The sequence below is a fragment of the Mirounga angustirostris genome, unplaced genomic scaffold (genome assembly GCF_029215605.1).
Source record: "Mirounga angustirostris isolate CCGP_5_RB_7025 unplaced genomic scaffold, mMirAng1.0.hap1 SCAF_33, whole genome shotgun sequence".
NCBI classification, from domain to species: domain Eukaryota; kingdom Metazoa; phylum Chordata; class Mammalia; order Carnivora; family Phocidae; genus Mirounga; species Mirounga angustirostris.
In genome coordinates this window covers 32,451-104,539 of record NW_026991741.1, presented here as the reverse complement: position 1 = coordinate 104,539, position 72,089 = coordinate 32,451, and the positions used below count along the sequence as shown (strand labels likewise).

Genomic DNA, 72,089 nt, shown 5'->3' with positions numbered 1-72,089 from the left:
AAAAAAAGAAGAGGTGAAAGTGGATAACCTTGTTTGTTAGTAATAGGGGAAAGTATTCAATTTTTCACATTGAAGTATGATGTTAACTGTGGAGAGTTTTTGTAGATGGCCTTTATCTGGTTGAAGAAGTCCTTATCTATTCCTAGCTTTTTGAGTGATTTTATCATGAAAGGGTGTGATATTTTGTTACATACTTTTTTTCTGTTTCTGTAAGATGATCATGTGGTGTTTGTCCATTAGCCTGTTAATGTGGTATATTATATTAATTGTTTTTGGGGTGTTAAGCCCACTCTCCATTCCTGGGATAAATCTCACTTGGACATGTTGTATAAACCTTTTTATATGTAGCTGGATTCAATTTCCTAGTATTCTGCTCAAGATATTTGTTCAGATTTTTGTTGAAGGTTATTGTTCTGAACTTTTCCGTTTTTATTCAAACAGTTATTGTTTGAACTTTTCTTATCTTTGTCTGGTTTTGGTATAAGAGTAATACTGTCCTCTTAGATGAGTTAGAAAGAGTTCCATACTCTCCCATTTCTTGGAAGATTTAATGAAATATTGGTAATAATTCTCCAATAAATTTTTGGTACAAGCAAAAACTGTACCAGGGCTTTTCTTTGTGTATGTTTTTTAAGTTATTATTTCAAAGACTTTATTTGCTATAGATCTAGGCAGATATTACATTTCCTCTTTTTTTTAAATTTTATTTTATTTTATTATGTTATGTTAGTCACCATACAATATATAATTAGTTTTTGATGTAGTGTTCCATGATTCATTGTTTTCATATAACACCCAATGCTCCATGCAGTACTTGCCCTGCTTAATAACCATCACCAGGCTAACCCATCCCCCCACCCCCTCCCCTTTAAACCCTCCCTTTGTTTCTTAGGGTCCATAGTCTCTCATGGTTCATCTACCCCTCTGATTCCCCCCCTTCATTTTACCCTTCCTTCTCCTAATGTCCTCCATGCTATTCCTTATGTTCCACAAATAAGTGAAACCATATGATAATTGACTTTCTCTGCTTGACTTATTTCACTTAGCATAATCTCCTCCAGTCCCATCCATGTTGATGTAAAAGCTGGGTATTCATCCTTTCTGATGGCTGAGCAATATTCCATTGTATATATGGACCACATCTTTATCCATTCATCTGTTGAAGGGCATCTCAGCTCTTTCCCCAGTTTGGTTATTGCGGACATAGCTGCTATGAACATTGGGATGCATATGGCCCTTCATTTCAATACATCTGTGTCTTTGGGGTAAATCCCCAGGAGTGCAATTGCTGGGTCACAGGGTAGCTCTATTTTTAATTTTTTGAGGAACCTCCACAGTGTTTTCCAAAGTGGCTGTACCAACTTGCATTCCCACCAACAGTGTAAGAGGGTTCCCTTTTCTCCACAACCTCTCCAACATTTGTTGTTTCTTGCCTTGTCAATTTTTGTCATTCTAACTGGTGTAAGGTGGTATCTCAATGTGGTTTTGATTTGAGTTTCCCTGATGGCTAATGATGATGAACATTTTTTCATGTCTGTTAACCATTTGTATGTCTTCTTTGGAGAAGTGTCTGTTCATGTCTTCTGCCCATTTTTTTACTTGATTATTTGTTTTTTTGGGTGTTGAGTTTGAGAAGTTCTTTACAGATCTTGGAAATCAGCACTTTGTCTGTAGTGTCATTTGCAAATATCTTCTCCCATTCTGTGGGTTGCCTCTTTGATTTGTTGACTGTTTCCTTTGCTGTGCAGAAATTTTTTGCCTTGATGAAGTACCAAAAGTTCATTTTTGCTTTTGTTTCACTAGCCTTTGGAGATGTATCTTGAAACAAGTTGCTGTGACCGATGTTGAAGAGGTTACTGCCTATGTTTTCCTCTAGAATTTTGATGGATTCCTGTCTCACATTGAGGTCTTTCATCCATTTTGAGTTTATCTTTGTGTATGGTGTTTGAGAATGGTTGAGTTTCATTCTTCTGTATACACCTGTCCAATTTTCCCAGCACCATCAATTGAAGAGACTCTTTTTTTCCATTGCATATTTTTTCCTGCTTTGTTGAAGATTATTTGACCATAGAATTGAAGGTCCATATCTGAGCTCTCTATTCTGTTCCATTGGTCTATATGTCTGTTTTTGTGCCAGTACCATGCTGTCTTGGTGATCATTGCTTTGTAATATAGCTTGAAATTGGACAACGTGATGCCCCCAGCTTTGTTTTGTTTTGTTTTTCCACATTTCCTTGGTGATTCGGGGTCTTTTCTGATTCCATACAAATTTTAGGATTGTTTGTTCCAGCACTTTGAAAAATGTCATTGGAATTTTGATTGGAATGGCGTTGAAGGTGTAGATTGCTCTGGGTAGCCTAGACATTTTAACAATGTTTGTTCTTCCGATCCATGAGCATGGAATGTTTTTCCATCTTTCTGTGTCTTCTTCAGTTTCTTTCATGAGTGTTCTGTAGTTCTGAGAGTATAGATCCTTTACCTCTTTGGTTAGGTTTATTCCGAGGTATCTTCTGGTTTTTGGTGCTATTGTAAATGTAACCGTTTCTCTAATTTCTCTTTCAACACTTGCATTGTTAGTGTATAAGAAAGCAACCGATTTCTGTGCATTGATTTTGTATCCTGCCACATTACTGAATTGCTGTAGGAGTTCTAGTAGTTTGGAGATGGAGTCTTTTGGGTTTTCCACATAAAGTATCATGTCATCTGCGAAAAGAGAGTTTGACTTCTTCTTTGCCCATTTGAATACATTTTATTTCTTTTTGTTGGCTGATTGCTGTTGCTAGGACTTCTAGTACTATGTTGAACAATAGTGGTGAGAGTGGGCATCCTTGATGTGTTCCTGATCTTGAGGGAAAGGTTCTCAGCTTTTCCCTATTGAGAATGATATTCGCTGTGGGTTTCTCATAGATGGATTTTATGAACTTGAGGAATGTTCCCTCTATCCCTATACTCTGAAGAGTTTTAATCGGGAAAGGATGCTGTATTTTGTCAAATGCTTTTTCTGCATCAATTGAGAGGACCATATGGTTCTCTCTCCTCTTATTAATGTGTTCTATCACATTGATTGATTTGTGAATGTTGAACCCCCCTTGCATCTGGGGGATAAATCCCACTTGGTCATGGTGGATGATCCTTTTAATGTATTGTTGGATCCTATTAGCTAGGATTTTGTTGAGGATTTTGGAATCTATATTCATCAGGGATATCAGTCTGAAATTCTCCTTCTTCATGGGATCTTTGCCAGGTTTGGGGATTAAGGTAATGCTGGCCTCATAGAATGAGTCTGGAAGCTTTCCTTTTATTTGTATTTCTTGAAACAGCTTCAGGAGAATAAGTATTATTTCTTCTTTGAATGTATGGTAGAATTCCCCAGGGAATCCATCAGGTCCTGGACTTCTGTTTTTTGGGAGGTTTTTGAACACTGCTTCAATTTCGATAATGGCTATTGGCCTATTCAGGTTGTCAATTTCTTCCTGTTTCAGTCTTGGCAGTTTATAGGTTTCCAGGAAGGCATCCATTTCATCCAGATTGCTTAATTTATTGGCATATAGTTGTTGATAATAATTTCTAATAATTGTTTCTATTTCCTTGGTGTTAGTCATGATCTCTCCCCTTTCACTCATAATTTTATTAATTTGGGTCCTTTCTCTTTTCTTTTGGATAAATCTGGCTAGTGGTTTATTGATCTTATTAATTCTTTCAAAGAACCAGCTTCTAGTTTCATTGATCTGTTCTACTGTGTTTCTGGTTTCTAATTCATTGATCTCTGCTCTAATCTTAATTATTCCTCTTCTAATGCGTGGCTTAGGCATTGTTTGTTGCTTTTTCTCTAGTCCTTTAATGTGTAGAGTTAGTTGGTGAATTCGGGATTTTTCTATTTTTTTGAGTGAGGCTTGGATGGCTATGTATTTCCCCCTTAGGACAGCCTTTGCAGTATCCCATAGGTTTGGACAGATGTTTTTGTTCTCATTGGTTTCCATGAAATATTTAAGTTCTTCTTTGATTTCTTGGTTGACCCAAACATTCTTGAGCAGAGTGGTCTTTAGCTTCCAAGTGTTCGAATTTCTGCCAATTTTTTTCTTGTGATTGAGTTCCAGTTTTAAAGTATTATGGTCTGAGAATATGCAGGGAATAACCACAATTTTTTGGTATCAGTTGAGACCTGATTTGTGACCCGGTATGTGGTCTATTCTGGAGAAAGTTCCGTGTGTGCTGGAGAATGGGTATTCTGTTGTTTTAGGGTGGAATGTTCTGTAAATATCTATGAGGTCCATGTGGTCCAATGTATCATTCAAAGCTCTTGATTCCTTGTTGATTTTCTGCTTAGATGATCTGTCCATTGCTGAGAGTGGAGTATTGAGGTCTCCTACAATTAACGTATTGTTATCAATATGACTCTTTATTTTGGTTAACAGTTGGCTTATGTAGATGGCTGCTTCCATGTTGGGGGCATAGATATTTACAATTGTTAGATCTTCTTGTTGGATAGACCCTTTAAGAATGATATAGTGTCCTTCTGTGTCTCTAACTAGTCTTTAGTTTAAAATCGAATTTGTCTGATATAAGAATTGCTACCCCAGCTTTCTTTTGAGGTCCGCTGGCATGGAAGATGGATCTCCATCCCTTCACTTTCAGTCTGGATGTATCCTTAGGTTCAAAATGGGTCTGTTGTAGACAGCATATGGATGGGTCCTGTCTTTTTATCCAATCTGCAACCCTGTGCCGTTTTATGGGAACATTTAGGCTGTTCACTTTGAGAGTGATTATTGAAAGATATGAATTTATTGTCATCATGTTGCCTGTGAAGTCCTTGTTTCTATAGATTGTCCCTGTAAATTTCTGTTGTATATCACTCTTGGGTCTTTCTCCTTTTATAAAACCCCCCTTAATATTTCTTGCAGGGCCGGCTTAATGTTCACATATTCTTTCAGTTTCTGCCAGTCTTGGAAGCTCTGCATCTCTCCATCCATTCTAAATGACAGCCTTGCTGGATAAAGTATTCTTGACTGCATGTTCTTCTCGTTTAGTACCCTGAATATGTCTTGCCAACCCTTTTTGGCTTGCCAGGTCTCTGTGGATAGGTCTGACTTTATTTTGATGTTCCTCCCTCCCTCTGTACATAAGGAATCTCTTCCCCTTAATTGCCTTTAAGATGGTTTCCTTAGTTCTAAGATTTTTGAGTTTTACTATTACATACCAGGGCGTGGCCTGTTTTCCTTGCCTTTGGGAGGGGTCCTCTCTGCCTCTAGGACACAAATGTTTGTTTCATTCCCCAGATTAGGGAAGCTCTCAGCTATGATTTGCTCAAATAAATCTTCTAGTCCTCTCTCTCCACCCTCTCAGGGATCCCAATAATTATGACGTTGGAACCTTTCATGGTGTCACTTATTTCTCTGATTCTCTTTTCATGATTTTGAGTTGTTTCTCCCTGGCCTCCTCTTTTTCTTTCTTTTCTATCAATTGGTCTTCTAGATCACTAATCCGTTCTTCTGTCTCCCGTTTACCCTCACTGTTAGATTATCTAGATTAGATTGGATCTCATTGATAGCATTTTTAAGTTCTACCAGTTCAGTTTTCATTTCTGCCCTTAGAGACTCTATGTTGCCATTAATCGATTTCTCCATTCGAGCTATTGTCTTCACAACTGCTACCCTGAATTCCATTTGTGACATCTTGGTTATATCTGTATCCATTTGTAAATCTGTGGCAGAAGTCACAGTCTCTGAGTCTTTCTTATTTTGGGGGTTCCTCCTCCTAGTCATTCTGTTGAGGAGTGGTTGAGAGAATGTACAGAATCCAAATTATTGACCACAACCCAAGCAAGATGCACCTGTTTTATAGGGACCTTAGGGTTGTCAGCCTCTCGCTCTCCCAGCCTGTCTTCTGGGGGATGTGCCTTCCACGCTGTTACTCAGGCAACCCAGTTTGGGCAGAGTTGCTCTGCCCCCTGTGGGGGGGGGGATGGGCTCAGTGAAACCGGTTTTTGGGGGGGCTTTTGTTCTCTGGCGGCCTTCCCTGGCAGCTTGCCATGTCTCTTCTGAGAGTCAGAGCAGAAGACTTAGTTCCCACCCTCTGCCTCAGAGCAGAGAGATTGCAGTCTGTTCTTCAGTGAGCTCTCCAGGCCACACTATCTCCGTTTCTGTCTGTGCTGCTATAAACTGCAGCATTCTGGGTTGTGCGCCCCTCAGCAGAGCTCCCAGTCCTCACTTCTAGGTTGGGGCACAGGGGCACTCTCTGCCCTTTCTGCTTCTAAAACCACCAGCCATCCCCAATTCACACACACTGCCCGGTCACTCCAATTTTCAGTCTGGGGGGCTGCCCTAAAGTCCTTTCTGCACTGCTATTGGTCGGTGAGTTGGTGCCCTGTCCCCAGTGCAGGAAGCTATTGCTCACTGGCAATGTAGGATCACCATGGCTCCTTCCCCCTTCCGTTTATCTTTGTATATTTCTGCCCATAGAATCTCAGTTCCCTTCTTCATACCTCGAAACAACTGCCTGCAATATTCTGTTTGTAGAGATCCAGATATATCTTCTTACATCTCAGGCTGATTTCATGGGTGTTCAGAGTGGCCTGATAGATATCCAGCTCAATTCCGGGCACCAGTTGGAATAGGGTCCCCTACTCCTCCATCATCCCTTTCCAAAAAACCTGTTTTTGCTCTTGAGTCCATTTTGGTAGTTTGTGTTTTCTAGGAATTTATCCATTTTATCTAAGTTATCTAACATGAAGGCATGAAATTGTTCATAGTATTCCCTTATAATTATTATTTTTATTTTTAAAGATTTTATTTATTTATTTGAGAGAGAGAGAAAATGAGAGAGAGCACATGAGAGGGGGGAGGGTCAGAGGGAGAAGCAGACCCCCTGCCAAGCAGGGAGCCTGATGCGGGACTCGATCCAGGGACTCCAGGATCATGTCCTGAGCCGAAGACAGTCGCTTAACCAACTGAGCCACCCAGGCGCCCTGACCCTTATGATTATTTTAATATCTATAAAGTTATTACTGATATCCCCACTTTCATCTTTTTTAAAAAGATTTTATTTATTTATTTGACAGAGACACAAGCAGGGGGAGTGGGAGAGGGAGAAGCAGGCTTCCCACAGAGCAGGGAGCCCGATGTGGGACTCGATCCCAGATCCTGGGATCATGACCTGAGCTGAAGGCAGTCGCTTAACCAACTGAGCCACCCAGGTGCCCTCCCCACTTTCATTTTTTGTTTTAGCAATTTGGGTATTCCTTTTAAAAATTTGTCATTATAGCTAGAGGTTTGTCAATATTGTTGATCTTTTTAAAGAACCAACTTTTGGTTTTGTTGATTTTATTTATGTTTTTCTATTCCTTATTTCATTTTTTTCTCTCTAATATTTCTTATTTTCCTCTTTCTGCTTACTTTAGGTTTAATGTGACCTTCTCTTTCCAGTGCCTCAAGGTCAATAGTTAGGTTATTAATTTGAGATCTTTCTTCTTTCCTTCCTTTTTTTTTTTTAAAGATTTTATTTATTTATTTGACAGAGAGAGAGATAGCGAGAGCAGGAACTCAAGCAGGGGAAGTGGGAGGGGGAGAAGCAGGCTTCCCACTGAGCAGGGAGCCCAATGCAGGGCTCAATCCCAAGACTTTGGGATCATGACCTGAGCTGAAGGCAGACACTTAACGATTGAGCCACACAGGTTTCCCAGATCTTTCTTCTTTTTGATACAGTAATTTAGAACTATAAATTTTCCACTGAGCATTGCTTTAACTTCATTCTGTAAGTTTCATTATGTTTCATTTTCACTTTCATTGAAGTATTTTCTAAGTTCCCTTGGGGTCTCTGCTTTGAACCAATGTTATTTAGAATTTGATGATTTGTAGGAGTAGAGTGCTGACACTGGCTGCCTAATTTGCATACACCAAGTTCCAGCCCGCTGTGGTCTGGTGGGACTGCCCTTCTTAGTCACACTAGCCTCAGTTCCAGCATGGTGGGCCCCTCTCCCAGAAGACTGGCACAAATCACTGCCCACAACATGTCTCCCAACCAGAGAGTTGTTCAGGGCCTCAGTTCTGATGGAGGTCGTGACAGGTCTCATTTCACAAACAGAACAGAGCACACCTAGTTAAAACTCACCACATTCATGCCAGGGACCAAACACTGCCTATAGCAGGCAAGGGGAACCTCTGCAGACAACTATCCTGAAGGATAGAGAAGCCAAACACAATAGCAGAACACACGCAGAACACATTTGAGACACTCCTTGAAGCTCTAGACTCTAGGCACTGCATGACCTCTTCTCCTTAAGGCCATTACTTTCAGGAGCAGGAGGCATAACTGGCTTTTCTAACACAGAGAAGGCAGAGACTTAGACAAAATTCAAAAGCAGAAAAATTTATCCCAAATGAAAGAACAAGATAATGCCATGGTTAGAGACCTAAGAGAAACAGATACAAGTAACATGTCTGATGGCGAATTTAAAGCAACAATCATAAGAATACTCACTGGGCATGAGAAAAGAATATAAGACATCAGTGAGACCCTTACCACAGGGATAAAAGTTAGAAAAGAATTGATCAGAGATGAAGAGTGCAATAATAGATTGGAAACAAGTTTGATGTAGTGAATAGCATGCTGGAAGTAGCAGAGGAATGAATTAACAACCTAGAAGACAACATAATGGAAAGCAATGAAGCTGAACAAAAGAGAGAAAGAAGAATTATGCAACATGAGAATAGACTTGGGAACTCAATGACTCCATCAAATATAATTAACATTCATATTATAGGAGTCCCAGAAGAAGAAAAGAGAAAAAAGGGGGCAGAAAATTTATTTGAGGAAATCATAGTTGAAAAATTCTCTAGTCTTGGGAAGGAAACAGGCATCCAGATCCAGGAGGCACAGATAATTCGCATCAAAATCAACAGAAGCAGGCAACACCAAGACACATTGTAATTACATTTGCAAGATAGAGTGATACATAGAAAAAAATCTTAAAAGCTGCAAGACAAAAGAAGTCCGTAACTTACAAAGAAAAAAAACCATAAGGCTAGCTGGAGATTTTGCTACAGAAACATGGCAAGCAGGAAGAGAGTGGCATAATATATTCAAAATGCTGAATGGAAAAAATCTGTAGTAGACAATACTGTATCCAGCAAGGCTGTCATTCAGAATGACAAGAGAGACAGTTTCCCAGAGAAATAAAAACTAAAGGAGTTTGTGACCACTAAATCAGCCCTGCAAGAAATATTAAAGGGGACTCTTTGAGGCAAAGGAGAGACCAAAAGTGACAAAGACAAGAAAGGATCAGAGAAAATCTCCAGAAACAAAGACAAAACAAGTAATAAAACAGCATGAAACACATAGCTATCAATAATTACTATGAATGTAAATAGATTAAACACTCCAGTCAAATGACATGGGGTGTCAGAATGGATTAAAAAAAAAAAAGACCCATCTATAAGCTGCCTACAAGAGACTTATTTCAGACCTAAAGACACCTACAGATTGAAAGTGAGGGAATGGGGAAACATCTATCATGCAAATGACTATCAAAAGAAAGCCAGAGTAGCAATATTTATATTGGACAAACTAGACATTAAAACAAAGACTGTAATAAGAGACAAAGAAGGGCACTGTATAATCATAAAAGGACAATCCAACAAGATGATATAACAATTGTAAATATTTATACACCTAAGATGGGAGCACCCAAATATATGAAGCAATTAATAAAAAACATAAAGGAACTCATTGATAATAATACAGTAATAGTAAGGGACATTAACACCCACTTACATCAATGGACAGGTAATCTAAACAAAAAATCAACAAGGAAACAATGGCTTTGAATGACACACTGGACTCGATGAACTTAACAGATATATGCAAAACACTCCATCCTAAAACAGCAGAATATACATTCTTTCCAAGTGCACAGGGGACACTCTCCAGAATAGATCCCATATTAGGTCACAAAACAGGCCTCAACAAGTACAGAAAAAATGATATCATATGGTGCACCTTTTCTGACCACAACTCTGTGAAACTAGAAGTCAAACACAAGAAAAAATCTGGAAAGACCACACACGCATAGAGGTTAAACAACATGCTACTAAACAATGAATGGGTTAACCAGGAAATCAAAGAAGAAATTAAAAAAACATGGAAACAAGTGAAAATGAAAACCTTTGGGATGCAGCAAAAGCCATCCTAAGAGGGAAGTATATAGCAATACAGGACTACCTGAAGAAGCAAGTAAAATATCAAATGAACAACCTAACTTTATACCTAAAAGAGCTAGAAAAAAACAACAAATGAAGCCTAAAGCTACCAGAAGGAAGAAAATATAGATTCAAGCAGAAATACAGGATATAGAAACTAAAGAAAACAATAGAACAGATGAATGAAACCAGGAGCTGGTTCTTTGAAAAACTTAATAAAATTGATAAACCTCTAGCCAGATGTACCAAAAAGAAAAGAGAAAGGACCCACAATAAATAAAATCACAAATATGAGAGGATAAATAACAACCAACACCACAGAAATACAAATACAAGAGAATATTAGTAAAAACTATATGCCAACAAATTGGAAAACCTAGAAGAAATGGACAAATTCCTAGACACATATAAACTCCCAAAATGGAAACAGGAAGAAATAGAAAACTTGGACAGAACCAGCAAAGAAATTGAATAGGTAATCTAAAAACTCCTGACAAACAAAAGTCCAGGGCCATATGGTTCACAGGCAAATGCTACCAAACATTTAATGAAGAGTTATCTATTCTTCTCAAACTATTCCAAAAAACAGAAATGCAAGGAAAACTTCCAAATTCATTCTACAAGGCCAGCGTTACCCTGATACCAAAACCAGACAAAAACTCCACTAAAAAGAACTACAGGCCAATATCCCTGATGAACATGGATGCGAAAATTCTCAATAAAATACCAAAAAAACTGAATCCAACTACATATTTAAGAAAATCACTCATCCCAATCAAGTGAGATTTATTCCTGGATTACAAGAGTAGTATAATATTTGCAAATCAATCAACACAATACATCACATTAATTAAAAAAAAGGATAAGAACTATAAATCATTTCCATAGATGCAGAAAAAAACATTTGACAAAATACAGCATCCATTCTTTTTTTAAAAGATTTTATTTATTTGAGAGAGAGAGCACAAGAAGGGGGGAAGGGTAAGGGAGAGGGAGAAACAGACTCCCTGCTGAGCAGGGAGACAATGTGGGACTTGATTCCAGAACCCTAGGATCATGCCCTGAGCTGAAGGCAGACACTTAACCAACTGAGCCACCCAGGCGCCCTACAGTATCCATTCTTGATAAAAACCCTCAAAAAGTAGGTTCAGAGGGGACATACCTCCACTTAATAAAGGCCATTTATGGAAAACCCATGGCTAATTTCATCCTCAGTAGGGAAAAACTGAGAGTTTTTCCTCTACAGTCAGGAAGAAGACAGGGATGTCCACTCTCACCACTTTTATTTATCATAAAAGTGGGAGTCCTAGCCACAGCAACTAGACAACAGAAAGAAATAAAAAAGCATCCAATTCAGCAAGGAAGAAGGAAAATTTTCACTATTTGCAGATGACATGATACTCTATATAAAAAAACCTGAAGGACTCTACCAACAAATTGCTAGAACTGCTAAATGAATTCAGTAAAGCCACAGAATAAAAAATTAATATACAGAAATCTGTTGCATTTCTATATACCAATAATGAAGTAGCAGAAAGAGGAATTAAGGAACCAATCTTATTTACAATTGCACCAACTATGATAAGATACCTAGGAATACCCTAACCAAAGAGGTTAAAGACCTGCACTCTGAAACTATAGAACACTTATGAAAGAAATCGAGAAAGACACAAAGAAATGGAAAGACATTCCATGCTCATGGATTGGAAGAACAAATATTGTTAAAATGTCAATGCTACCTAAAGCAATCTACACATTTAATGCAATCCCACCAAATAACAACACGATTTTTCACAGAAGTAGAACAATCAATTCTAAAATATATATGGAAACACAAAAGACCCAGAATTAGCCAAAACAACCTTGAAAAAGAAAAGCAAAGCTGGAGGCATCACAATTCCAGACTTCAAGTTACACTACAAAGCTATAATAATCAAAACAGGATGGTACTGGTACAAAAATAGACAAATTAATAGAACAGAATAGAAAACCCAGAAATAAACCTACAATTGTATGGTCAATTAATCTTTGGCAAAGCAGGAAAAAATATCCAACGGGAAAAGGACAGCCTCTTCAACAGCTGGTGTTGGGAAAATTAGACAGCAACATGGCAAAAGAATGAAACTGGACCATTTTCTTTTTTTTCACTTTTTAAATTTAAATTCAATTAGTCAAAATATAATACGTCACTACTTTTTGATATAACTTTCATGATTCATCAGTTGTGTACTACACTCAGTACTCATCACAGCATGTCCCCTCCCTAATGCCCATCACCCAGTTATCCCATCCCCCTACCCACCTCCTTTTCTGCAACCCTCGGTTTGTTTCCTGGAGTCAAGAGTCTCTCATGGTTTGGTTCCCTCTCTGATTTCTTCCCATTCACTTTTCCTTCCCTATCCCTATGAGCCTCTGCACTATTCCTTATATTCCACATATGAGTGAAACCATATGATAATTGTCTTTCTCTGATTGACTTGCTTCACTTAGTATAATCCCCTCCAGTTCCATCCATGTTGATGTAAGTGGTAGGTATTCATCCTTTCTGATGGCTGAGTAATATTCCATTGTATATATGAACCACATCTTCTTTATCCGTTCATCTGTTGAAGGGCATCTCAGTTCCTTCCACAGTTTGGCTATTGTGGACATTGCTGCTATGAACATTGGGGTGTATGTGCACCTTCTTTTCACTACGTCTGTATCTTTGGGGTAAATACCCAGGAGTGCAATTGCTGGGTCATAGGGTAGTTCTATTTTTAACTTCTTGAGGAACCCCCATATTGTTTTCCAAAGTGGCTGTACCAACTTGCATTCCCACCAACAGTGTAAGAGTTCCCCTTTCTCCGCATCCTCGCCAACATTTGTTCTTCCCTGTCTTGTTAATTTTAGCCATTCTAACTGGTGTAAGGTGATATCTCATTGTGGTTTTGAAATGCACTTCCCTGATGGCAAGTGATGTGGAGCACTTTTTCATGTGTCTGTTAGCTTTTTGTATGTCTTCTTTGGAGAAGTGTCTGTTCATGTCTTCTGCCCATTTCTTGACTGGATTATTTGTTTTTTGGGTGTTGAGTTTGAGAAGTTCTTTATAGATCTTGGATACCAGCCCTTTATCTGTAATGTCATTTGCAAATATCTTCTCCCATTCTGTCGGTTGTCTTTTGGTTTTTGTGACTGTTTCCTTTGCTGTGCAGAAGCTTTTTATCTTGATGAAGTCCCAAAAGTTCATTTTCACTTTTGTTTTCCTTTTCTTCAGAGATGTGTCTTGGAAGAAGTTGCTGCAGCTGAGGTCAAAGAGGTTATTACCTGTGTTCTTCTCTAGGATTTTGATAGATTCCTGTCTCACATTGAGGTCTTTTATCCATTTTGAGTTTACTTTTGTGTATGGTGTAAGAGAATGGTCCAGTTTCATTCTTCTGCATGTGGCTGTCCAAATTTCCCAGCACCATTTATTGAAGAGCCTGTCTTTTTTCCATTGGATATTTTTTCCTGCTCTGTCAAAGATTAGTTGACCATAGAGTTGAGGGTCCATTTCTGGGCTCTCTATTCTGTTCCATTGATCTATGTGTCTGTTTTTGTGCCGGTACCATGCTGTCTTGATGATTACAGCTTTGTAATAGAGCTGGAAGTCCGGAATTGTGATGCCGCCAGCTTTGCTTTTCTTTTTCAACATTCCCCTGGCTATTCAGGATCTTTTCTGGTTCCATACAAATTTCTAGATTGTTTGTTACAGGTCTGTGAAAAATATGAATGGTATTTTGATAGGGATTGCTTTGAATGTGTAGATTGCTCTGGGTAGCATAGATATTTTAACAATGTTTATTCTTCCAATCCATGAGTATGGAATATTTTCCCATCTCTTTGTGTCTTACTCAATTTCACTTTCTTACACCATACACAAAAGTAAATTCAAAATGTATCAAAGAACTAAATGTGTGACCTGAAGCCATAAAAATCCTAGAGGAAGACACAGGCAGTAAACTGTTTGACATTGGCCATAGGGACTTCTTTCTAGATATGTCTCTTGAGGCAAGGGAAACAAAAGCAAAAATAAACTATTGGGACTTCATCAAAATAAAAACTTCTGCACAGCAAAGGAAACAATCAACAGAACTAAAAGGCAACCTATGGAATAGAAGATATTTGCAAATGACATATCTGATAAATGGTGAGTATCCAAAATATATAAAGAACTTATAATACTCAACACCCAATAAACAAATAATCCAGTTTGAAAATGGACAGAAGACAAGAAAAGACATTTTTCCAAAGAAGACATAACAGATGGCCAACAGACATAGAAAAAGAGGCTCAACATCACTCATCATCAGGAAAATACAAATCAAAACTACAATGAGATATCACCTCAAACCTGTCAGAATGGCTAAAATCAACATCACAAGAAACAACAGGTGTTGGTGAGGATGTGGAGAAAGGGAAACCCTCTTGCACTGTTGGTGGGAATGTAAACTTGTGTGGCCACTGTGGAAGACAGTTTGGAGGTTCCTCAAAAAAGTAAAAATAGAACTACCTTATGATCCCACAATTGCACTCTATGTATTTACCCAAAGAATGCAAAAATACTAATTCAAATGGATACTTACACCCAGAAGATTACAGCAGCATTATCTATAATAGTCATGTTTTGGAAACAGTCCAAATATCCATCTACTGATGAATGGATAAAGAAGATGTGGTATATATATACAATGGAATATGACCTAGCCTTAAAAACGACTGAAATCTTGCCATTTGCAATGATGTGGATGGAGCTAGGGAGTATTATACTGAGCGAAATAAGTCAGTCAGAGAAAGACAAATACCACATGATTTCATTCACATGTGGGGTTTAAGAAACAATATCATATCATTTCACTCATATGTGGAACATAAGAAAAACCAGGGAGGACATTAGGAGAAGGAAGGGAAAACTGAAAGGGGGGAGATCAGAGGGGGAGATGAACCATGAGAGACTATGGACTCTAAGAAACAAACTGAGGGTTTTAGAGGGGAGGGGCATGGGGGGAAGGGTTTGCCTGGTGATGGGTGTATAAGGAGGGCACATATTGCATGGAGCATTGGGTGTTATACGCAAACAATGAATCATGGAACACTACATCAAAAACTAATGATGTACTGTATGGTGACTAACATAACATAAAAAAAAATAAACTGGAAAAAAAAAGAAACATAACAAATGAACAAAGGTGAAAAAAGGAGAGAGGAAGGCAAACCAAGAGACGGACTTTTTAAAAAAGATGTATTTATTTAGGGGGCGAAGGGGCAGAGGGAGGGGAGAGAATCACAAGCAGACTTCCCACTGAGTGTGGAGCCTATCATCGGGCTCCATCTCACCACCCTGAGATCATGACCTGAGCCAAAATCAAGAATTGGATCCTTAACAGACTGAGCCACCCAGGTGCACCCAGACTTCTTTTTTTTTTTCCTTTTTCCCAGACTTCTAACTATAGAGAAACAAATGGTGTTTGCCAGAGGGAAGGTGGGTGGTGGGATGGGTGAAATCAGTGATGGGGATTAAAGAGTGGACTTGTGATGAGCACCAGGTCTTGTATGGAATTGTTGAATCACTATATTGTACACCAGAAAACTAATATTACATTGTATGTTAAGTAACTGGAATTTAAATAAAAACTTGAAATAAAAAAATAATTTGGTAGGCAAATAGGGAAAAAAGATATACTACAAAGCTGTGGTAATCAAAATAGTATGGTCCTGGCACAAAATTAGACACAAAAATCAATAAAACAGAGTAGAGAACTCAGAAATAAGCAAAAAAAGGCAAGAATATACAGTGAGGAAAGGATGGTCTCTTCGATAAATGGTGATGGGAATACTGGACAGCTACATGCAAAATAATGAAACTGGACCATTTTTTAATATGATACAGAAAAGCAAACTCAAAATGGATCAAACACCTAAATATGAGATCTGAAACCATAAGAGAATACATAGAAGAGAATACACTTTATATTTAATGTGTGTTTCTTTTAGATAACATAATACTGGTTCTTGGTTTTTTTCTTGAATTCTTGTGGGTTTAGTCTATTAACATCAGTTATTAGTAATAGTTTTATTTAAATATACCAACTTTCTAGCTTTTTCTTGCTTATTGTGTTTTTTCCTTTTTTCCTGCCTTTGGTTTTAATCATGCCTTTTATACTGTTCCATTTCATGTCATAAATTGAATTATTTATTCCTCTTTTAAAAACTGTTTTAGGGGATACTCCAGGATTTATGATACACATTGTTAAATAAACTGAGCCCATGCTTAAATAATATACCACTTTCAAATAGTGAAAGGATTTTATAAAATTCTTCCTTTTCATCCTTCCAACATTGCTGTCATACATTTCACTTTTATATATGTTATAAACACCTAGTACATTGTTACTGTTTTTGCTTTAAACAATTATTTTATGCTGCATTTCATACAAAGAAAATATTATACATTATATTCATTTATTCCATTTTTGATGCTCTTCATTTCTTTGTGTAGATCAAATTTACAGACCTGTATTATTTTCCTTCTACCCTAATAACTTTCTTAATATTTCTTGTAGGGTAAATCTGTGGACAATGGACTTCAGCATTTTTTTTGTCTGAGAATGTTATTTCTTTTTATTATTATTATTATTATGTTACGTTAGTCACCATACATTAGTTTTTGATGTAGTGTTCCATGATTCATTGTTTGCGTATCACACCCAGTGCTCCATGCAATACGTGCCCTCCTTAATACCCATCACTGGGCTAACCCATCCCCCAAACCCCTCCCTTCTGAAACCCTTAGTTTGTTTCCCATACTCCATAGTCTCTCATGGTTCATCTCCCCCTCTGATTCCCCCCTTCAGTTTTCCTTTCCTTCCTCCTAATATCCTTCCTGCTATTCCTTATGTTCCACATATGAGTGAAACCATATAATTGTCTTTCTCTGCTTGACTTACTTCATTTAGCATAATCCCCTCCATTTCCATCCATGTCAATGCAAATGGTGGGTATTCATCCTTTCTGATGGCTGAATAATATTCCATTCTATATATGAACCACATCTTCTTTATCCATTCATCTGTTGAAGGGCATCTCGGGTCTTTCCACAGTTTGGCTATTGTAGACATTGCTGCTATGAACATTGGGGTGCAGGTGCCCCTTCTTTTCACTACATCTATATCTTTGGGGTAAATACCTAGTAGTGCAACTGCTGGGTCATAGGGTAGCTTTATTTTTAACTTTTTGAGGAGCCTCCATACTGTTTTCCAAAGTGGCTGTACCAACTTGCATTACCACCAACAGCATAAGAGGGTTCCCCTTTCTCCACAACCTCTCCAACATTTGTTGTTTCTTGCCTTGTCAATTTTTGCCATTCTAACTGGTGTAAGTTCGTATCTCAGTGTGGTTTTGATTTGAATTTCCCTGATGGCTAATGACGTTGAACATTTTTTCATGTGTCTGTTAGCCATTCGTATGTCTTCTTTGGAGAAGTGTCTGTTCATGCCTTCTGCCCATTTTTTGACTTGATTATCTGTTTTTTGGGTGTTGAGTTCGAGAAGTTCTTTTTTGTTATTATTATTACGTTATGTTAATCACCATACATTACATCTTGCTGGAGTGGTGGGGAGTGGGAGGGATGGGGTGGTTGGGTGATAGACATTGGGGAGGGTACGTGCTATGGTGAGTACTGGGAATTGTGTAAGACTGTTGAATCACAGACCTGTACCACTGAAACAAATAATACATTATATGTTAAAAAAAAAAGAGAGAGAAGTTCTTTATAGATCTTAGATAACAGCCCTTTATCTGTAATGTCATTTGCAAAAATCTTCTCCCATTCCGTGGTTTGCCTCTTAGTTTTGTTGTCTGTTTCCTTTGCTGTGCAGAAGCATTTTATCTTGATGAAGACCCTGAATCACCAAGGAAATGTTGAAAAAGAAAAACAAAGCTGGAGGCATCACGTTGCCTGATTTCAAGCTATATTACAAATCTGTGATCACCAAGACAGCATGGTACTGGCACAAAAACAGACACATAGATCAATGGAACAGAAATGGGCCCTCAACTCTATGGTCAATTAGTCTTCAACAAATCAGGTAAAAATATCCAATGGAAAAATTACATTCTCTTCAATGAATGGTGCTGGGAAAATTGGACAGCTATATATAGAAGAATGAAATTGGACCATTCTCCTACACCATACACAAAGATAAACTCAAAATGGATGAAAAACCTCAATGTGAGACAGGAATCCATCAAAATCCTAGAGGAGAACATAGGCAGTAACCTCTTCGACAATGACCACAGCAACTTCTTTCAAGACACGTCTCCAAAGGCAAGGGAAACAAAAGCAAAAATGAACTTTTGGGACTTCATCAAGATGAGAGTGTTATTTCTTTTTCAATTTTGAAAAATATTAAGTGAGATTTATAATTCTTGGTTGAATTTTTTTTTCAATATTTATAGATGTCACTCCAGTGTGTCCTTGCTTGCATGGTGTATTAGTTTCCTAGGGCTACTGCAACAAATTACCACAAACTGGGCGGCTTTAAACAACAGAAATTTATTCTCTCACAGGTCTGAAAGTTAGAAGTCCAAAATCAAGGTGTCAGGAAAGCCATACTTACTCTGAGACTTTGGATAGAATCCTCTCTTGCTTCTTCATGGATTCTGGTGGTGGCTAATAGTCTTTGGTGGTCCTTGGCTTGCAGCTGCATCACAGCAATCTCTGGATTTCTTGTCACATGATATTCTCCCAGTGAGTCTTTTTTTTTCTTCTTATAAAAGATACTAGTCATGTTGGATTAGGGCTCACCCTAATTGAGTATGACCTCATGTTAACTTGATTACATCTGCGAAGACTCTGTTTCTGAATAAGGTTACACTCATTCGCAGCTACTAGGGTTTAGGACTTCATCATTTTTGTGGGGAGGACACAACTAAACCCACAACAGAGTTTGTGATGAGGATTTACTCTAACTCTTATTTGTAGGAAAAACATGTATTTTCTCTTGTTGCCTTCAAGGTTTTCTTTGTCTTTCTTTTTCAGGAGCTTCAATATTATATGCCTAACTCTGTGTGTATGTGTGTGGGGTGTATGTGTGTGTGTGTGTGTGTGTGTGTGTGTGTGGTATTTATCCTATTTGGTGTTCTCTGAACTTCTTGGATATGTGGTTTGGTGACTATTAATAATTTTGGAGAAATATCATCAGTTATTTCTTTTATTATTTATTTGAGAGAGAGAAAAAGAGAGAGAGAGCACGCATGAGCAGGGGGGAGGGACAGAGGTAGAGGAAGAAGCAGACTCCCTGCTGAGCAGGGAGCCTGACACGGGGCTCAATCCCAGGACCCTGGGATCATGACCTGAGCCAAAGGCAGATGCTTAACTGACAGAGCCACTCAGGGTCCCCTATTATTTCTTTAAATATTTCTTCTGCCCCATTCTCTCTTCTTTTTCTCCAGTTACATGTGTTACACCATTTGATGTCCTGCATCTCTTAGATGCCCTATTGTCTTTTTATTTTCACTCATTTTTGCATAAAAATTTGGGCAATTCCTATACCTCATTTTTTAGTTTATTGATTCATTCCTTGACTATGAAAATCTACTGGGAAGCCTTTCAAAGGCATTCTTCATATTTGTTACTATATTTTTTATTTCTATGATTTCCTTGGGTTCTTATAGTTTCCATCTCTTTGCTAATATAACCTATATGCTCTTGCATGTGATCAACTTTTTCTGTTAGAACCTTTAATATATTAATCATAGTTATTTTAAGTTCCTTATCTGATAGTTTCATCATCTGTGTCATATCTGAGTCTGGTTTTGATAATTGATTGGTCTCTCCAGATTGTGATTTTTAAAAAACTTCTGACTCCTTTCACCCATGTTTTATTTTAACTTATGGCATCCTTTGTAAAATTTTTTGAAAGCCTGGCATGTTATTTAAGGTACTAGATATGAGGGAACTAGGCCTTTAGTGTGCAGATTTGTGTTAAGCTAGCCAGGAATTGTACTATATTTGAAGTGTGTTTTTTTTTCATTTCTTGGTTACCAGTGTTGAAATTTACATCTTGCTCTGGATAGTAGAGGCTTGAAATTCCTCTGGTGGTATTATTTTGTCTCCCATATTAGCTTTTGTTGTTCTCTTTATCTGGCTTTCAAGAAAGAATCTGTCTCTTGTAGCTCTCCCAGATGTACTTTGCTATTGTTACTAAATGCTTTTTACTGTGGTGATAGAGTATGGGGAATCAGTGTGTGGGGGGGTGGGCATTATGTGATGTCCTTATTATGCCTCAGTCTTTGGAGAACACAGTGAGTCTGTCTTTCAGTGATGTTACCTTTATAGGCTTTTCTGTCACTCATGGAAGGCTAGAGCTTTCATCATCCTTATTTCCTCCCCCCAGCTAAAGCAGCTATTTACCAAAATTCTCTGTCTATAGGTTGAGGATTTTCTCCCTACAGATTAAGGCTTTTCTTTCATTTTTCACCTAGTGAAATTGTGGACCTGGATCTGGGCAGAGTTCCATTTTTCCAGCTGCATTAGTATATCACTAGTATCTCCAGGTGATATACTCATCTTTTAATTAAAAATTTTGTTCCATGGGGCTCCTGGGTGGCTCAGTCGGTTAAGTGTCTGCCTTCAGCTCAGGTCATGATCCCAGCATCCTGGGATCAAGCCCCATGTCAGGCTCCCTGCTCAGCAGGGAGTCTGCTTCTCCCTCCCCCTGCTCTTGCTCTCTTTCTCCCTCTTAAATAAATAAATAAATAAATAAATAATAAGATTTAAAAAAATTTTTGTTCTATGAAGTGAAAGAGTCTTGGCAGATTTCCCAGTGATTTGCTCTTCCCTTGTCCTAACCAACATCATAAAGGTGGGAGGTAATTTCTGTAGGTTCTTCTTAATCTTCATTTTCAGAGCTTGGTGGAGTTCCTCCAAAAGCTTGCAAAAGGGTGGGAAACTCCCTTGCTCAGGTCATTGTATCTCACTGAAAGTACCTGTCTCTCTCCAAATTCAGCACGGCTATTAGTTCTGTAAATTTAGTTATATGTTGGAACCAGTCATTAATATATTGTTTATCCATCTGTTTTTCTACATCTTTCCATCTTTGAGCTTAAACTGGAAGTCTAACCTTCATTTTTGAAGGGTACTCATGACTCACAGTGAGTACAGAATATTGGTTTTATGTTTTTGGTTTTTTTCATTTAATGCATTAAAGATGTCACTCAGTTATCTTCCTGTTTGAGAATTCTGCTATAAAATTTATCTTATTCTTTTGGGCAATGTATCTTTTTTCTATAGCTGCTTTCAAGATTTTCTTTGGTTTTCAGCAGTTTAAATGTCATATGCCTGTGTGTCCGTGTGTGTGTGTGTGTCCGTGTGTGTGTGTGTGTGTGTGCTGGTATTTATCTTGCTTGGTATTCTTTAAACTTCATGGTTCTATGGCTTGTTGTCTGTCATTAATTTTGGTTAATTCATGACCACTATTTTTTCAAGTATTAAGTCTGGCCTGCTCTTTCTTTCTTTTCATTATGGAATTTCAATTACACATATGTTACACTGTTTGATATTGTCCCACAGCTCTTGGATGTTCTTTTTTTTTTTTTTACTGTATTTTTCTCTTTGTATTTGAATTTGGATAATTTCTATTGACCTATCTTCAAATTCAGATTTTTCATAGCTGTTTTGAGAACATTGGTGACAACATAACAAAATAAAATTTAAAAAAAGAATATTGATGAGCCTGTTGAAGGCATTATTCATTTCTGTCGGTGTTTTTTTTATTTCTAGCATTTTGAATCTTTCTTACAGCCTTTATCTCTTTTCTTAAATTACTTATCTAATCTTGCATGTTCTCTACCACTTCCAGTAGAGCCTTTAACATTAGTTATAATTATTTTAAATTCTCTGCCTGATATTTCCAACACCTGTGTCATATCTGAGTCTAGTTTTAATGATTACTTTGTCTTTTCAGACTGTGTTTTTCTTGCCTCTCTTTATGCCTTGTAGTTTTTTGTTGCAAGCTGGACATGTTGTATAGGATAGCAGATAGATAAATATTTTTAATGCTTGGATATAAGCCAGTTTTTCCCTCTTCTAGGCCTTTACTGCGGAGGTGTGTTTTAATGTGGTCTGGAACATGCACTGCAGCTGAAATTTGTTGTTGCTATGGTTACCAGAATTGAAGATTACTGTTGCTTTGGTTACCAGATTAAAGGGGAATTTTTTTTTGTTATTGTTGCTATGGGTACGAGAACCTTAATATTCTTCCAGTAATTTATTTTCTCTCTCACCACTTGAACCTTAATATTCTTCCAGTAATTTATTTTCTCTCTCACCACTTGTGCTTCTCCCCAGAGTGACTCTGTCTCTTGTGGTTCTACTAGTTGTATTTCACTGTTATATTTGTTGTATACTTGTTAGGTTTGTGTGAGGAATAAGCCTGATGAATGTATTTGATCTTTTGATTTAGTCTCAGTGTTAGGCAGGCACTGTATACCCGAGTCTTAAGGATGTGGATTACACAAGTTTTCCTGCCTCTCCTCCAGATACAATGATGGGCTTAACAAGAATTCCTTTCCCTCCTCCAGAAGAAGAGCCTTGTTTTTCCCCCGTTCCCTTACCCTATGTACAGTGGCTTTCCAGCAGTGTCCTCAAATTAATGTTGTGATGCCCCCTCTTCTTTTATATTGAGGCTTTTCTTACTTGGGAAAGATAGGGGAGATGGGTCCGGGCAGAGTTTTGGTGGTGAGCGTTGTGCCCTGTCCCAGTTGTAATGGAATTCCATCAGTGCCCTCAGGATGCAGGTTTTGATGAATTTTCCCTTAAAGATTAATTTTTTCTGTAATATAGACAGAGTCTATGGGCAGGGTGGATTTGGTAGTGGTTGTTGTTGCCTTCCCCTCAGCATCAAAGAGAAAGTTTTCTCTGATTACTTGCTAATTCTCCCTGTGAAAGCTTGGTGGGGTCTCTTAAGGAAAAACCTGCCAAGAGTGTGGGAAACTTTTATGCCTGTGGCCCACAGTGTTTCACATTCTTAGGCTTGTCCATGCTAGGCCTTCAGCAATTTATTAAATTATTTCTAATTTAATCTTCCTGCCACCTTATATGGTATCTGGTGGCATATGTCTCAAGTAAACAGACACCAAAATAGTGCTTATAGCTGAGGGTTCCATTCTGTGTCAAAATTTTGAGTTTGGCTTTTTGCTATGTTTTCTGAGGAGTTTAAGAAAATTAATTTGCAGTCCATCCAGCTTTTTTCTTGCTATAATGATGGTAAAAATATTCTTCTTGCTTTCTACATTTTGAAATGAAAGCAGAAATCAATGAATAAGTCAATTTTATATCAAAATTTGGGTATAAATTGTTATTTTGACATTTGAATAAATATGTGAGACATTTGTGTTTGGATAGTGTCTAAATGAGATTTTGAGACAATAGAATGAGAAAATGTGAAATCTGATAATGAACATTTGTTATAGTTTTATATGATGCATACCCATTCTGGTGTCACCATTGCCCATCCGTTGTCACACATTCACTCACACATCACTGGTAGCTCTTCATATAGTCACATGCACACAGTCAGATATTAACCCCCATTAACCAACCCTTCCCTTGTTCCACACATTCATGGTCCAACACAAACTCTTCTCTCTCAAAGCCCCTGCTCTCCTATTTTCCAGCTTACTGAAAGGCATCAGCACCTCCCAGTCACCCAAACCACAAGGCAATCTGGAGTCAACCTTGGATTCCCCACATATTCCCTCACCAAGACTTTTCTGGCCAACTTCAACTGTTTTTCTGTAGTCCATTCCCTCCTTAGCAACCCAATGGCCACTGCCTTATTTCAGTGTCCCCCTGAACCACTAGAACAGCATTCTCACTGACACTCTTCCAATATATCATCTGTCCTACAAAAAAAAGGTCTTTATGATGCACACAAATGTGGCCAAATCACTACTCTGACTAAATACCAATTATTAATGGCTTCCTTAGGATAAAGTCCACATTTTTTTTTTAGCTAGGCCATTAAAGGCCTTCTTGACCTGATTTCTGAATATCTCTTCTTCTGTGTGTCAAGGTGTCTCTCCTCTTATGGACAAGACAGGACTACTAACCAGTGATTCTGTTTTAGTTGCCTTTGGTTCCTCGATGGCTAGCAACAAGCTTGAAATTTGGAAGGCCATCAATAGCTTCACTAACACATCATGCATAATATATTTCAGATATTACTATATTGATTTAATTATAATATATACATAACATATTTTAAAACTACCCTCAAACATGACAGAAATATGATCAGATCACTCTCTGTCTCTCAATCGGAAATTTGTGTATCTTGGGATGCAGCAAAGGCAGTCATAAGAGGGAAGTATATAGCAATACAAGCCTACCTCAAGAAGTAAGAAAAGACTCAAATACACAACCTAACATACACCTAATGGAGCTAGAAAGGAACAGCAAATAAAGCCTAAAGACATCAGAAGAAGAGGAATAATAAAGATTAGAGCAGAAATAAATTATATAGAAACAAACAAACAAACAAAAACTCAGAACAGATCAATGAAACTGGGAGTTGGTTCTTTGAAAGAAATAATAAAATTGATAAACACTTACTCAGACATATCGAAAAGAAGAGAAAGGACCCAAATAGATAAAATCACAAATGAAAGAGGAGAGATCACAACCCACACGACAGAAATACAAACAACACTAAGAAAATATAATGAAAGATTATATGCCACAGAACTGGAAGAATTGGATAAATTCCTAAAAATATACAAACTACCAAAACTGAAAGAAGAAGAAATAGAAAATTTGAACAGACCCATAAACAACAAAAAATTGAATCAGTAATCAAAAATCTCCCAACAAACAAAAGTTCAGGGCCAAATAGCTTCCCAGGGGAATTCTACCAAACATTTAAAGAAGAGTTAATATCTATTCTTCTCAAACTGTTTCAAAAAATAGAAATGGAAGGAAAACTTCAAAACTCATTCAACAAGTCCAGAATTGCCTTGATTCCAAAGCCAGACAAAGACTCCACTAAAAGGAGAATTTCAAGCCACTATCCCTGATGAACATGGAAGCAAAAATTCTCAACAAGCTACTAGCAAACCGAATCCAAAAATACATTTAAAAACTTATTCACTGGGACGCCTGGGTGGCTCAGTTGGTTAAGCGTCTGTCTTCAGCTCAGATCATGATCCTGGGGTCCTGGGATCGAGTCCTGCATTGGGCTCCTTGCTTAGCAGGGAGCCTGCTTCTCCCTTTGCCTATCGCTCCCCCTGCTTGCGCGCTCTCTCTCTCTCTGATAAATAAATAAAATCTTTAAAAAAAAAACTTATTCACCATGATGAAGTGGGATTTACTCCTGGGCTGCAGGGGTGGATCAATATTTGCAAATCAATCAGTGTGACCGCATTAATAAAAGAAAGTATAAGACTATATGATCCTTTCAATAGATGCAGAAAAAGCATTTGACAAAATACAGCATCTATTCTTGATAAAAACCCTCAACAAAGTAGAGTAGATGGAAAATACCTCAAGATAATAAAGGCCATATACATAAGACCCACAGCTAAAATGGCCCTCAATGGGAAAAATCTGAAAGCTTTTCCCCTAAGGTCAGGAACAAGACAAGGATGTCCGTTCTCACCATTGTTATTTAACATAGTACTGGAGGTCCTAGCAATCAGACCACAAAAAGAAATACAAGGCATCCAAATAAGCAAGGAAGAAGTCAAACTTTCACTATTTGCAGACAACATGATACCCTATGTAGAAGACCCAAAAGACCTCACCAGAAAATTACTTAGAACTGATATATGAATTCACAAAGTCGGTGATATAAAATCAATGTACAGAAATTTGTTGCATTTCTATACACCAATAATGAAACAGCAGAAAAAGAAATCAAGGAATTGATCGCATTTACAATTGCAGCAAAAAACATAAGATACCTAGGAATAAACCTAAGCAAAGAGGTAAAAGATCTGTACTATGAAAACTGTAGAACACTTATGAAAGAAATTGAAAGGACACAAAGAAATGGAAAAACATTCCATGCTCATGGATTGGAAGAACAAACATTGTTAAAATGTCTATGCTATCCAAAGCAATCTACACATTCAATGAAATCCCTATCAAAATACCATCAGCATTTTTCACAAAGCTAGAACAAACAATCCAAAAATCTGTATGGAACCACTAAAGACCCCAAAGAGGCAAAGCAATCTTGAAAAAGAGAAGCAAAGTGGGAGGCATCACAATGCCTGACTTCAAGCTATATTAAAGAGCTGTAGCTTTTTTTTTGCAATGGGTTTGCTGCCAGAACACAGGTGTCATGAAAACCACTACTAGACCTAAACCAAAATGGGAAAGGAAAAAACTCACATCAACCTCATCATCATGGGACATGTAGATTTGGGCAAGTCTACCAACTCCTGGTCATTTGACCTACAAATGTGATGGGATCGACAAAAGAACTACCGAAAAATTTGAGAAGGAGGCTGCTGGGATGGGAAAGGGCTCCTTCAAGTATGCCTGGGTCTTGGATAAACTGAAAGCTGAACATGAATGTGGTATCACCATTGATATCTCCCTGTGGAAATTTGAGACCAGCAAGTATGTGACCATCATTGATGCCCCAGGACACAGAGACTTTATCAAAAACATGATTACAGGCACATCTCAGGCTGTCTGTGTTGTCCTGATTGTTGCTGCTGGTGTTGGTGAATTTGAAGTAGGTATCTCCAAGAATGGGCAGACCCATGAACATGCCCTTCTGGCCTACACACTGGGTGTAAAACAGCTACTTGTTGGTGTTAACAAAATGGATTCCACTGAGCCACCCTATAGCCAGAAGAGATATGAGGAAATCATTAAGGAGGGCAGCACCTACATTAAGAAGATCGGCTATAGGGCGCCTGGGTGGCTCAGTTGGTTAAGCGACTGCCTTCGGCTCAGGTCATGATCCCAGGGTCCTGGGATCGAGTCCCGCATCGGGCTCCCTGCTCTGCGGGGAGCCTGCTTCTCCCTCTCCCACTCCCCCTGCTTGTGTTCCCTCTCTTGCTGTGTCTCTCTCTGTCAAATAAATAAATAAAATCTTTAAAAAAAAAAAAGAAGAAGATCGGCTACAACCCCTACACAGTAACATTTGTGCCAATTTCTGGTTGGAATAGTGAAAACATGCTGGAACCAAGTGCTAACATGTCTTGGTTCAAGGGATGGAAAGTCACCCATAAAGATGGGAATGCCAGTGGAACCACACTGCTTGAAGCTCTGGATTGCCTTCTGCCACCAACTCATCCAACTGTCAAGCCCTTGCATCTACCCCTCCAGGATGTCTACAAAATTGGTGGTATCAGTGCTGTCCCTGTGGGCAGAGTGGAGACTGGTGTTCTTAAACTTGGCATGGTGGTCACCTTTGCTCCAGTCAATCTTATAACTGAAGTAAAGTCTGTTGAAATGCACCATGAAGCTTTGAGCAAGGCTCTTGCTGGGGACAATGTGGGCTTCAATGTGAAGAACATATCTGTCAAAGATGTTTGTTGTGGCAATGTGGCTGGTGACAGCAAAAATGATCCACCAATGGAAGCAGCTGGCTTCACAGCTCAGGTGATTATCCTGAACCATCCAGGCCAAATCCATGCTGGATATGCCCCTGTGCTGGATTGTGACCCAGCTCACATTGCTTGCAAGTTTGCTGAGCTGAAGAGATGATAGATTGTTGTTCTGGAAAAAAGCTGGAAGATGGTCCCAAGTTCTTGAAATCTGGTGATGCTGCCATTGTTGATATGGTTCCTGGCAAGCCTATGTGTGTTGAGAGCTTCTCTGACTATCCTTCTCTGGGCTGTTTTGCTGTTCGTGACATGAGACCGATGATTGCCGTGGGTATCATCAAAGCAATGGACAAGAAGGCAGCTGGAGCTGGCAAGGTCACCACGTCTGCCCAGAAAGCTCAGAAGGCTAAATGAATATTATCCCCAATATCCACTGCCACCCCAGGCTTAATCAGTGGTGGAAGAATGGTGTCAGAACTGTTTGTGTTAATTGGCCATTTAAGTTTAATAGTAAAAGACTGGTTAATGATAACAATGCACCGTAAAACCATCAGAAGGAAAGGAAAATGATTTGTGGACCAATTGTTTTTTCATGTGTGTGGTAGTTTTAAGTTATTGGTTTTTAAAATCAGTACTTTTTAATGGAAACAACTTGACCAAAAATCTGTCACAGAATTTTGAGACCCATTAAAACATAAATTTAATGAGGGAAAAAAAAAAGCTGTAGTCATCAAGACCGTGTGGTACTGGCACAAAAACAGACACATAGATCAGTGGAATGGAATAGAATGCCCACAAATGGACCCACAACTATATGGTCAACTAATATTCGACAAAGCAGGAAAGCATATCCTGTGAAAACAAAGATAGTCTCTTCCACAAATGGTGTTGGGAAAACCAGACAGCAACATGCAGAAGAATGAAAGGCACCCCTTTATTACTCCATATGCAAAAATAACTTCAAAATGGATGAAAGACCTAAATGTGAGACAGGAAACTATCAAAATCCTAGAGGAGAACACAGGCAATACCCTCTTTGACATCAGCTGTAGCAGCTTCTTACTAGATATGTCTACTGAGGCAAGGGAAACAAAACCTAAAATAAGCTATTGGGACTTCATCAGAATAAAAAGCTTTTGCACATCGAAGGAAACAATCAACAAAGCTAAAAGGCAACCTGGGTGCCTGGGTGGCTCAGGTGGTTAAGCATCTGACTCTTGATTTCAGCTCAGGTCATGATCTCAGGATCTTGAGATTGAGCCCACATCAGGTTCCATGGTCAGTGGGGAATCTGCTCAAGATTCTCTCTCCCTCTGCCCTCTGCCCCTCGCCCCACTTTCCCTAAATCTTTTTTTAAAAAAACCTAAAAGGCAACCTACTGAATAGGAGAAGGTATTTCCAAATGATATATCTGATAAAGGGTTAATATCTAAAATCTATAAAGAACTTATTAAGCTCAACCCCCCAAAATACATAATGCAGTTAAGAAATGTGCAGAAGGTATGAACAGACATTTCTCCAAAGAAGACATCCAGATGGCCAACAGACACATGAAAAGATGCTCAACATCACTGATCATCAGGGAAATGCAAATCAAAACTACAATGAGATATCACCTCACACCTGTCAGAATCACTGAAATCAACAACACAAAAAACAATAGGTGTTGGTGAGGATGTGGAGAAGGAGGAACCCTATTGCATTGTTGGTGGGAATGTAAACTTGCACAGCCACTGTGGAAGACAGTATGGAGGTTCCTTAGAACGGTAGAAAATAGAACTACCCTATGATCCAGTAATCACACTACTGGTTATTTACTCAAATAATACAAAAACACTAATTCAAAGGGATATATGCACCCCTATGTTTATAGCAGCATTATTTACAATAGCCAAATTATGGAAGCAGCTCAAGCATCCATCAATAGATTAATGGATAAAGAGGATGTGGTATATATACCCAATGGAATATTATTCAGCCATAAAAAGAAAGAAATCTTGCCATTTGCAATGGCATAGATGGGGCTGGAGAGTATAACACTAAGTGAAATAAGTCATTCAGAGAAAAACAAATACCATATGATTTCAGTTATATGTGGAATTTAAGATACAACAGCAACAAAAGAGTAAAAGAAAGAAAGAGGGAAAGAGAGAGAAGCCAAGAAACAGATTCTAACTATAGAGAACAAACTGATGGTTATCAAATGGGAGGTGGGGGATGGGATGGGTGAAATAGGTGATGCGGATTAAGGAGTGCACTTGCTGTGATGAGCACTGGGTGATGTATGGAATTGTTGAATCTGTTGTCTATTGAACCTACTATATTGTATTCCTGAAACTAATATAACACTATATATTAACCATACTGGAATTAAAATTAAAATATAATTACATTTTAAAAAACACAGCAGGATTTTTGGAAATTGACAAGTTCATTCTAAAATGTATATGGAAATGTAAATGGAGAGAAAGAGCCAATTAATCTTGAAGAAGCATAGCTGAAGGGCTCTGTAAAAAGAGTTAATAGAAAGTTATAATGAAGACATTGTATTATTGGTGCAAGGATAAACAGACAGATGGAATAGACTAAAGAGTCCAGAAGCACACATGCGCATATATGGTCACTGATGATGTAAATGCCATTGCAATGAGGTGGGGAAAAGATGGTCTTTTTAATAACTTGTGCAGTATCAATTATATATCTCTACAGGGGGAAAAAAGGAATATTCCCCCACCTTCACAAAATGTGAAATAATCCATTTGAGCTGTATTTCACATCTAAGTAAGAAATGTAAAATAATAAAGCTCTCAGAAGAAAATGCAAGCAGGCAGCTGGGGTGGCTTGCTGGAGCCCGCGTGGGCAATAAGGACTTTGTTCTCTAAAAATTGAGGTTCTGGGTTCTGATTGTTGATCACAGCTTTTCATGGCTGAGGTGCTGGCATCTTCTCAGAAAGTTAAACACAGAACTATCACATGACCTAGCAATTTTACTTGTAGGTATATATCTAGAAAATTTGAGAGCAAGAACTCAAACAGAAATTTGTATACCCATGTACATAGCAGCATTACTGACAGTAGCCAAAAGGTGTAAACAGCCATGTGTCCATCAACTGATGAATGGATAAACAAAATGTGGTATACTCATTCAATGGAATATTGATCAGATATAAAAAATGAAATTTTGATATATGTCTCAACATGGACGGACCTTGAAAACATTATGCTAACTAAAATAAGCCAGACACAGTAAAACAAATACTATATTTGTGTTTATACCATATAATGTATTCCACTTACATGGGTTACCTAGGATAGGCAAATTCATTCATACAGGCAAAAAATAGAATAGAGATTGCTAGGGGCTGGTGGGAGGAAGAAATGGGGAGTTATTCTTTAATAGGTTTATGTTAGGGATGATGACAAACTTTTTAGGTATAGTTAGTGGTGATGGTAATGGGTACATTGTAAATGTATTTAATACCATGAATTTTATACTTATGGATGGTTAAAATGATAAATATTATGTTGTTTACATTTTACCACACATTTTTTAAATGGTATGATCATTTTGGAGATTTCTTTGGTACTATTTAATAAAGCTGAGTGTAGGCGATGTCCTATCACCTAGCTGTTCAGCTCCTAGGTAACTACACAAATTCACATATATAAGTACAATTATCACTAAAGTCTGTACAATATTGTTCATATAGCAAAATATGTACTATCCCAGACAAAAAACTACCCAAATATTTATAACAAGTAAAATTAATGAATAAATTATACACATTCACGTGACAGAATATAATGTAACAATAAGATATTGAGTAACTACCAGACCCAAGAGCATGGATAAAATACAGGAAAATGATGTTGAGTGAAAAGAAGCTAAACACAAAAGACTCTATACCGTATGATTCCATTTACATAAATTTATTTTTTTTGTAGTTTTACAGTTTTATTAACACAAATACGACGTGCACATGAGCTGCCTATTCATTTTCTTGGCTGCGCAGCATAGCATTGGGACTGGTAACTCAGATGGCCAGCTGGGTTGGTCTTTCCAGTGGCTTTGTGGTTCCTGGAGGAGACATTGTGAGCAATCTCTGCACAGTAAGATTTGTTGCACATCAGGAGCACTTCAAGCTCCTTGACATCGTGGACTAGGAACTTCAGAAGCCACAGGGCAGCATGTGTTTTGTTTTCTTGTTGCTCCTGTAACAGTTTCGGGCATCAAGATCTAGCCCTTGAATCTTCTGTGCACCCTATTGTCCATGACTATGGGTTTCCACCAGTTGTGCTTAATTTTGACATATGGGTCTGACTGGTGCTGGATGAACTTCTTGATTCTCTTTTTAATGGTACTGGGCTTCAACAGAGGTCTGAGGGCAGCCATGATGCCAAGTAAGAGATGGCTCAAAAACAAGTCATTCTTAAGAATTATCAAAACTACATTTAAAGAGGAGAACCCAATAGGAATGTGAAAAAAAAACCAATCTCTTTTCTTCCTAGGATTTTCTAGGCAATTAACAAAGAAGAGGAAAAAACAGCCTGAATGGTAAGTTCAGATTGGCCACACGAGACCAGCTTTCCACATTTGCAAAAATACAATATCTGTATCATCTCTGCTGACTGTTACTAAAAATGAAAACAGGCAATATATAATTGTAGAACTGCTTTAGAAAAACTCAGAGAATCATACTCATTTAGTGTTTTTCACATTCACTTCATATGCTCTTGATTCATATATGCCATAGTGCGTGTTTATATTTTAAAGTAGAGTCTACTGCTTGTATGTATTACATCTCACAGCATCAACATATATGTATACTTTAAGACTAGTCTTTGGATTCCTGTTCTTTGATTCTCATGACCGTTTCCAGGAATTCAACGAACCTTCTGTTTGCAAAGAAGATGCAGTAGCAACAACAGCATCTCTAAATCCCTGAGGTGTGATTTGAAACAGTACGGTAGATTCCATCTGGCTTGGTGATTTGTACAATGTTGCCAACCTTTGCTTTTGGTCCCAATGAAAGATTAGCCATATTGTAGCAGCATGTCCCCAACTCTCCCCCACCCAACACGGGAACCAGCAAGACCCGGTTTCTATCAATCTTTGTTGTCATCTGATTAGTTAAAAGTACCTTTGAGTGTTCTGAAAGGAAGTCTGGAAGGAGATAAACTTGTGCCAATAGCTCTGTGTAGTCACAACAATGAAAATAGTAAATATGGGAAAGAATATTTTAAGAGTGAAATCCTCCAAAGCTTTTGGGTGCTCCTCTCCCATATGTGTTCCTGCTATAAGGTGAAGGTGCTGAATGCACGCAGTAGCAAGGTCTACCACTCTATCAACCATAAAACTTCCTTCAATACCAATAAAAATTGCTTCACCTTCCACTCCTCCAAAACATTCTGGTATCTGCACATCTACTGCCAACTGCATACATAATTGTGTTTTTCCAATACCCAGTACACCACAAATTTCTGTTGTTTTGGTTAAGGGTATTCCACCCCCAAGAATATTATCTAGTGCTGAACAGAAGGTAGTTATGAAGCTCTGGGTATGCTCCTGCTCAAGAAGTTCCAGTGCTGTACACTTCTTGCCTGACTCAGCTGTAGCAGCATATCTTGGTTTACTTGTGAGACATTCTCTTCTTATAATTTGCAGTTTCCAAGGCTTCCTCTTTAGATATCCCAACTTCTTTGCTGAGCTCAGATGGTTTCATCTCTAGGAGTTCCTCAGCCGTCTGGAAACCTGCAGACACCAGCTTCACCCGCACTGCTGGGGACAGCGGAAACTCACTAAGTCCCGCTGCATTTCAAAGCTGGACGCCTACGCAGAGTAGCTAAACCCCAGTCTTAACTCCACACGCCCGCGCGCGGGCCGTGTTCCATTTACATAAATTTAAAATCAGACAAAACTAGACCATGCTGCCAGAGGTGAGGATTGTGGTTACTTTGCAGATGAGGGGTGGGGGTAAGTGGCAAGGGGCCCAAGAGGGCCTTGTAGGGAGCTACGTGATATTCTACATTTCGAATTGAGTGGGGGATTGCATAGGTGTGATGTGTTCACTTTGTGAAGTTTCCTGGAGCAACACAATTATGATTTGTATAATTTTTGTAATTTACACTTTAATTAATAAGTGTACTCGAAAAAAATGGGAGATGTGGGGTTGTCGTGGTACAAAGTGCAAAGAACTATCCTCTTCGTATGTTATCTTCCAGGGCAGGGACTTTCCTGAGCCCAGCAAAATTTAAATGAGCCATGAAAATAATAAAGTTCCAAATATATAATGTTACTGAGAATCTATTTTCTTAATTTTGGAGGAATCTTCCAGAATCATATATCCCAAACCAAGATTCATCTCTTTCTTGTTCCCTTTCTCTTTATTTTAGCATACCAATAAAACAAAACTTAGTATATTTTTATCTTGAATGGCATGTGTGGTATAAGCCAATTTCTGTGATATTCATTTCTTTCAAGTTATCCCTATTTCTTGCTTTCCACCTACCAACCTATTCTTTTATTTCATAGGTGAATAATAAGGTATCTGAAGTGATTTTGAGCCAGAGTTAGAACTAGATAATTCTGGATGTTAAAATTGGGATAATTTATTGTTTTGCACCTATTTTTCCTCATAGTCTTTGATTTCTTTTATTAACAAGCAACATATTATAATATATTGAAGAAATCACATTCCTATATTTTTAAATAGATATATACCTCACCCTGCTACATTTTGTAAATGTGGCTACATGTTGTTAATTAAACCATGTGTTCAATTTATATCCACCATTGAAAACCTTAAAATCCTCAGCATCTATGTTAGATTTTGTTGCCTTTTTTCTGAGTTTTTATTTAAATTCTAGTTAGTTAAGATACAGTGTAATATTAGTTTCAAGGGTAATTTTCTGTGTGTGAATTCACATTTATTTTTCTCAATAGATCCACATTTTATCGGTTTCCAGAATTCTTCTTCCTTAACCTTGGAGTAATCTTCCAGAAACTAATACCTCTTGGGGTAAAGAAATCATTACCAAAGATTTACCTCTTTCTTGTTTCCTGCCCTTTATTTTGTCATAGTCTAATAAAATAAAATCTAAACTTGTTATTTGAATAGCATGTGTGTTAGAAGCTGATCGTTGTACAATATATTAAAAAAGATCATCCACCATGACCAAGTGGGATTTATACCTGGGATGCAAGGGTGGTTCAACATTCCCAAACCAATCAATGTGATAGAACACATTAATAAGAGGAGAGAGAACCATATGGTCCTCTCAATTGATGCAGAAAAAGCATTTGACAAAATACAGCATCCTTTCCTGATTAACTCTTCAGAGTATAGGGATAGAGGGAACATTCCTCAAGCTCATAAAATCCATTTATGAAAAACCCACAGCAAATATCATCCTCAATGGGGAAAAGCTGAGAGCGTTTCCCTTAAGATCAGGAACACATCAAGGATGCCCACTCTCACCACTATTGTTCAACATAGTACTAGAAGTCCTAGCAACAGCAATCAGCCAACAAAAAGAAACAAAAGGTATTCAAATTGGCAAAGAAAAAGTCAAACTCTCTCTCTTCGCAGATGACATGGTACTTTTTGTGGAAAATCTAAAAGACTCCACCCCCAAACTACTAGAACTCATACAGCATTCAGTAATGTGGCAGGATACAAAATCAATGCACAGAAATGAGTTGCTTTCTTATACACTAACAATGCAACTGTAGAAAGAGAAATTAGAGAAACGATTCCATTTACAATAGCACCAAAAACCATAAGATACCTCGGAATAAACCTAACCAAAGAGGTAAAGGATCTATACTCTAGGAACTACAGAACACTCATGAAAGAGATTGAAGAAGACACACAAAGATGGAAAAATATTTCATGCTCATGGATCAGGAGAATAAATATTGTTAAAATGTCTATGCTACCCAGAGCAATCTATAACTTCAATGCCACCTCGATCAAAATTCCAATGACATTTTTCAAAGTGCTGGAACAAACAATCCTAAAATTTGTATGGAATCAGAAAAAACCCGAATCGCCAAGGAAATGTTGAAAAAGAAAAAGCTGGGGGCATCACGTTGCCCGATTTCAAGCTATATTACAAAGCCATGATCACCAAGACAGCATGGTACTGGCACAAAAACAGACATATATGGACCAATGAATAGAATAGAGAGCCCAGATATGGACCCTCAATTCTATGGTCAAATAATCTTCGACAAAGCAGGAAAAAATATGCAATGGAAAAAAGACAGTCTCTTCAATAAATGGTGCTGGGAAAATTGGACAGCCACATGCAGAAGAATGAAACCCAACCATTCTCTAACATCATACACAAAGATAAACTCAAAATGGATGAATGACCTCAATGTGAGACAGGAATCCATCAAAATCCTAGAGGAGAACATAGGCAGTAACCTCTTTGACATCGGCCACAGCAACTTCTTTCAAGATACATCTCCAAAGGTTAGTGAAACAAAAGCAAAAATGAACTTTTGGGACTTCATCAAGATCAAAAGCTTCTACACAGCAAAGGAAACAGTCAACAAAACAAAGAGGCAACCCTGTTTGAATGGGAGAAGAACTTGCAAATGACACTACAAACAAAGCACTGATTTCCAAGATCTATAAAGAACTTCTCAAACTCAACACCCAAAAAACAAGTCAAAAAATGGGCAGAAGACATGAACAGACACTTCTCCAAAGAAGACATACAAATGGCTACCAGACACATGAAAAAATGTTCATCATCGTTAGCCATCAGGGAAATTCAAATCAAAATCACACTGAGATACCAACTTACACCAGTTAGAATGGCAAAAATTGACAAGGCAAGAAACAACAAATGTTGGAGAGGTTGTGGAGAAAGGGGAACCCTCTTACACTGTTGGTGGGAATGCAAGTTGGTACAGCCACTTTGGAAAACAGTGTGGAAGTGCCTCAAAAAACTAAAAATAGAGCTACCCTGCCCAGCAATTGCACTACTGGGTATTTATCCCAAAGATACAGATGTAGTGAAAAGGAGGGCCATATGCTCCCCAATGTTCATAGCAGCAATGTCCGCAAAAGCCAAACTGTAGAAAGAGCTGAGATGCCCTTCAACAGATGCGTGGATAAAGAAGATGTGATCCATATGTACAATGGAATATTGCTCAGCCATCAGAAAGGATGAATACCCAACTTTTACATCAACATGGATGAGACCGGAGGAGATTATGCCAAGTGTAATAAGTCAAGCAGAGAAAGTCAATTATCATATGGTTTCACTTCTTTGTGGAACATAAGGAATAGCAGGGAGGACATCAGGAGAGGGAAGAGAAAAATGAAGGAGGAGGAGATGAAGCATGAGAGACTATGGACTCTGAAAAACAAACTGAGGGTTTTAGAGGGGAGGGGGTGTGGGGATGGGTTAGCCTGGTGATGGGTGTTAAGGAGGGCACATACTGCATGGAGCCCTGGGTTTTTTACAAAAAAAAAAATAAATTGTGGATAACTACATTAAAAACTAATGATGTATTGTATGGTGACTAACATAACCTAATAAAATTTTAAAAAAAGAAGCTGATAGGTGTACTAATCATTTCTGTAAATTTATCTACCTTTCTTGCTCTCCACCTGCTAGCCTATCAGTTTCTCTCACAAGTGAAAACATAGATGTTTGTATGCAATGATTTTGAACCAGTAATTCTGAACTTTGCAATTTCATATATTTTATTGTATCCACCTTCGTATTTTCTTATAGTGCTTGATTTTTTAAACATAATTAACATGTTATAATAAATATCCTTTGCTTTATAATTTATATAATCCTCACCCTGTTATATTTTATTTATTTTATTATGTTAATCACCATACATTACATCATTAGTTTTTGATGTAGTGTCCCATGATTCATTGTTTGCGTATAACACCCAGTGCTCCATTTATAGAGTTGTATGTTGTCAACTAAAGCATGTGACTGATTTCCACCATGATTAAAAGTTTTAAAATCATCAGCAATTACATGCTAGATTTTATTGCTTCTTCATTTTCTAGTGAAAATTCACTTTTGTGAATTCCCATTTGTTTTTATCAACACGCCCACATTTTAACAGTTTCCAGAACTGGCACATTTGAGGTTGTAACAGCAAAACCAGTTTTTACACATGACCTCCTTGTTCTATGACCAGATCAGTTTCTATCCGTGGCTCTAGCTCACAGGGAATAGGGTCAGGCTTCTCTTTCCACTCTCAGTCCAGAGAAAGGCCCTGATCCCAAGCCCCTTCCACACCTCTCCCTCAGAGGGAAGACTCGTGTGATGGGCCAGATTCTGGAGCACTGAGCGCACTGAGAGGTGACACGTGTGCATGTAGGACACACCCATGTTCTCTCTCACAATACTAAGCGGTAAGCTGAGCCAGTGCCCACCTGTGAAGGCTGGGTGCTGCCACATCACTCTCTCTTCCTTTCTTCTCACTGGAGATTTGGGGCTGAGTCCTCATCCTGGCACTTTAGGGGTCGGTGGTGGTAAGATGCAGAATGAGTCCAAGGAATTCTGCTTCATTCTTGAGCCCACGCCTGTGCTTCAACCCAACTCGACCAGAAGGCTCTAAATGGAGAGGGATGGGGAACTAGCCCAGTGAACAATATTCCAAGCCCTTGTGCCTGTGCCTCATTTAGAGAAGCCTCGGGAGAGGGAAGAGTGGCAGTGTCGGATAGGAGGAAGATGTTGTTTTGTCCTCTGGACAAATACTAGTCCCATACTGTCCGATTCTTACCGATAACTCCACACTTTCACCTGCCTCTCACCCTACTGCAGATGGGGAAACACACATACCCAAATGCCATGACCCACTTTGAAATGTCAGGGGGAGACGAACCATGAGAGACTATGGACTCTGAGAAACAAACTGAGGGTTCTAGAGGGGAGGGCGGTGGGGGGGATGGGTTAGCCCGGTGATGGGTATTAAGGAGGGCACATATCGCATGGAGAACTGGGTGTTATATGCAAACAATGAATCATGGAACACTACATCAAAAACCAATGATGTACTGTATGGTGACTAACATAACATAATAAAAATAAAATTAAAAAACCTTTCAAATAAAAAAAAAAAGAAATGTCACATGTACCCATTCGAATAGACATGCCCTCAGGTACTGCCATAATCTCATCCAGAGACCAGCACTTGGGGTTTACAGGCATGGTTGGCGGACTCAACCCATGAGAAGATAAAGTAAATGTCTGGTTAAGGCCCCCTGAATTTTCGGTCATTCCCTCACACCTGCTTTTCCATCAGGGACTCATGCACTAACATCTGGTACCCTGAAATCAGTGTTCTTAATCTTAAACTGGTCCCACGTAGGCAGGTTGTCCTCATTTAGGTCTCATTTTCTCTCTCAGCACTTCGTCCTTGACCTTTAGACTGTCCAAACCGGCCACACGTCCCATGGTTGAGTTACTGGCTTCTGATATTTTTCAGATAGAATTGGCCACTTCAGGTCATATTTAGTAACTACTCCCACATATGTAAATAATTATCCATTTACTCTACACACGATGTTATTTTATGTACCTCACATTTTACAGTTATCTGCAAATGGACAACACATATCCTTACTGCCTTTTTGAGAAATACCTTTTGGCTACCATTAAGTTGTATATTGATAATACTTTGCACATTTCTTATTGTACCTAGCCAATAATGGCCCTCCTCACCACCCCCTCCCCTCCAAAAGAAGGATCTGATGATAAAAGGGATCTGAGAATAACTTTTCCTTGATGACCACTCTCTGAATAAGCCTCACAAGTATGTTAGCTAATCAGCCTCTCGGTTAGGCCTGTGTTAACCGCGCCAGGGCTGCCGTTTACCATCGTTTACCATCGGAAAGCCAATGTTTCACTCTCATAAGCCCTCGTCGTGTTTGCTTTCCTTGTCCTCCCCAAATAAAATCCACCGTGAGGGCAGGCACACACACACACACACACACACACACTGCACACACCATTACTCAAAGGTACCCAAAGTAGGATCATTGTAAATTTTTACCTCCCTCAGGTCTCAGGAGATGGGAGGGGAAGATCTAATGGCAAAACTAAGATCAGGATGTTAGGGTTTCATATGGGCATGTAAATGCTAAATGCTAAAATGTGGCCATTTCTTCTCATTGAGTGTCCTTAGTCTAACACCACCTGCAAAAATGTGCTTGGGATCAAATGATCATGTTTACAAACCTTTTCATGGCTTTGGGATATTAAATTCTCTATTCCAGTTTAGAGGTTTGACATAATGAATTCCCAATACCAGCAGCAGGGCAACTTCTATCTGGAATTCCTTGTGTTGTCCCTGAGAAGATTCAGTTCCTTCCCAGTGCCCCACGATGGGGAAATTCTCCATGGCATACTACATGAAAGACTTGATAAAATATTTCCTTCTTTTTCTTTCTACAAATACAGTGCATACATCAGTCTATTACCTCCACAGTATGAGCTTCCCACGTAACCACCTGAATGCAGCTGGCTTGAGAGTGAGGAGTGTGTTCTTGTTCGTGTTTTTTCCTTGTAGCCTTATCCCTGGTGAGATCTCAGCTACCAGCTTTTCACCAAAAGCAATGAGTGAGGCAGGACCTTTGTTGTCTTGGTGTTTACAAACAGCTCTAATTTTTTCGTGGCCAATGTTGAGAGATAATAGTGATAGAAAGAAAAGGGGGAACTTCTGGAAATCATTTTTTTTTTTAAGATTTTATTTATTTGCGAGAGAGAGAATGAGAGACAGAGCATGAGAGGGAGGAGGGTCAGAGGGAGAAGCAGACTCCCTGCTGAGCAGGGAGCCTGATGTGGGACTCGATCCCGGGACTCCAGGATCATGACCTGAGCCGAAGGCAGTCGCTTAACCAACTGAGCCACCCAGGCGCCCTGGAATTCATTATTTTGATCACCACCCAGTAAGGTGTGTCACGGGGGAGAGGTGCTCCTTCACTTTCCTCCTGCCCCTGGCTTTCTGCTTGTCACCCTGCAGTCCTACTTCCTGTCCCTCTCCCCCCCCCACCTCTCCCTCTCCCTCTCTCTTTGCTGCTACTTCTCTCTCCCTCCTTCCTAAGTCTTTTCAGTCCTCCAACTGTTTTTTCTGCTTAGTCTCTCCTTCTCCATTCCATCCTTTCCCCCTATATTCCATATCTGGGTACCTTTCATCCCTTTGCTCTCCCTCCCATATCCCTGTCTGTTTCCCCACTGTCAGGGCCACATGGAGCCACATCTGCAGGGAGACTAAATATATACACTCATATACCAATCCCTCTACTGATTCTTCCATCCTTTCCATTCAGTTTTCCAATTCATTCATTTATTCATTTATTCCTTCCACAGACATATTTGAGAGTCTATTATGTAGCAGGCATTGGAATAGGCCCTCGGGACATGCAGTGGAGAACAAAACAGACAATGGCAACTTTCACCATGGGGCTTGGGCTGGAATGGGGAGACAGATGTTTCAGAAAGGATCTCTCTAACGAATATATACTTTTATGACAAATACCGAAATGGAGGAAGTTTTCAGGGTACTAAGAGAAAGGAAAAGAGGACGAGTAATTTAAATTGGGGATAAAGAATTGGGTGGCCAGAAAAGGCCTTCATGAGAAAGTGTTATTTAAGTTGAGACCTCAAAAATAAGCACGAGGTGGGCAGATGAACAGGAGAGGAAAATGGGTTACCACTTCAGGGTCCCCAGGGGCAGCACTCTAAAGTCCCTAAGGCAGTCACAAGTATGATTCTCACAGGCCTAAGAGAAGGTCAGAATAGTTCAAGCAAAGAGACAGTGGGGATACTTTAGGGTCAGAGGTTGACAAAATCTTATTTCCAGCTCATATCACTGTTCTCATGATTCTTTCAGGCCAGGCCCCTCACTTGTCATTCATTTATTTGATACTCTTTGTTTGCTTTTTCCACTCCCACTCTATGCCTCTCACAGAGACAAGAAATTCTAGTGTGTTTAATATATATCATTTTCTTTATGCAACTGAAAAATGTGTACAGTGAGACATGTGTTCTTGGTGTACATAGTACTTGGTATTTACATTTTATAAATTTGTAAAATTTGTAATATATATCCTCATCCTCTGTCTTTTGTGTGTGTCTGGCTGTGTTGAGTTAAAACTGACACACTGGAGACCCAACAGACTTAATTAAAGTGCACAGTCTGGGAACACCTGGGTGGCTCAGTCAGTTGAGCACCCGACTCTTGGTTTTGGCTCAGGTGGTGATCTCATGGATTAGGGGATTGAGCCCCGCGTTGGGCTCCACACTCAGCAGGGAGTCTGCTTGAAGATTCTTTCTCTCTGCCCCTCCCCCTACTCTGGGGCACACACCCCCTCCCTCCCCCTCTCTCTAAAATAAATAAATATAAATCTTTCAAAAAGTAAAGTGTACAATGGATGGAATATTACTCAGCCATCAGAAAGGATGAATACCCAACTTTTGCATCAACATGGATGGGACTGGAGGAGATTATGCTAAGTGAAATAAGTCAAGCAGAGAAAGTCAATTATCATATGGTTTCACTTATTTGTGGAACATAAGGAATAGCATCGAAGACATTAGGAGAAGGAAGGGAAAAATGAAGGGGGGGAAATCGGAGGGAGAGATGAACCATGAGAGACTATGGACTCTGAGAAACAAACAGGGTTTTAGAGGGGAGGGGGTTGGGGGGATGAGTTAGCCCGGTGATGGGTATTAAGGAGGGCATGTACTGCATGGAGCACTGGGTGTTATACGAAAACAATGGATCGTAGATCATCACATCAAAAACTGATGATGTATTATATGGTGACTAACATAACATAATAAAATAAAATTAAATTAAATTAAAAAAATAAAAAAGGTAAAGTGTACAGCCTGATGAATTTCGATATATGTACTTGTGAACCAATCATCATAATCAAGATAATGAATATATATATATATATATATATATATATTATATATATATATATATATAACAACCAAAAATACCCTTGTGTGCCTTTGAAATTCATCCGGCCCTCCTCATGCCCTCATCACCAGGCAACCATTGAACTGATTTCTGTCACTATAGATTAATGTTCATTGTCTAGCCTTAACAAGTGTAATTATACCACCTGTATTCTTTCTTTGGGCCGGGGGATGTTCTGGCTTCTTTCAAGTATTGTATTTTGAGATTTATTCATGTTGCTGTATGTATTAATAATTCATTCCTTTTTAATGGTTTATGACATTGTATGGATATACCACAATTAGATCATGCCCCTGTTGATGGACATTTGGTTTGTCTCCGGGGTTTTGTCTATTACAAATAAAATTGCAAGGAACATTCATAAATACACTTTTTGTAGAAATAGGTTTTCCTTTTCTGTGTATACCTTGGTGTGGAATGACTGGGTTGTATGGGCCATGTATATTTAACTAGATAACTACCAAACTATTTCCCAAAGTGTTTGCATTATTTTACATTTCCACCACCAGTGTATGAGTATTCTAGTTGCTCCATACCATTTGTTATGGTCAGCTATTTTATTTTAGTCATGCTAAGGTGTCCACACAGTTTTTAATTGTGATTTTAATCTGCATTTCCCTAATAATAAATGATGGTGAGCATGTTTTCATGTGTCTACTCGCCATCTGTATTACTTCTTTATTGAGGTAGTCTGTTGAAATATTTTGTCCATGTTTTTAGTTTTTTAGTTGGGTATTTATTTTCTTATGATTGAATTGTAAGAGTTCTTTATATAGTTGAAAAGTGTCCTGAGTTGGATATATATTTTTTCTAAGTACTTCATTCCAGCCTGTGACTTTCTTTTTCTTTCTTTCTTTCTTTCTTTCTTTCTTTCTTTCTTTCTTTCTTTCTTTCTTTCTTTCTTTCTTTCTTTCTTTCTTTTCTTTCTTTCCTTTCTTTCTTTCTTTCTTTCTTTCTTTCTTTCTTTCTTTCTTTCTCTCTCTCTCTCTTTCTTTCTTTCTTTCTTTTCCTTTCTTTCTTCTTTCTTTCTTTCTTTCTTTCTTTCTTTCTTTCTTTCTTCTTCTTTCTTTCTCTGTCTCTTTCATTCTTTTCTTTTCTTTTTTCTTTTTTCTTTTTTTCCCCATATGGCTATTTCATTTTTTCCACCACCATGATTTGAAAAGATTAGCTTTTTCCCCATTGAATATCCTTGGCACCTTTTTGAAAAAGCAATGACTATATACTTGTATGTATTTGTATCTGGAATCACTATCATGCTCCATTGTTCTATTGTCGATCTTCATGTCGACAGCAAACTTCATAGTAAGTGTTGGTATTTTTCTTTTTTAAGTTTTTATTTAAATTCCAGTTAGGTAAAATACAGGGCAGTATTTGTTGCAGGTGTACAGTATAGGGTTTCAACACTTCCATACAACTCCCGGTGCTCATCACAACAAGTGCACTCCTTAATCCAGATCACCTAAAAAAAAAAAAAAAGTTGAAATCTGACAGTATAAATCTTTCAAATTGATTTTTCTTTTCCAAAATTGTTTTAGCTATTCTAGGTATTCCTCATTTCCTTATAAATTTTAGAATCCGTTTGTCGATTCCTACCAAAACCCTGATGGGATTCTTAACGGAGATTGTGCTCAGTCTACTGATGAATTTATGGAGAATTAACTCTTTAACAATATCTGGTTCGTGATGTCATGAACATAGTATATCTCTGCATTTATTTAGGTCTTCTTGAATTGTTTTCAGCAATATTTTAATGTTTTCAGGTAAAATGTTGCACGTGTTTTGTCAGATCTATACCTAAACAATTCGTAATTTTAGGCTATTGTAAATGGTATTTTTGCTATTGCAAATGGTATTTTAAATTTCGTTGTCTTGATTACTTATTTTTGTTATATAAAATTCCATTGATTGCAATAAAGTTATGGATAATATGCACTTATAAATTTTTAATGAAAGATCCTTGATGACAATTCTCTCATCCCTGACATTGCTAACTCGTGTCTTCTCTCTTTTATTCCCCTGATCATTCTAGATAACGGCTTATCAATTGTATTGATACCTTTTTTAAAGATTTTATTTATTTATTTGAGAGAGAGTGAGAGAGAGAGAGAGAGAGAAGGAGCAGGGGGAGCAGAGGGAGAGGGAGAAACAGGAGCAGAAGGAGCAGAGGGAGAGGGAGAAACAGATTCCCTGCTGAGCAGGGAGCCCCCCCACCAGGCTGGGGCTCTATCCTGGGACTCCCAGGATCATGACCTGGGCCAAAGGCAGATGCTTAACTGACTGAGCTACCCAGGCACCCCAAGTGTATTGATATTCTTAAAGATCAGACTTAAAGTCTTTTATTTTCTCTATTGTCTAGTTCAGTGACTTCTTCACTTTCCCTTATTTCCTTTCTTCTGCTATTTTGGTCTTCATTGTTTTTGCATTTTTGTTTCTAAGTACTGAAGTTAAGGCCATTGGTTTGAATTCCTGTTTTTATATATAGGCATTTTTGTTCTATAAATTTGTTTCTAATGACTGCTTTAGATGCAGCCTACTAATTTTAGTAAGTTGTACTTTAATTTTCATTCAGTTCAAATTACTTTCTAAATTTCTTTTTGATTTCCTCTTTCACCCATCTGTTACTGAAGAATGTATTACATACGTTCCAAGTATTTTTGAAATATTACAGATACATTTGTGTTATCTACTTCTAATTTAATCCCAGTGTCCTCTAGGAAAATCCTTTGGGTGATGCTAATCCTGTCAAATTTGGTAAGACTTATTTGTGGCCCGGAATATATTGTCTATCTTGGTCAATTTTCAGGTACATATGAAAATAGTGTGTATTTTTTGTTGTTGGGGAGAGTGTTCTAAGATGTTAATTAGATTAATTTGGGTGATAGTGTTTTTCAGTCTATACACTTACTGATTTTTTTTTTTTTTTGTCAACTGTTCAATTGTTGAGAGGAAAGACGTAAAATCTCTGACCCTAATTGGGAATTTTTCTCTCTTTCATGTATTTCCAAACTCTGTTTATAGGTGTATAAACATTTAGAATTTTTACGCCCACTTGATGAATTGGCCGTTTTAGCCGATTATCAATATAAAAGATCCTCTTACATAAGATCCTCTCTATCCCTGGTAATATATTTTGTTCTGGAATCTGCTTTGTCTGATATTAATATATCCATCACAACTTGTTTTTTTTACTGCTAGCATGATCTATCTTTTCCCATCCTTTTACTTTTAACTTCTATGTACCTTTATATTTAAAGTGGGATTCGTGTACACAGCATATAGCTGGATCTTATTTTCAAAATCCATGTCGTAGGGGCTCCTGGGTGGCTCAGTCGGTTAAGCGTCTGCCTTCGGCTCGGGTGGTGATCCCAGGGTCCTGGGATCAGGTCCCGCATTGGGCACCCTGTTCAGCGGTGAGTCTGTTTCTTCCTCTCCCTCTGCCCCTCTGCCTGCTTGTGCGCGCCCTCCCGCTCTCTCTCTCTCGAATAAATAAAATCTTTAAAAAAATAAAATAAAATCCATGTCATATGTCATCGGGAAAATGAAAACTAAGACAGTGAGATGCCCCTGCACACCTATGAAAATGGCCCCAATCCAGAACGGTGGCAAGACCAAATGCTGGCGGGGATGTGGAGCAACAGGAATTCTCCTTCACTGCTGGTGGGAATGCAAAATTGTACAACCACTTTGGAAGACAGTTTGACAGTTTCTCACAAAACTAAAACTACCCTGACCATACAATCCAGCTATGTGGATCGTTCTTTGGTAGTTACCCAAATGAGCTGAAAATGTGTGTCCACACAAAAATCTCACATGTATGTTTATAGCAGCTTCATTCATAATTGCTAAAACTTGGAAACAACCAAGATGTCCTTCAGTAGGTGAATGAATAAATAAACTGTGACACATCCAGACAATGGAATAGTATTCAGCATGAAAAAGAAATGAGCTATCAAGCCGTGAAAAGACATGTAGGAACCTTACTTAAATGCATACGACTCGCCGAAAGAAGCCTATCTGAAATGGCTACATACTGCATGATTCCAACTATATGACGTTCCGGAAAAGGCAAAACTATGGAAACAGTACCAAGAAAAAAAATCAGCAGTCACCTGTGGTCAGGAGCGAGAGAGGAGTTTGTATGTTGGGCACAGAGGATTGGGGGAGTGGGCAGTGAAACAATTCTGTGTGATTCTTTAATGGTGGATACATGTCATTATACATTTGTCCAAACCTATAGAATGCACAAAACCAACAGTAAACACTGATGCAAATTGTGGACTTTGGGTGATAATGATGTGTCGATATAGATTCATTGATTGTAAGAAGTATGCCAGTCTGGTGCAGGATGTTGGTAGTGGGGGAGGCTGTGTCCGTTTTGGGCAAGAGGTTTATGGGATGGCTCTGTACTTTCTGCTCAATTTTGCTATGAACTTAAAAGTGCTCTAAAAAATAAAGTCTATTTAAGAAAAAGGACTCCAAATTGTCGATCTCTACATTTTAATTGGTGAACTAGACCATTTGTATTTAATACTGTTATCGATATGGTTGGATTTAAAGCTATCGTGCTACCTGTTTTCTACTTACTCATCTATTGTCTTATTTTTTCCCCCATTTTAGGACTTATTTTAAATTAAGTGAGGGGATGCTTGGGTGGTTCAGTCCGTTAGGCGTCCGACTCTTGATTTTGGCTCGGGTCATGATCTCAGGGTCATGAGATCCAGCCCTGTGTGAGGCTCCATGCTGAGTGTGGAGCCTGCTTAAGATTCTCTCTCTCCCTCCCTCTCTGCCCCTCCCCCTTCCCACATATGCTCTCTCTCTCAGGATGAATGAATGAATGAATGAATAATAAAGTGAGCATTTCATGATACCATTTATCTCCCGCGTAGGCTTATTAGCCATAATTTTTTGGATAGGTATATTTGGTTTTATATTTGACGCTTCTTTAACTTGCCACAGTCTACCGTCAAGTAATATTGTACTACTTCACATGTAGAATTAGAATCTTACAACAATATGCTTCTATTCCCCCCAGTCCCTGTGCTATTATTGTTCAAGAAATTAATAATTCCACATAATTTATACTCCACAATGCATTGTTATGAATTTCTGTTTACACGCTTAATTAATTCATAAGGAATTTTTTAAAAAAATAAAAAGTAAATATTCTATTAATATCATCATATTTAGCATCTCTAGTATTGATTATTCATTTCTAAAGAACATATTTACATGTACTGCCATTTTTCTTGTACCTGAAAGGCATCCTTTAATATTTCTTGTAGTGCATACCCAGTGATGATGAATTATTTCAACTCTGGTAAGTATGAAAAAACTTTTAATTCAACTTCACTTTTCTTTAAAAGATTTTATTTATTTATTTGAGAGAGAGAGAGAGCGAGAGCACAAGAGCATGAGCAGGGGGAGGGGCAGAGGGAGAAGCAGACTCCCCGCTGAGCAGGGAGCCCAACGCGGGGCAGGGCTCGATCCCAGGACCCTTGGGATGGCGACCTGAGCTGAAGGCAGAAGCTCAACCGACTGAGCCACCCAGGCGCCCCCCAACTTCACTTTAGAAAGATATGCATTGAGTACAAAATTCTGAGTTGATAGCTATTAATTATTTCACTATTATAAAGATGGTATGCCACTTTCTTATAACTTGCATTGTTTCTGATGAGAAGTTCTCTGTAATTCTTACCTCTGGTCCTGAATGGTTCTATATTTTTTCTGGTTTCCCACTTTCTTAGGAGTGAGGGGGAGCAGATTGGAAGAATGTCATGAATACACACCATGCAATATCTGTGCATAGGCACTTTGGTAGATCTTCAGTGCATGCATAGCAAAGCAAACACATCTTAAAACCATATGGCTCAGTGAAAAAAACGCAGATTTAAAAAAAATTTTATACCATCATGCCTCTAGCCATGATGGATTTACAGGAACCCGATTTACTCTCCCACCGAAATATCTGGTAAACCAAAACAATTATAAAGCTTTACCTCATGGCACCACAGGCAACAACACAGGACAGTGATCCCTGAGAGAAGGGAAACTAACATGGTGAGCCCTCAGATTGCCCAACTCCCCCAACTTCTTGCCTGGATAGAGTTTGCAGGCTACAGCACGGGAGAGATTGAACACAAACAGAGCCCAGTGGAGAACCTGAGCGAAGGAGACAGAGTTGAGAATTCCGAGAGGCCAACGTGACTAGAATTTGCTGGAAGTAAGGGAGAGGAGAGCCACACGGAGAGGTAGTTCTGGAGAGCTGCGGAGGTTTCCCGTCAGGGTGCAGTGTATGAGCAAGGGGGAGTGGTGGTAGCGGACTTCCATTTTCTGCAGTGAGTAGTTGTGAGGATAATGGTGCCACTTACTGAGATGGTGAAGATGGGAATTTTAAAGACAAGAGAGACAGGGAGTGTGAGTGTGTGGGAGGAGTAGGTTTACCAAGGGACTGGTTCTAGACAGACTCACTATGAAGAGCCCTCGAGACATCCAAGTGGAGATGGCATGTAGGAGAATGAATATATGGATTTGGATCTCAAAGTTGAAGTTCAAACTGGGGCTGTAGATTTTGGAGTTATTAGCATAAATAGTTATATAGCATTGAGAGAGAGAGAGAGAGAGAGAGGCTGATATAAAAACAAACGTAACTAAAGCCCACATCATAAGAAAAAAGACGTAGCTATGTATGGTGATGGATGTTAACTAGACTTACTGTGGTGGTCACCTCGCAATATATAAAAAATTTGAATCATTATGTTGTACACCTGAAACTAACATAAGGTTATATGTCAATTATATCTCAATTTTAAAAAGGCGGAAGAAAGGAAAAAAAATTTAAAATAATAAAGCAAACAAACAAAACGAATATAAGAGTCCACTATGGTTTTTGTAAAAAGCACAGGTTCAGTTTGAGATGGGAACCTAGTATTTTCTATTAGCACTGAGCAGTTTGTCAAGGCTTTCATTTCTAGGGTCTGGTCACCTCCCACAGAAACGTGTTACACAGGAAGGGCTGAAGAGACACAGGCTGCTGACAGCGGAGGTTGCTATGCAACAGCTGAGGAAAGCCATCCAACCAGCCAGAATTGACATTGGTCACTGGAGAGTAAAAGCTGTGGTCCTAGCAATAGCGTCCATTCATGCACAGGCGTCCCGGAGAGGCTGACATTAAAAACAAATATAAGAGTCCACCATGGATTTTGTAAAAAGCACAGGTTCGATTTGAGTTGGAAACATAGCATCTTCTCCCTCCAAAGCAGTTCCTCCAGTCACTGTGGAAGCATAGCAGCATGTGTTGGGTTGGCTAAGTGCTTCCTGTGCTTCCCATTTTGCATATTGAGAAACCAGGCTCAGAGATGTCCAGTGACCTGAGCAGGCTCACACAGCTAGCAACAGACTGGCCCATAACTCCAACCCTGGAATTCTGAAGACCAGCCCAGCTTCTTTCCACAAGACCACAGCTGCCCCAGGCCCCTGCCCTGGAAGGAACCCGGGCAAACATTTGCACTGAATCGGGGCTTGCCATGGTTCAGGGACACAAGTGCCTGATTGTCCTGGCTGCTCCAGCGGGCACCAGGAAGGCCTCAGGGGCAGCGTGTTCGTGCCACTCACAGCGAAGAGGCCTGACAGTTGGGGCAGGGAGTGGACCCTAAGGAGCAATTCCCCCAGCTGGATGGACCCACCTAGAGTAGGCAAGGGGTGGAGACGGGGGCGGGGGCGGGGGGGGGCGGGGGGGGGGCGCGGGTCTCTACCTCTGTCCTGGATGCAGAGCTTGAGCTTAGGTCTCAGACAGCACAAACTTTGCTTGTTTGGGACAGGTGTTGGCAGGGCAGGAGAGGTGTGTGGGGGGGGGGGGGTGCGGGGCGGGGAGTGGATCTGTCGCTCAAACTGGAGAGGGGAGCCTGCCTCAGTCCCCAGGCCAGCACTACTGGGACATGGGGTTTGGAGTCAGGAAGATTCAGGACCACATATTGCATTTTCTGTTGACTGGTTCTGTGGCCTTGTCTATTCATGCGGTGTGTCAGTGCTTCAGCTTTCTGATCTGTAAAATGGGGATGCTGACATCCACCTCCCAGGGCTGCCTTGAGAGGAAGACCAGCCCCAGCGCAGATAGTGCTGTGATGCCCAAGCTGCATAAAGAGTAGCTGGGGAAGCAGATGTTCCCATTGTGTCTGGGGGCCTTAGAGATGGATGGTGCTGGGGAACACAAAGGCAAGTGGCATCCTCTGGCCATTTCCATTCCCCTTGTTACATACAGTTAGACACCCAGCTAGAGACCTCTGTGTTTGTGACCTAGGGGTCATGCTGGGGAAGCCAGGCATAGTGTATTCCAGACCACACTGGAGGAGCTTAGCGGGAACGGGGAGGGCAGGGAAGAGAAGCATTTGTGCAAAAGGGCGGGGATCGAGGGTAGATGATTGGGTGGTCCAAGTGCACTACAGGCTGTGAGTGCGCGCGCCTCGGGTCAGAGGAGGGGTGAGGGGTACCTGGCGGGAAGGAGAAAAAGCCCCCCACCCCGCCCACCCACTCGCGGAATCGCATGCGCACTGGGGACCTGGTGGAGAGGGCTTTTGTTGGGAAAGCGGGCGGGCTGGAGGGGTCCGCGCATGCGCAGGCTGCCCAGCCGCGGGGGGTGCGCGGAGAAAAGGGGCGGGGTGGTCGGAGCTGCTGTGCTGGCAGCAGTAGGCGAGGGCGCGGCTGCGGGGTTCCTGGTGCTGAGGACGGACGCCATTGGAGCCCCAGGGAAGGTAAGGATCCAGCCTCAGACCGGACCGGGAGAGGGCGAGTGGAACCCGGCACGCTGCGCCCTCCCCACCCCCACACCCGGATCTGAACAAAGCCCAGGCACTCAGAACCCGAGCCCTATTAGACCCACGGTCTAGGTAGGACCCTCCCCCACCCCCACCCCCACTCCCACCCCACCCCCCGCCGCCCTCTCCCTCCAGGAGACGCAGGGCTCTCTGATCCGAGCCCTACTTATACCGGAGCCCGCGATCCGAACCCCTTTAGCAGACCCGTGTGCTCCCTGCTGAGCTACCTTAGAGCGGAGGCCCTACCCCCACCCCAACCACTCCTAGATCAGTCCCAACCAGCTGACCCCGTTGCCCCCTTCCTGGAGTTGCCATCCTGGGGGTTGAGACCTCTAGCGCTCCAATCCATGTCTCACCTAGTCCGAGCCCCCACCGCCCCACCCCTGGAGCTCCTCCTGTATGAGCCCAACCCAGACCTGAATCAGCTGAACTCCCCCGCCCGGACCTAGCCAGAAGGTCTCCGGATTCAGTTTCGCATAAGCTTTCCGGGGCTCCTGTTGTCTAAGCCCTCTCATGTCATCTGCTCCCCTTTCATCGTTAAATCAAAGCCCTTTGTTTCTCCCTGTCTCAGTGCACATCCCCTGTGGGACTCTTCAGACCCAAGCCCGCCAGTCCACCCCCTATTCAAATCTAGCCGCTGAGATGGGGAGCCTGCCCATCCTAAACTCCCCCTTAAGTGCGGGGTCTCCTCCGACCACCTCTCTCCCTCTCCTAGAGCTCTGTTAGATTCTCTGACAGAATCTAACCCAACTGATACCCCCTCCCCCCGTGTTTCCCCCGTGTTCCCCCCGCCCCCTCCACCGCCTCGTACTGCCTAGTAACCTGATGATTGCCGCCCCCCCCCCCCACCTCCAGAGAGATCCCACTGGATCCTGCCCCCTCCCCCTGAAGAGGCCTCACCCTCCCTCCCAGGCTGAGCTCTCTTCTCCTTGGGACCCCCAGCATGGCTGAGGGAAGCTACCGCATGGAATCGGAAACCTACAACGTTGAAGACATGGACGAGGGTAGTGATGAAGTCGGGGAGGAGGAGATGGTTGAAGGAAACGACTATGAAGAATTCGGTGCTTTTGGAGGCTACGGCACCCTCACCAGCTTTGACATCCGTATCCTCAGAGCCTTTGGGAGCTTGGGTCCAGGCCTTCGCATCTTATCGGTGAGGACCCTGGTGGGCCACCCGCTGGCCCTGGGCCTTCTCCCCCTCCCCCCCGCCCAAGCTGCTGGGGGTGGGGGTGGGGCGGTGGATGAAAGGGAGGGTTGAGTGGGGAAGGACTGCCCAGCTTCCCCAGCCTTCCCTCTCCTGCTCGGAGAAAGGGGGCTTGGGAAGGTCTGGGGGGTGGTGGGAGCTGGCTGCAGGGAGGAGGCTGGCCAGCACAGGGAAGCATGCTGGGAGCACGGAGAGCTGTCTGCCTTCCCCTACCCTTCTCTCTGGCCTTACAGAATGAGCCTTGGGAACTGGAAAACCCTATGCTGGCTAGGACTCTGATGGAGGCATTTCAGCTGGATCCAGAAACACTTGCCAATGAGGCTGCTGCCCGTGCCGCCAACGTAGCCCGCGCGGCCGCCTCCAACCGTGCTGCTAGGGCCGCCGCCGCCGCCGCCCGTGCCACCTATAATCAGGTGGTCGCTCAGCGCCCGGTGGCCACAGACCCGGCTGCAGGACAAGATACCCAGCCCGTGACCTGTGCGGCCCAGGCTCAGGCAGCCGCCCCTGAGACAACCCGTGCTGCTCCGCACGTCTCCCAGATGCTAGTCAACAGTGAGGTGGCCGCCCCGGGGGCTCCGGCCACGTCCACACAGCCCCAGACGGCCTCCCAGGTGCAGGAGGCCGCTACCGAGGGCCCTAGTACCGCCCGTGCTTTCGCTCAGGCTCCCGGTGCTAGTGAGATGGATGCCACCCGGCCCAAGACAGCCTTCCTGGGTCAGAACGATGTCTTTGATTTCACCCAGCCGGCAGGTGTCAGTGGCATGGCCTTCCCACGCCCCAAGAGACCCGCCCCAGCCCAGGAGGCTGCCCCAGAGGGCCCCAGTGCCGCCTCTTCGGGGGTGCCCCCGGCAGCACCTGCCAGGGAGGGGGCAGCCACCCGGCCCAAGACCACCAAGTCCGGAAAGGCTCTGGCCAAGACTCGGTGGGTGGAGCCTCAGAATGTTGTGGCAGCCCCTGCCACCAAGGCCAAGATGGCCCCGAGCATCCCTGAGCCCGAGGGTGCAGCTGCCACCGCTCAGCACAGTGCTGAGCCCTGGGTCAGGATGGGAGGCAAGAGGACCAAGAAGGTGAGACCTCCCTGCTATCTCCAGCCCCCCTTGCTCCCCTCCGTTCTCTGCTCAGTCCTCTTCTCTGCCCCCTCCCCTCCCTTCCCCTCTCCCCCTTGTCTCAGCTTGTGCGTGTTTGTCCAACACAGTGCGGTAGCGTGCTCTGACTGCACGAAGCCTCTGTCCTCAAGCCTGGAGGGAGAAGAGGTTGGCTCAGTGCCGGGCACGTAGTAAGCACTCAGCACACGTCATCTGCTGTTTGTACTACTTGACTTCCAAGTACCTGCTCTGGTTAAGATGTGTGCAGGGCACTTTTGCTCGGCCAGCCTGGTAGCCCTGGGCCTCTCCTCTCTCTCACGCTATAGTCCAAGCACCTGGATGACGAATATGAGAGCAGCGAGGAGGAGAGAGAGCCTTCTGCGGTCCCACCGACCTGGAGAGCATCGCAGCCCCCATTGATGGTGCGGGCTCAGGTGGCTCCCCGGCCCCCAATGGCCCTGAGGTCCCAGGTACCCTCAAGACACGTACTGTGCTTGCCACCCCGCAACGTGACCCTTCTGCAAGAGAGGGTAAGAAACCTGCCTTTCCCCCCATCTCCCTCTTCTCCTCTCCTGTGGGCCAGTTCTTGGAGGTCACCCATGCCTTGATCTACCTGTGTGCTCCTCCTTCTCCAGGCGAATAAGTTGGTGAAATATCTGATGATTAAGGACTACAAGAAGATCCCCATCAAGCGCTCAGGTGGGCAACCTGGGCCCCCTCCCCGAGCTCTGCCCTTCCACTGTCCCGTCCGGCATCAGATGTCTCCACCGAGCACGCCCAGCTGATCGCTCCATTGGCACAGTATGGGGGGGGGGGGCGGGGGGTCCCGACGGTGCTCCCCTCAGCAGGGCTGACCGAGGGGCTGCTGCAGCTCTTTGGCCCCTGCTCAGCCCAGGTGCTCTCTCCACCTCTCTCGCCTCTTGCAGACATGATGAAGGACGTCATCCGGGAATACGACGAACATTTCCCTGAGATCATTGAACGAGCAACATATACTCTGGAGAAGGTGGGCAAGTGCCCGGGCAGCTCACTGTGGTACAAGAGCTGCAGGGAAGCCTTGAGCCCTGCAGCCCCTTGAGGCCCTCTTTCGGTACTACCTGCTCTGGGAAGGCTTCCCTAGCTTCTCCTCCTGGGAGCGTCCACTGCGTACTTGCTTCCCCGGAGGTTTCCTCTCCCTCAGATTCCTTCAGTGTCTCTGGTCTCCTGAAGTGGGTCCTACTGCTTTGGCCAGTGCCAGAGCTCCCACAGGGCAGTCCCTCTGCAGCCTCTCTTCTCGAGCCTTCCCCATAACTTCGGCGTCCCTGCCGAGGGAAAGTTCTAACGGGGAACTGAGGGACTGCCTGCAGGGCAGGCAAGTGTGGGTTTCTGCTCTCATGTGTTTCCTCCCCCACGTAGAAGTTTGGGATCCATCTGAAGGAAATTGACAAGGAAGAACACCTGTACATTCTCGTGTGCACACGGGATTCCTCAGCTCGCCTCCTGGGAAAGTAAGAAAGGGCAGGAGGGTTGTGGCCTTCCTCACTGGTGCCTCCCCCTCCCCGTCCCCTCAGAGAAACGGGAAAACAGGGCTTTGGTGCCTGGCAACGGCTCCCACCCACAGGTAGTGGTGCCCGGTGATTAGGGGATGAAAGGGGAAGTGGCCTGGGGTGAAGCCTTGCTGCTCTCAGGACCCCCACGTCCACCCCCCTCCGCCCGCTGCCACCTCCCCGCCCCATCTTCCTAGGAAAGCAGGCTCCTTGTTGCCTGCCTCCTCCTGCTACGCGCCTGGCCTGGGCTTGGCAGAGTGATCCTGGGGGAAGGAAGCTTCCCATCCAGTGTAACTCCCGACGCTTAAAGGGCAGGGAAGGTCTGGATGTGCCTCCGGACACACTGTTGCCAAGTGGTGGCTCCCCGTCTGACCCCATCCTGGCCGGAACTCTGGGAGGGAGTGTTCGCATCCACATTTGAGGCGTGAAGCGATTCAGTCTCAGACAGAGGAATGAATGGTCTGCATGAGAGAGCAAGCCAGATGTAGAGTGGGAAGAACCGCCCGGTAGCCCAGCCATCCGGGAAGAGCTAGTTGGGTGAGCCAGCCCTAGTCCCTCGGGCAAATGGCTGCTGGACAGGATCCCTCTTCCTACACCTTCAGGACCAAGGACACTCCCAGGCTGAGCCTCCTCTTGGTGATTCTGGGAGTCATTTTCATGAATGGCAACCGTGCCAGCGAGGGTGAGTGGCTGGACCCGCAGCTGGGGGGTTGCCCACAGTCCCAGCTTCGTGTGCTAAATTCTCGTGGCTCTTCTCCCCTCACAGCTGTCCTCTGGGAGGCACTACGCAAGATGGGACTGCGCCCTGGGTAGGATTGGGCTCTCGGCTCCTGCCCCTCGGTGTTGTCCTTGGGCACCGATGGCCCCAGGGTGGGATTAGCCTGGGGGCCTAGTGCAGGGGAGTGGACCTCCTGGCCTGGGCAGAGCGCAGAGGGTCCCACCGGGGTGCATGGGGAAATGGTCCTGAACTCTCAGCCCCTCTCTGCTCCATGTCCCCTCTCTGTCCCCAGATGGGACCCAAGAGAACCCATCAGAATTAGGGGTTCCGATCACACCCTTGCCTAGGGCATCCCTGACATGTGGCCCTATGGCCCCTGCTGCCACCCCAGGCCTCCATGGGGATGCCCCCCCCCCCCCCCACAGTCTGGGAAGCTGTCCATCCTGCTAGGGAGTGCTCCTGCCCACCTCCGGGCACCGCCCCTGTGTGTAGTCATGGATTCCTTTCTTGGCCCTCAGGGTGAGGCACCCATTCCTTGGAGATCTGAGGAAACTCATTACGGAGGACTTCGTGAAGCAGAAGTAAGTAGTGGCCAAGTTAACTTCGTCTCACACTCGTGCACTCCTCGTGGGCTGATGTGGCTGAGCAAGCCATTCCCCATGCCAGATCTTAGAGCCAGAGGGATGGGTGTCTCTGGTGTGGGGGTTGGGCGGGGTACGTGAGTGTTGGCGGGGAGGGAATTCCAGCGCAGCCTTGGGGAAAGGGAGTCGAAGTCGGCAGAGGACACGGCGCAGGGTGTATTGGAACCACCGTGCCATTTGGTACCTGCCCTGTAGGCGGCTGGAGAATGTCTCCCGCTTTACATCCCGGGAACCTGGGGCTCAGAGAGTAGAAGTCTTGAGTACGGCCCCGGCTGCTAAGGGCCCCATTTGGTCCCGGAGCCCAGCCCTCCTAACTTTCCGGTCAGGCCCAGCCTGTCCTCGGTCCTCGGAGAACACACGCGTGCGCTCACACGGGCACAACAGACTGGCCCAGACACGCGCATGCGCGCACACGCAAAGTGGGGAGTACGCACGGAGTGTGCCGCTTTTCTCCCCTTTCCGATCCTCTTCTATGGCGGACTGTCCCAGGGTTCCGCCAGGCGGTGGACGGGAGCCTGCGATGGAGTGTGCTCATAGCAGGGGGCCTGAAGCAATGGCTCCTGGGTTTACAACACAATCCAAGGGGGATCTGGGTTCATTGTGACAAGGGGCGTGAAACTTGGGGCCTTCCTACGAACAGATACCCGACACGTGTCCCACCCCGCACCTCCACGTGGCTTCTTCTGGGCAGGACCAGTGGCCTGAGGCTTTGTAGGCCTCAGTCCTGGAGGCAGAAACCCTGGGAGTGAGCGTGGGAGTGAGGCATGGGCCGGAGGGCCGGAGGGCCGGAGGGCCGGGACAGTCCTCCCGCAGGAGCTGGGCTGCAGTATCCGGGCTGGGAAGGGCCTACCCGGGAGCCCCTGGTGCGACGACAGGTCTGCCTGGCTGGAAGCAAACGTTTCTCTTCCTCTTGCATTGAGGTACCTGGAATACAAGAAGATCCCCAATAGCAGCCCACCCGAGTATGAATTCCTCTGGGGCCTGCGAGCCCGCCACGAGACCAGCAAGATGAGGGTGCTGAGATTCATCGCCCAGGTAACAGGGGAGCCTCTGTTTGGGGCCAGGCGGTGGGGTGGGAGTTTGGTGCTTGCCATACCCTCTCTGTTTCTTGGCTACGGCCTCCCCCTCAGGCTGTTGGTCCAGTGAGGATCCAGACAGGTTCCTAAGTAGGTCACTTACCCAAGTTCACAGGTGCAGTAAGTGTGAGGGATGGGGTGAGGCCCCGGGGCTGGCACGGAGTCATAGGAGAGTCGGATTCCAGTGGCCTCGACTTGCCTCGTGACCACGCCCAGCCCACGGGAGGGCGTACGGCAGGAAGCAGGTGCTCCGTGAACGTGGGGTAGCTGTGCGCATGGTGTCTGTTACCCCACTGCAGAATCAGAACCGAGACCCCCGGGAGTGGAAGGCTCATTTCTTGGAGGCTGTGGATGATGCTTTCAAGACGATGGATGTGGATATGGCTGAGGAACATGCCAGGGCCCAGATGAGAGCCCAGATGAACATCGGGGATGAAGCTCTGATTGGACGCTGGAGCTGGGATGACATACAGGTGGAGCTCCTGACCTGGGATGAGGATGGAGATTTTGGCGACGCCTGGGCCAGGATCCCCTTCGCTTTCTGGGCCAGATACCATCAGTACATTCTGAATAGCAACCGTGCCAACCGGAGGGCCACGTGGAGAGCTGGCGTCAGCAGTGGCACCAACGGTGGGGCCAGCACCAGCATTCTAGATGGGCCCAGCACCAGCTCCACCATCCGGACCAGAAATGCCGCCAGAACGAGTGCCAACTTCTTCTCCTGGATCCAGTGAGATTTGCAGTGGATACCTGAAACTCCGAGGGAGGGGGTGGGAAGGGGCTGTGAGAAGTCAAGTCGGGGGCAGGCCTGGGTGGTGCAGTGGGGGAACAAGGAGTTGTGAGAGACACTTGTTTGTTTCTTCATGTCTCCCCCACCCCCACCCCCCCCCCCCCGTCTCATGTCTACTGATAGTTCTGCTTTTGTGTCTTGTGTTACAGACAACGCTGATGAACCGCGGCCGTCCCTCACCAAGCCGGAGTGCCTCCTCGGATCCCTCCTTCACACAGCACTCTAGGCAGCTTCTACCTGCCCATCCAAGATGGCATGCAAGATGAAGCTCTCTTTGCCCTTCCTGCTTTTGTTGTGTGCTTTTGTTGTGCGCTTTTGTCGTGTTTTCATGTTTTTGGTATCAGTGTTACAGTAAAGTTGCAAAATTACTTGGGACGTTTCCTCCTTTATTTGCGCACGTACCTGTGCACGTGGTGCTCTGAGCGGCACGTGGCTGGGGGCTCCGACATGGACACTGCCCGCCTCTGCCTGGAAGGCAGCAGGTGTGGGGAGGGTGCCGAGAAGATGTGGAGAGGTGTCAGCTGAGTGTCCAGGCCATGAGTTTCGAGAGGCTCCTGTCCGCATAGTGACATGATTTCCTCCACGGTACAACCGCAGTTAAGACGCCAGTGGTGGGGGCAGTGGCAGGAAAAGGGATGGCGTGGAAGGCTGTGGGTTGGTGCCACTGTCCCTCCCACCAAGGAACAGGGTCCACAGACATCCACCAAGACCCACCTCCTCCACCCCATCTTTGGAGGCGCCATCTTGGAGCCCTTCCCTCCTCCTCCACACAACTTCAGCACCTCATCCCTCCCTCAGATGGAGCCTCAAGGACAACGAGATAGGCCTCGGCGACATTCTCTCCCCTCCAGCAGGTTGAAGGAGGAGCCATTATTGCCCACAGAGTAGGTTCAATGAAAACAGACCTCGACAGCCTGTGACCCTGACCCGAGGCCTGTTGGTGGGCTCCGGAGCTCTTCTTCACTGGGAACAGGGCCGTCCCCGTGAAGCCAAGGCCCGGGCCTATGTCCTGGTGTCTTCAAGGGCCGGGTGGTCCCTGCAGGAGTGGGGCTGGGACTGCAATTCCTCCAGCGGACGGCAGTGAGAGCAGAGACGCCTGGGAAGGGCTCAGTGGCAGGCTGGGACAGTGTCCGGAGCTCTGTCGGCTCCCTCAGTGATGTCCACACTTGGCAGGACGAGGCCCCAGGTTAAGAAGTAGGAGTGAGTCGGGTAAGGGCCCCTGCACCCCATTGCCTCTTTTCCCCGAGAAGAGGTTCCCTTCTCTCCCCCAGACTGGGCTCCTGACCCAGATCCAGGCCCATGATTTCACAGGCCCAGTGAAGAATGAAAAACGTGGGCCCCCTTGCTCAAAAATGATGAAGAATTCCGAGAGAGCCACGGCTTGGGCTTGAACCAGGTGTGCAGCCCCTCCGCGCACAGGGTCCTATGGGGCTGCATAGGTCACACCCCCAGGAAGCTAACTGTGTAAGGTTTCCTCCCCCTAAAGTCGGGCTTCAGGTGGTTTCTGCCTTGCTGGCCACTGCTGTGGTTTCTGCCTGCCCGGCGGCTGGGTCCCTGCTTGGCCACGAGGACACCGTGATTCCGACAGAATTTGAGTCCCCTTCACCTTGGCTTTACTGACGCATGGTCTGGGATGTGAGAGGGATGAAGGATGCCTGGGAGCCCAGTCCTGCGGTGACGAATGATTCGAGCCTTTTCTGGTCCTCTCACCCTGGGAACCTCCCAGGACCCTGCTGGTGCCCACAGCAGGCACAGGCCTTTCCATGGATGAGGGTGCAGCCACTCACCCAAGGCCACGGGCAGGAGTTTGAGCACTGGGTGCAGAGGACACCTGAGATACGGCCTCTCATCTGGAAAGGAGGAGAAAGCAGCTCTCAGAGACAGACCGGGTGCCAGCTGGTGAGGGTGCCACCTCCCCAGGCCTGTGGGCTTGCAACACTCCCCTCTTCCATCCTCCTTTCCCCTGGCTGGCCTATCCAGGTGGGGGGTAGGGGGATGGGGGGTGGGGGTGGCGGGCTTCCCCAGAGTCGGAGCCGCACTCTGCACTACTCAACGGGTAGTTGAGAGCAGGGTGGGCGGGGAGGAAGAAAGCAGTGGGGTGGCCTCTGGGACAGGGAGGAAGGAGCGCCCAGGGGAATGCTGACAGACTGACTGGCAGGCAGGTCACCTGGGAGGCTGCCCGCCTGCTCCCTCACAGGGCAAACGTGACACCAAGGCAGGTGTCCTTCCTGGGACCCCAACCCAAAACCCTTCAAGGCTAAATGCATGCTCTGCCCACCGCAGCCGGCTCCCACTGCCTCGGAGGGGCTCACAGGGTCGTGAGAGCGACACCCCCATCTCTCACCACTCTCCAACAATAGCCACCCTCCCCCAGCCAGGCTGCCCTTACCACTTCCCATCTCCCTTCACCGGGCCAGATCCAAACCCCTCATGGCTTCCCTGCCCCCAAGGCTCATCCTGGGCTTTCAAGACTCCCACCACCCTCCCAGCCTCCTGAGACATCAGGTTTGGCGGTATCCTGGGCATCCATCCCGCTCCTCCTCCTCCTCCTCTTTGTCAGGCCCTGGGGCCCGGTTCTCTGGGTGCAAGACCTCATTCCATCCTCGCTGATACTCTGCGGGGGCTACTGTTCCCCATGGCGCACGTGGCAAAATGGACCCGGAGAAGGGAAGTGACTCGCCTGAGGTCTCTGTCCTAGCTCTGCCACCACCTGGGCAAGTGACCTTGGCCCAGCCTTTTCTCCCTCTGGCCCTCAGAGTTCCCACCTGTCACAGCACAGGATTGGGCTAGATAGATATACTCTGAAGGTGCCCCAGCTCTGAGGTCCTGTGGGTCTGCTTTCCCAGTCCCAGCATCTCTCTGGGCCTCAAGTTTCCTCGCTGAGTAATAGGGGGTAAGAGCATGTACCCAGCACTGCCTGGCCCAGCTCCCAGGGCGGCTGGGCGCAGCTGGCGTGGCCTGCGCATGAAAGAAGGTAGGAAGTGGGTAAAGCAGTGGGAGAATGACAGGTGCATGGGCCCCTCCCCCACTCTATGCGTGTCTGAGGTGGGGGTCCTCTGGAAAGCACCTGAGGTTGACACCCCTCCCTGACCCTCTGAGCCCCGTGACCTCGGGCAGGTCACTTCACCTCTCAGAGCCTCCATCCCCTCATCTGTGCAGTTAGGGTTACTTACCCTGCTTGCCTCACGGTCCCAAAGACAGTACCGAGCGGTAGAGATTGGAAGTTATCGGAAATCTAGTAGCACCCCAAACCCCATCCCCTTTTCCAGTGAGGAGACTGAGGACCAGTGAGGAGACTGAGGAAATGACTTGACCAATGTCAAGTTCTCAAGTTCCCCGGGTTTCAACTTGGGATGACTCCATATTACAAGTGCCCTTTATTTGGAAACCAACATCATAGAAATGATACAAACCTGCAGGACATCGTACGCTTCAAATATGACTTTGGACGCTTCCCTCACAGCCTCACAGTTTCCCAAGATGCCAGCACTTCAGCATCCACGTCAGAAACGGGCTGTCACACCTGAAGGTGACACAACAGTCCCTTGCCAGGCTTCCTGCCTTGGTCTGTGGTTCAGCCAATACATGCAGTTTTATTTTGTGGTAGTTGACATGTCTACGGGTTGCAGAACTGCAGAAAGGAAAAGCAGCGTGCATACCCAATGACCACAGGAAAGAAGAAAATTACAAAGACAGTGGGGCTAGAGTTGAGGAGGATACGGAGCAAAGCAACTCCCCTACAGTGTCCGTGGATGTCTGAATTTGTACATGGCCTTGGAGAAACTTTAGAGAATTACAGCATGTTGCTTCCTCACGCTGCCTCGAGGGAGGGGATGTCAGAGACAGGTTCTAGGTGAAAGTGAGCCTTCTGAAAGCAGAGAGGGAGGAAACGGAAAGGTGGAGCTCTACTACCACTAGCCCATTGCCTTTAGCCAGGAATCTGAGATGCCTGAGAGCTGGATAAACATGTGCCTTGCGGAAGAGCTGCAGTTGCTAACTAGGCTGTAGCCTGTCTCTGAAGCTGTCTAGGAAACTTTGGGGTCCTAGCCACTGGAACGGGGACACCGTGGAGGACCCCTACGATCAGGCCACCCTCTCAAATCTCCTCCTCTTGCTTTTTTCCCCCTCCACCTGAAAGAGGGGCACAAGGCACAAGGTTGGAGTGCAGTGGGGGCAAAGGTAAGGGCAAAAATCAGTGCAGAAAGACGTTTCCCAGGAGATGGAGTCCAACCAGTGTACTTTCAAATTCTGGTTCTGAAGCGCGCCTTGTTCACCTGTGCGGTGGCGGGGGTGGGTGGGGAGGAGAGCCTGGCTAGAGCCTTCTGCTTGGGGCCCACAAGTACAACCTCGGAACAGAGGTGAAAGGCCCTGAACGCTTCCATTATCACAGGTGTCTGTTTGGCCGTTTAGCCACCTGAGCTCCTCCAAACCAACGTTCTCTTTATCCGCTTTACTGAGGTTTAATTTACAAGCAAAATAATGTCCATTTGGGTGGACAGTTCCATGGACTTTGACAAATGCTACCATCCATGTCACTCCCACCCTAATCAAGACAAAGAACAGGTTCACCATCTAGTGGTGTTCCCTCGCATCCCTTCCCAGTGACTTCCTACCATCCACATCCAGCCTTAGGCCACCACTGACCTTCCCTCTATATCACCATGGATTAGAATTCTCTCCCCTACAGTGCGTTACACACATAAACATGCAGTATGTAATCTTCCGTGTCGGCCTGCCTTCTATTTCTCTGCTTCAATGCTTTGGATATTCATCCACGGGGTGGCACGCATCAGGAGATTAAATCAAAACGGCGGGCACCTGGGAGGCTCAGTTGGCTAAGCACGTGCCTTCGGCTCAGCCCATGATCTCAGGGTCCTGGGATAGACCCCAGGTCAGGGCTCTGTGCTCAGCAGGGAGTCTCTTTTTCCCTCTCCCTCTACCCCTCTCCGCCCACCCCCCACCCCACCCCGCTCCTCCTCTCCCTAGCTCTCGCTCTCTATCTCGAGTCAGTAAATAAGATCTTTAAAAAAATAAATAAATAAAATAAATCAAAATGGCCCCTATTCGCAACCTGATTGTCTCTGTTGAAATCGTACAGCTATACAAAAACGTCCTAGAACTAATAAAGTAATTCATCTAGAGTGCAGGATACAAGACTAAAACACACAAAAAAATCAACCACATTTCTATACACTAGCAAAGAAGTGTTGGAAAAAGAAATTTACCACTCAAAAAAGAAAGTCAACTCTTGGATGTGAATCTAACAAGTGATGCCGGGTACTTATATACTAAAAACAGCAAAACGCTGGAAAACCAAACAAAAGAAGACCTAAATAAATGGAGGAACATACCATGGTCATAGATTAGAATATTTAACATAGCAAAGATGTCAATTCTTCTGAAGTTGATCTCTGGACTTACTGTAATTCCAATGAAAATCCCAGCAGCAGGATTTGTTGTAGACATAGACACAAGCCGATCCTAAAGCTTATGTGGAACCTAAAAACAAACACACAAACAAAAAGAATAGCCAAAAAAGTATGAAAAAAAAATAAATGTGGAGGAATCACATTACCTACATTTAGAACTTTTCAACAAATGTGTGGAAAAAACTGGATCCCCATCTAAAAGAAAAATGATCTCACATCTTATACTAGAACTCACTAGAAAGAAATCTTAGATGGAAATCAAGAATATGAAACTGTAAAACGTTTAGAAGGAAACGACAAAATCTTTGACCTGGGTTTGAGAAAGATGTTCTAGGTAGAACAACTCCACCCTGCCACCACCGCGCCACCTCCATCCCCCCACCCAGCCTCGTTTTCTTTCTGTGAAAAATGCTGTTAAGGGTTTGAGGAGAAAAATCTCAGGATGGGAGAATGTATTTACAATTACCTAAACAACAGAGGGCTTGTATCCAGAGTAGATGAGGAACTGCCAAAACTCAACAGTAAGAAAATAATGGAAAAAATATTTGAAGAGATACATCAATAAAAAGGATATATAGGTGGCAATTGAGCACATGAACAGATGAGCAAACTCACTGGCTCTCAGGCAATGCAAATTAAAACTATGGTGAGATGGCAGTATTCCTATATTAAAATTGCTGAAATTAGAAAAAGCAAGCAAGCAAAAAAAAAAAAAATCCCACAAACACGTGACAATATCAAATGGTGTTGAGGATGGGCAACAACTGGGTTCACCACATGTTGCCGAAGGGAATGTAAGGTGGTACAACCACTTTGGAAAACTATGTTATTGCTTTTTCTAAAGTTAAACATATACTTGCCCATATGACCTAGCAATCTCACCCTGCAGTATTACTCCTAGAGAAATTTCAACTTGAGTTCATACGAAAACCTGTAAGTGAATGTTTGTAGCAGCTCTGTTCATAAACACCCCAAACTAGAAACAACCCAAATATCCTGCAAAAAAGTGTATTCTTTCCAGACAATTAAATACTATTCAATGGTCTAAAGGAATGAAGTATAGATACAGTCAACAATTTGGATGAAACTCAAAAGCATTGCGCTTCGTGATAGAAGCCAGGCTCAGAAGGTTACATTTTATTTTATTTTATTTTTTAAAGATCTCATTTATTTATTTGAGAGAGAGAGAGACTGAGAGAGAGAGAGAGAGAGCACGAGCAGGGCAGAGGGAGAGCGAGAAGCAGACTCCTGGCTGAGCAGGGAGCCCAGTGCAGGACTCCATCCCAGGACCCTGGGATCATGACCTGAGCCGAAGGCAGACGCTTAACCGACTAAGCCAACCAGGCACCCCAGAGGGTTACTTTTTAAACGGTTCCATTTATATGACTTTCTTGAGATGACAAAACTATCATAAAAGAGAGCAAGTCGGTGGTGCCCTGGTTAGGTGTGGAGAAAGAGCGTGACTACAAAGGGATAGCACCAGGGACTTCTTGGGGGCTATAGAAGTGTTCTGAATACATATTGTGATGGTGGCTACAAGAATCTATACATGTGTTCAAATCTCTGGAGCTGGAGGTCCAGAAGAAGTCTACATCACTGAATTTAAAAATACAATTAAGGAACTAATGGCAAAAAAGTTTTTTTCAACCAAAAAATTATTAGAATTGAACAGTAGTGTACTGCGCTTACAGAAAATATTGAATACATTCTTTTAGGATTAAGGAACACCATACCAAATGTCAACCCAGATGAACACAAATGAATGAATAGCTATAGACATGGTAAATATAGGGAGGGTTAATTATTTTACTTTTCAAAAACTTTCTTTAAAAGTTAACTGAATGTTGGGGTGCCTGCTTGGCTCAATGGGTTAAGCGTCTGCCTTCAGCTCAGGTCATGATCCCGTGGTCCTGGGATCAAGCCCCGCGTCAGTCTCCCTGCTCAGCGGGGAGTCTGCTTCTCACTCTCCTCCTGCCCCTCAACCCCACTCGTGCTCTCTCACTCTCACTCACTCTCAAATAAATAAATAAAATCTTAAAATAAAATTAAGTTAAATTAACTGAATGTTGGGGCACCTGGGTGGCTCAGTAGGTTAAGTGTCTGACTCTGGATTTGGGCTCAGGTCATGATCTCAGGCTCCTGAGATTGAGCCCTGCCTTGGGCGCCTTGCTCAGCAGGGAGTCTGCTTGAGATTCCCTCCCTCTCCCTCTCCTTCTTCCCCTCCCCCTACTCACGTGTGCGCGTGCTCTCTCTCTCTCTCTCTCTCTCTCTGTCAGGTAAAAAATAAATCTTAAAAAAAGTTAACTGAATGTTTAGAAAACCAAAAACAATGCGTTGTGGGGGATACAATGTATATATAAATAAAGTCTATGGAAACAAAAGCAAACAGATGGGAGTGTAGAAATTAAAGCATACTATATAAGTTTTTCCTTTGTACGTGAAGAAAAATTTTATCATCGAAGGTGAAAGCCCTAATTTTAACTATGTGTAATATAATCCCTACAGGAACCACTTACATATAAAACAAAAGGAATAAGTATTAAACCAAGATAGAGATTAAAATTGGGATACTGAAAAATACTTCAGTTATGCATAAGGGGGTGAGGGAATTGGGTTAAAGAAAGAATGAAAAGACAAATAAAGGAAAGAAGGAAATAAAAGAAGGAAGGAACGAAGCAAGAAAGCTAGAAAGAAGGAAAGAAAAAGAGAAATAAAGCTACTCAAAATAAGAGGATGAAGTTAAAGCCAATCATACCTATACTTAAGCTAATTGTATATGTTCCAAACTTTCCCAATAAAAGGCCCAGATTGCTAGGCGGGAGAGCTGCAAGACGCCGCAATATGCCATTGAATAGAAACTCACTTTTTTTTTTTCATTTTAAGTTTTTCTTTAAAGTCTTATATAAGATTACTCTATCCCTGTATCTTGTCAATGTTTCTTCCTCCTGTTTGCAGCTTTCCTTTCCTACTTGTCGAGATTTGGCTTTACCTTCAAGGATCATTTTGTGGTTTTTGTCTAGTTTTAGTCTAGTGGTAGCCACCTTGCTAGGGTGAACGGACAGTCGTGCCGTTCGCCTTCTCACGCTGTACTCATTCAATGTAGATGACGTGTTTCTTCCTGTAAACCTGGACTATTTTGCCAGTTTGCTGGCCTTGGTCGTGTCCTGGCACAACCTGTACCTCATCATCCTTTCAGGTGGGCATGGATCGAAGGTTGTACTTCTGTCTCAGCCCTTTAGAAAGACAGGAAGGCCTAACCTTCCTGCGAATGTGGGAGGGTGCACTGAAATGCCTTTTCTGGTTCTTGCTCCAGTCGGAAGTCACAAAGGGATTGAACTTCATGTTGGCTGCCGGCACTTCAGTGATGGCTGCAAAAGGCAAGAGTGAAACTCGCTCTAATATGGAGACAGAGCTAGGTTAAATGCAAAAGGGTTGAAAAAGAGATGCCATGGGAACATGAATTGTAAGAAAAACAGTTCTAAAAGTGGCTCAGTTAAATTTTAGGACCAGGAGTGTTACTAATGATACACAGGGATATTTAATAATGATAAAAGCATCAATTAATCAGGAAAACGTAATGATCAGGTGCCCTGGAAAATAGAACTTTAAATTTCATAAAGTGAAAACTGATAGAACTTAAAAGACATAAACGCGAATCCTTTTAATAGTTGGAAATTTCAAAAATTCTCTCAGCTTTTGATATAGCAAATAGAGAGAAGGTCAGTAGTTATAAAAAAGACTTTAACAACGCTATCAGCTAACTCGACTTAATTATAGTACATTCCACCCAATAGCAGTAGAATACACACTTTCTTTAAAAGCACATGGAACATGCACCAAGCAGGAGCCTATCACGGGTTATAAAGTAATACTCCATCGGAGAAGAAGGACTGAAATCCATGTCGTGGGTGTTCTTCGGGCACAATGGAATTAAACGAGAAATCTATAACAAGAGGATTTCTAGAGAATCCACAAAACTTTGAAATTAACCCACGGACTTCAAAATAACACAGGCCCAGAGACGAGGCACTTAGGGAAATTTGAAAGTCATCTGTGTCTATATTAGGAAAGAAGAAAGGTTTAACATCAATAAAATACAAAACGAAGATGCTACAAAAAGATGTAAAAAACAAACTGAGAGGAAGTAGAAAGAAGGAAGCAAAAAGGCTATCAGAAGCTGACGTTCACATGTGGAATTTAAGAAATAAGATGAACACAGGGGAAGGGAAGGAAAGATAAAACAAGAAAAAACAGAGAGGGAGGCAAACCATAAGAGACTCTTAACTCTAGGAGAGGAACTGAGGGTTGCTGAAGGAGAGGTGGGTGGGGGGATGGGGTAACTGGGTGATGGGCATTAAGGAGGGCACGTGATGGGATGAGCACTGGGTGTTATACTGAATGGATGAATCATTGAACATTACATCAAAAACCAATGATGTACTTACTATACCTTGGCTAACTGAATTTAAATTAAAAAAAAGAAAGAAAGAAAAGAAAATCCGGTCCCAGAGACGGAGAACATTTACATAATACAGAACTTTCTTGTGTATCTGTATATATAAAAGTCTCTTTCAAGTCAATCAAGGGAACACATAACTTGTTTTAAACATGGACAAAATACTTGCACAGACATTTCCCTAAAGACGATACATGTAAGATAATTAAACACATGTGAAGCTGCTTAAAATTATTAGTCAACAAGAAAATAAAACTTAAAACCGAAAGGAGATCGCGTACTACAACTGCCCGAAGGGCTACGTCCAAATGGCTGACAATGATGACAAGGCCTGGTAAGGTGGAGCCACTGTGGTTTTCATCCATGTCGGTGTAAAGACGAGGCGCTTTTCAAAAAAGTTTGGCAGATGAGATCGGGCGCGTTCAGGGTGGTATGGCCGACGATGCGGCTAAACATGCTACAATGTACAGGACAGCCTCCCACAGCAAAGAATTCGTCAGTCCAGACTGTCAATAGTACCACTGTTGAGAAATCCTGTCACCAGGTTACACATAAGCTAAGTCACTAATGCCAAGATTAAAATTCTCAGAAACTAGGTAGTCTCTGAATGTTAGCCAGAAACCATTCAATTCTAATAAATTGTTCAAAAACAAACAAACAAACAAAAAACCCAAAAAAGTTTGGCAGTTTCTTACTAAGTTAGGCATGCAAGTACCATGTAGTCCTAGGTATTTAATTCAGAAAAAGAAAAGCATATGTCCACACCAAACCCGTATGTGAATGTGGGTAGCAGCTTTATTCATAATATCTCCAAACCAAAAACATCCTAAACATCCATCGGTTGGTGAATGGAGAGCAAACTGTGGAATAGCCATACAAAGTATCAAAGACAAACAAACTGCCAACGTACACAATGCTTGGGCATATCAAAAGTATTACATGGAAGACTGGAAACCGTATACTGCATGCTGTCGGATTCATTTGGCATATAATTCTTGAGAGGTTAAAGCTCAAAGGAGCCAAGGGAGCTTGGTGGTTGCCCACAGCTAGAGGTGGAGCAAGGAGAGTGACTTGGAAGGCACAGGAGGGCACTTTGCAGGGCACTGGAAATGTTCCCTATCTTGACACTGGTGGTAGTTATACACATGTTTCAGTTTGTCAAAAATCATCAGACTGTACACTTAAATAGGTATAGTTTATTGAATGTAACGTATATCTCAACAAAACAAAAAAATAAACAGAACACAGATGTTTTACGTATTAAAAATAATTGAAAGCAAGAACTGTATTGGATACATCTTCGACAGGTAACACGTGGTGAGGAGAGATTAGTGCATTAGATGATGGATCAGATAAACATATCCAGAAAAAAGTAGAGAGAGAAAAGATGATGGAAAATACAGAATGGGTAGGAAGAGAATCAGTGGATGCAGAGGCTAACACAGGTGTAACATATTTCAATTGGAGTTAAGTGATGAGACGACAGAGAAAAGTGCCTAGGCAGTATTTGAACAGATAAGGGTGTGGTGTTTCCAAAGCTGATGAATAACAGCTTGCTCAAGACTCAAGGAAGACTAAGAATCCCAAGCAAGATAATTCTAAAGTAAACATCTTTTAAACTTTACACTGTCAAACCAAAAAAAAAAAAAAAAAAAAGGCAGTAAAAAGAGAACATCATGAAAGGAACCAGGGGGTCAATAAAAGTATGGGCCTCAGAATAGGACAATGAGAGTGACAATTGACTTTCAAACCTAAACAAGAAGTCCAGAGTGTGTAGAAAGATATATTCAAAGTGCTGAAGGAATGTAACTGCCAACTTAGGGCTCTATAATCAGGAAAAACACCCTCCAAGATGAAGGGGAAATAAAGGCACTTTCAGACAAACAAAACAATGAATGTTTCATATTCCTATTATATGATCCAGCCATCACGCTTCTTGGTAGTTACCGAAGTTGAGTCGAAAACATTTGTCCACTCTGAAGCCTGCACACAAAAATTTATAGCAGCTTTATTCATAATTGCTAAAACTTGGATGCAATCGTTCCATCATGGTGACGACAGTAAATAACAGTGTATTATATACTTGAAATTTGCTGAGGGCTTACATACCAAGTGTCCTCACCACCCAAAAAAAGGGTAACTATGTTAATTCGTTTGATCATGGTAGTCATCCCACTGTGTTTATCAAAACGTTATGTTGTATCACCTAAATATATGCAATTATTACTTGTCAACCATAGCTCAGTAAAGCTGAAACAGAAGATGACCTGCAAAAGGTAAGTGAATAAACTGTGGTACACCCATATAACGTCCGTATTCAGCGACAAGAACAAAAGAGCTACCGAGTTGCAAAGAGACGTTCAGGAACCTAAAAGCACGTTGCAACATGGAAGAAGACAATCTGAAAAGGCTGCCTCCTGTATGATGCCAACTACCACATATGATATTCTGGAAAAGGCAAGGCAATGGAAACCCTAAAAAGATCAATGTTTGCCAGGATTTGGGGGGCGTGAAGGAAGGAAGGATAAATGGAGCAAAAGGGAGTCTTAGGACAGTGAAAGTATTCTCTATGTTACAGTAATGATAGACCCGTCATTACACATTTGTCAAAAGTACAACAACAAAGAGGGAACTGGGATGTAAACTATGGATTTTAATAATCATGGATCAATATTGATTGGTTCATCACTTGTAACGGATGGACCACAGTAATAGAAGATGTAAATGATAGGGGAAACCAAGAGCAGACTGCAGGTGGTGGGGAGAAGGAGTATGCAGGAACACTCTACTTTCCAAACAATTCTATTCTAAGCACAAACCTGAGGTAAACATTAAAATCTATTAATTTAAATTGGAAAAGGGATGTTTCACCAGCACATCCACTCTAAAGGAAATACTTTAGTGTATTCTCTAAGCAGAAAAAGAACCACCCCTGGTCAAACGTAAAGATAAGGAAGTAAGGAAGAGTGACGTACAGGATAAATGTGTGGGCATATTTAAATGATACTGATAAAGAAAAAATAATAATGTCTTTTGAGGTTAAAACCACGTGTGTTTGTGTGTGTGTGTATCTCCGAGTGATTAAACTGGCAGCAATAATATTAAAGTAAGGAGAGGGTAAAGGTGCACTAAGTGTTCTAAGGTAGTTACATTTTCTGTGATGACATGAATGGATCAATTTACATTAGACTATGACAAGTTAAAAATGCATGTAGTAGTCTCCATATAACCACTCAAAGAACAACGAAAAAGTGAATATCTATCAAGGTGATAGAGCTGGAGACCAGACACATTTTAAAATTAATCCTAAAGAAGGCAAAAACTATGAGATAAATGAGCACAAACAAGCAGGAGAAATAGAAAATAGTAAGATGGTAGATATAAACCTGAATGTGCCAATAATCACTTTAAAGGCAAATACTCCAATTAAAAGACAAAGGTTAACAGTCTGGGGGCAGAAGGCTGAGAGGAGGAAAAGCAGGAGGATGAGGGAGGGGCAAGGAGGAGAAGAAGACAGAAATCAACCATATGCTGCTTACAAAGATGTACTTCAGCTATAACTATACAGAAAATTTCAGCATTACAAATTAGAAAAACATAT

General features: G+C 42.5%; 1 protein-coding gene, 1 non-coding gene and 3 pseudogenes across 6 annotated transcripts; 3 read left to right on the top strand and 2 right to left on the bottom strand.

Annotated features, from left to right (window-relative positions):
- The first annotated feature begins 26,583 nt into the window (after positions 1-26,583).
- On the top strand, positions 26,584-28,192 carry LOC123856098 (elongation factor 1-alpha 1-like; annotated as a pseudogene).
- A 4,442-nt stretch (positions 28,193-32,634) lies between these two features.
- On the bottom strand, positions 32,635-46,056 carry LOC123843854 (DNA repair protein RAD51 homolog 3-like; annotated as a pseudogene).
- Positions 46,057-51,360: 5,304 nt separating this feature from the next.
- On the top strand, positions 51,361-58,971 carry LOC123846562 (melanoma-associated antigen D4). Of its 5 annotated transcripts, none has more exons than XM_045878148.2 (13): positions 51,361-51,500; positions 52,506-52,716; positions 53,001-53,834; positions 54,179-54,382; positions 54,488-54,551; positions 54,779-54,858; positions 55,248-55,339; positions 55,981-56,060; positions 56,145-56,187; positions 56,615-56,677; positions 57,658-57,772; positions 58,113-58,543; positions 58,753-58,971. In XM_045878148.2, exons 2-13 carry the CDS (start codon positions 52,507-52,509, stop codon positions 58,760-58,762), a joined length of 2,226 nt encoding a protein of 741 aa, XP_045734104.1. In that variant the 5' UTR covers positions 51,361-51,500; position 52,506; the 3' UTR covers positions 58,763-58,971. The 5 variants fall into 5 exon arrangements, with proteins under 5 accessions (XP_045734104.1, XP_045734095.1, XP_064439901.1 ...); XM_045878139.2 differs by having other exon boundaries at positions 52,419-52,716; XM_045878158.2 differs by having other exon boundaries at positions 51,374-51,500; positions 52,476-52,716.
- LOC123851743 (small nucleolar RNA SNORA11) lies at positions 57,260-57,390 on the top strand. Its single transcript, XR_006792694.1, has one exon. It is a non-coding gene; the product is annotated as a small nucleolar RNA SNORA11 (small nucleolar RNA).
- A 7,934-nt stretch (positions 58,972-66,905) lies between the features above and the next one.
- LOC123843846 (large ribosomal subunit protein uL24-like) lies at positions 66,906-67,374 on the bottom strand (annotated as a pseudogene).
- Between the last annotated feature and the right edge of the window lie 4,715 nt (positions 67,375-72,089).

Coding starts and splice junctions, on each gene's coding strand:
- LOC123846562 (XM_045878148.2), top strand. CDS start 52,507: ATGGCTGAGGGAAGCTACCGCATGGAATCGGAAACCTACAACGTTGAA. Junction 54,859..55,247: donor CAACATATACTCTGGAGAAG/GTGGGCAAGTGC, acceptor TCCCCCACGTAG/AAGTTTGGGATCCATCTGAA. Junction 56,678..57,657: donor GAGGACTTCGTGAAGCAGAA/GTAAGTAGTGGC, acceptor TCTTGCATTGAG/GTACCTGGAATACAAGAAGA.